Source organism: Eumetopias jubatus, unplaced genomic scaffold (assembly GCF_037043125.1).
Source record: "Eumetopias jubatus isolate StellerSeaLion01/CBP00866 unplaced genomic scaffold, mEumJub1_p1.0 scaffold_4, whole genome shotgun sequence".
Taxonomy (NCBI): domain Eukaryota; kingdom Metazoa; phylum Chordata; class Mammalia; order Carnivora; family Otariidae; genus Eumetopias; species Eumetopias jubatus.
Window position 1 is genome coordinate 37,869,585 of NW_028274810.1, and position 72,089 is coordinate 37,941,673.

The 72,089-nt window shown below is 36.7% G+C and overlaps 1 pseudogene; it reads left to right on the forward strand.

The window, feature by feature from the left end:
• The first annotated feature begins 30,046 nt into the window (after positions 1–30,046).
• On the forward strand, positions 30,047–30,571 carry LOC114208377 (large ribosomal subunit protein eL20 pseudogene; annotated as a pseudogene).
• The last annotated feature ends 41,518 nt before the right edge of the window (positions 30,572–72,089 follow it).

The following is a 72,089-nucleotide window of genomic DNA, read 5'->3' on the forward strand; positions in this document are numbered from 1 at the left end:
CCAGGTGTTAAATTCAATCATTCTTCTACCTTTGTTAGTAGATATAAATGACATATATGGAGAAAATAGACACATAATACTCTAAAAATACTGCAAGCATTTGAGTACGTGGTTCACATGCTTCAAACTAGTGGGTGACACTGCATTTGACTTTCCTATTCCCCTGACTAGGTTAATTCAGCTGATAATTCTCTTTGTCCTAGCTGATCTGAGATATGTCTCTGACCCATACAAAGAGCCTTGAGAAATACAATAGACATGTTTTTCCCCGTAGTTGTTCAGACACACAGAGAACATATTTTTTCCTGTTCATATATTCACGTATTCAGATAAAGTCTTTGGTTCTTCTATCTCCACTGCATAAAGTGTTGAAAGGAAATTATGGCATAAGTCTGGAATTCATTAATACAATCAAGTTATATTCCATTTACATCCCCACAATTACCAAAAAAAAAAAAAAATCATAAGTATGGAACCAGGTTTTGTCTAGTTTTTCCAAGTGGTCTTAGTAATGTTTTATGTCTAAATTTCAAAGAGTATTCTTGGAATTCTTCTGTTCATGTGCATGTTTATAAATGTTTATAGACTGAAGGGATGCATGGTTAATATCTGTTCTGAAAACTTTCATTTTTAGTAAGCTGATAGTTCCTGATCTGTTCCTCAGGTAAAGTATAGGTCCTTCATTGTTCTCAGTGATCAGAATCAGGCAGCTCTGAGAGCCTGACAAAAATGCATTTGTTTTTATTTTACATTGTATGAATTCATTGGTTGTTGCCAAAGTATAGATAATTCTTCATTCCTTCTCTCACTATTTTGCTTGAACTGTATTGGAATAAAGCATATTTTTTCCCCAAGAGAGATCATAATATTAATATGCAAACAAACCATTTCAAAATACCGTGATGATTTCCTTAAAGCATAATGGCTTTAGAGTCTGGTTCAGGAGCCAGACTCCCTAAGGTTGAATCCTACTCTGCCTTATTGGGTGACATTGGGCTAGAAATATTACTACTACTACTACTACTACTACTACTATTACTACTACCACTACTACTACTACTACTACTATTACTACCACTACTACTATTACTACTGCTAATACTACTATTCCTAATAATATTTACCATCACAAAATATTGTGAGTTTATATAAGACAATATATGTAAACGTCTTAGTGCCTGGTACACAGTAAGCTCTCAATAAATGTTAACTTTTCACGCCAAATGGGATAAAGAAAGGAATGATCACATCTACTCAACTTATGTACATTGTGGGAAATGGGCAGTTGGAAAGGCTTCAGGGAATCAGAGACCCTTGATTTATTTCTTTTTTTCATTCAAGAACTACAAACTGAGAGAATAATCTATGCCACATGTTCTTCTAAGCACCAGGGATAAAGCAGCAGATAGATTAATAAAGTTGTTATGCTCTGAGCATATATTATAGTCCAAGAGATGGACAATAAAAAGTAAAAAAAAAAACTAAAAAAATATAATTTCACTAAGTAGAAAGTGTTATGAAGAGAATAAACAGGCTAAAGGACTAGGCGGTGATGAGGTTGTCAACTATTTTAGACAGAATCATAAGGGAGATCTCTCTGGGGAGATGATATTGAGCAGGAACTTAAATGATATGATTAAAGTTTGTCAAGTTCTAGTGAGAGATTTTTCCAGACAAAAGAATAGAACTTGGCAGGTTTGAGAAATAGCACAGAGCAGATTTGGAGGGATAGTGAGGGGCCAGATGACAGTGTACTGGGTGCTGGGAAAGACTGGATTTCATTTTGTGTTAGGAGAAGTTCCCGAGGTGGGGGGGTGTTTAAATAGTTGTGTGATAGCATGAAAAGATCCATTTGGCTCCTATGTGGAAAAGATGTCAAGAGAGAAAGAGCAAAAGCAGAGAAAGCGTTTAGGTGGGGTATTCCAGTAGTCTAGAACAGAGGAGATGATGGTTTGCATTTAAATACAAAGATAGGGAGAATTTGCTCATAACATGGATGCTCAAGGTGAGGAATGGAAAAGTCTTCCAGAATGGAAACAGCAAGTACAAATGCATGGCTACTAGAAATAACACGATTATTTTGGAAAATTATAAGTTAAAATCTCACACACTTTAACTAATTCTCTTCTATGTATCTTACAATATAGTCTCTACAGGAAAATGTGATTTGTTGCTGTCTTTAATGTATGAAAATATTGCAAGAATTTTTCTTACAGCTCTCTAGGTCTAGACTTAACACCATATTCAGTTTCTTAATGGAAACATTAATCAGCTGTGAGACTGGCGAGGATTTTTACAATAATGCTTAATTAGAAGGAACAAAATTGGAAGGAATCTTCACATGCTTTGGGGAGGATAGTTTAGCCCCAGGAAGGTTCTCCTTCTTTGCGTTGCAAAATATTTATGTAAATAAGTCATCCTTCCAAAAAGCTGGCCCAATAATTTATTTTAGGAATGGGAATATAGAAAATAAAAGTAGCCAGGAATAAGGTCTTGTTATCAAAAGAAATGCCTGATTATAGCACAAAAGCGCATTTATTTGTAGGACTCTTTGTTGTACTTAAAAGATCAGTGTTTTAATTTTTTTTTATTTTTCCAGGATTTTGAAGTTTTACTTTAAAATAAAGCAAACAATTTTTCAATGTAGGAAAAATCAGCAATAAAGACATATGCATTTCACACCATTCTTCAAGGAAATAAATTTAACACCTCCGACTGGTATGAAATGTAGAAATATTTTCCCAATGTGAAGAAAATATTAAATATGTTTTAAAATATGTTTTAAAATATGTCACAATATGTGACCTTCTGGTTATCAGCAGGATTCAATTTGGCAAGGTCTCTCTATGTTCACAAACATGTTACCTGCACTCATTAAATAATTTATATTCTTACGTTACATTTCCAAAAACAAAAACTCCCAAAAGTAAGAGTAACTCACCGAATATATATTACTATTTTTCCCATTTGAAATACTTCAGTAAAACATTTTTTAAGAAAACTGTTTTTGTGATGTCTTTTTTGAAGATAACATTTAGAAACTATGTTTTTTAAAAGTAAAAACACCTGGTCTTTCATAAGCAACTTTTATTTGTTTAAAAAGAAACAGCTTTTAATATTTTGTTTTAAAAATTACATTTCTCGTGTTGATTAGAAACTACATTTATACAGATTAATCTTGAGCACAAAGTAAACCACTTGCACGTATTCTGAGGGCTGATTTTCATTACTAGACCCAGATGGAATAATTTAAATATTGACATAATAAAACAGGGTTTAAAAATAACTCCGCATGATTCACAAAAGGTGAAGTTTTTCAACTTACTAAGTCAATTACAAAAAAGCCAGAACTTCATTACTTTTATTGTCCTTTGCTTTTATGATAGAGGAAAATTGATTAATACAAAACAAGTATAGAAAGGTATTTAATAATTTAAAAAATACCTTTTGGGTTATATCCAAGGGTCATTCAGTACAATCTACTCTATCTTCTAAATTTATACCTATATTTCTCATAATTAAAATTGATTATCAAAGTGATGACCATAAGCATCACAATATTCTGAATTATCAGAAAAGGTTATACAACGTCCTCTATCATTGTGTTTACTGCGGCAGGAAAGAATACTAAGACTTTTGCAAATATATTCTACAACCATGTCTGAAATTTTACAAAGCCTCTAGTTACCCATAATATTTATTTTATTAGAATGGTATATTACCTAAGGATCCTAATTAAGCCGAATTTTATTAAACCCATTCTGCAGAGTACTTGAAAGATGAAATGCACAATCAAAATGATAAAATATCCCTTACCTTTTGTTTTTGACCTTGGAAGAAAAGTAATGCTCATGAAAATCACAGCTAACATGATAGTTTATTATCCTTCCCTCCTTAATCTAAGAGGTTAGCATGAGATTCCACAATTTTCTTCAAATAATGATGACTACAACATTTTGAAAAAAAATCTGTGCCTTCTCACACTTCCCCAAAATACCACGGCCTTCATTTTAAACATTTAAGTGACTTAGCAGGCACACCTGTGCATTGAAGTGTTATCAGCATTGTTCTACAATTTTAATTTATTCAGTCAATATCCATTAAAAAACTTCCACTTGCTTGACACTTTAGTAAACATTCGCAAAGCAAGCTTAAGTAGAAACATATATGAGCTCTTGTCTCATGGAGGAAAACAGATGCCCATCGATGAACAATGCAAAAACAATTACACAACTACAATTCTGACAATGGTGACATTGTCAGAGTTTCAGTGGTAAAAACTCTGTTACAGGAAGATTTGGCCTAGCCTGGAAGTCCAGTAAGACCTCCCTAAAAAATAGTATGTAAGATTTAGCTGAGAGATGAGTAGAGGCAAACTTGACTAAGAGGGAAAGTAAAAGTATTCTTGGTAGAGATAATTGGATATGCAAAATCCTCATGGTAGAAGGGAACATGGGTAATCAAGGAATTGAAAGAAATCCTAGGTGGTGGTTCCAGGGAAGAATCTAAGGAAGATAGGGTGAGAGAAGACCTGGAGAGGTTGATAGATTTCATATTATTTACAATCATAAGTCATTTTATCCCTCTATCCTGAGGTTCTCTAATGAAAGGTCATCCATTTAAGAGAAATGGAAAGCTGTTGAAGGCTTTTAAACAGCAAGTGCAGATTATATGAGCAAATCAACATTTCAAAAATATCTTCCTGCTATAGGGTGGAGAATGAACGACAAGCCTCATGCCAATTCCCTCATTGCCTTCCTAAATTTACAGTTCTCTGGAGGCCTCTCAGCTGTATGAAGCACCGAGAATTTCAGTAACATCTTTCGTTAAATCTGAGAGATCTACTTCTACTGAAAGGTTGGGGTATTACCGGAAATGCAATGACATCAAGACACTTTCCTCACTGCCTGTAGTTCATGCCCTAGAAGGCTCACTTCTGTCATCTTCTCCATAGTCTGACTTAAGACATCATTTCAAAGCTCAACCTATTTCTACCACAAATTTCTTCTTGTATCCTTGCCGTCTACTGTAATTCAAATGTCCATATCCTCCTACTTTCTTCATGAATATCCTTTATTCTCTCCTATTTATAAGAATTTAGGTCCATATAATCGTGTGGCTTTCATTCCTAATTGTGCCTTTTACCATACCTAGGATGCTGGTACATTTAACAGAATTTATTTTATTTGCTTTATGCTTATGTCTATGCTACACTGTTGGTCTGAGACCATAAGCTCCTAGAGGGAAGGGAACATGAAACATGGAGAATTTTTGTGGTATAAAATTAAAAGCTTGGAAAATGATTTTTTAAGATGATAAGCTATTTAAATATGGGTAATGTCATGTATGTTATTGCCTATATATTTTTAGAAGGATAAAATTGTCACCATTTATTATATATCTCAACTTTACAGTTTTCTTCTTGATAATATCTGTGTGTTTTTACTATTTTTTTTTCTATAGCAGAAATTTATTGTTTCAGATTTTCATGGCTTTTTCTACAACAACAATGGAATCCTCAATGGTGTAATCCTTCTAGACTTTCGTAAGGTTCTCTCTATTGGAGTTCTCTTCTATAGCACTGATAATCCTTTCCACAGAATACCATGTGTATTGAGCCTGAAAGGTCCTTATGATCCTCTTATCTAGAGACTGAATTACAGACATTGTGTTTGGGGGCAAATAGACCACTTCAACATCATTAGTGTTAAACTAATGGGGTTCTGGGTGGCCAGGGGCATTGTCTAATATAAAACAAAAATTTTTTTAAATGAAAAAGATTTTAAAAATTTAAAAGGCAGTGCCTAGGGTGCCTGGGTGGTTCAATGGCTTGAGCGTCCAACTCTTGGTTCTGGCTCAGATCATGATCTCAAGGTCATGGGATTGAGCTCCCTGTTGGGCTCCATGCTCAGTGGGGCGTCTGCTTGAGATTCTCTCTCTCTCCCTCTGCCCCTCCCCCTGCTCATGCTCTCTCTTGTTCAAATTAATTAATTAATTAATTAAAAAAAAGGTAGTCCCCTACTGGCAAGGTGCTTCTGCATTTCAGGAACAAAGCATCAATGGAACCAATCCAGAGAAAGGGTTCTCAATGTTCAGGCCACTATTTTCTTCTTAATTGATCATGTTTGTCCAGGTCCAGATAAAAGATGAACTTCTTCTATCTCATTTGTGATCGACAACTTTACAGCCTATAGTTTAATTATGCTGCAGTAACAAACAACCTCCAAATTTTGGTTCTTGTTCATATTTAATGTAGCTGGGTCAGAGGTCTTTGGTCCAAATAACCAGGCTAATGAATGTTCTAACAATTTTTGACAGTCCCATATCATCTCCAGTCTTAAAGGTTTGCTATGGCAAAAATTTCACTGATTAACATTAATAGTGTCTATCATTTAGTTTGTTCTGATGACATCATTTATCTAGTAGCTAGGATACAATAATTACCTTTTTACTCTATTTAAAAAATTATTTGGCAACAGGAAGTATGTTCTATTTTTTAAAGATAGCAATTCCTTCTCTATATAACCTCTATATTCTATAATTCTATAATTTTTGTCCTTTTGTTAATTAAAATTGTTAGTGCTTTCACTTCAATCCTTATAGGGAAAGCTTTTAAATTAGTTACCTTTTGTAAGTAATAATATTAATATTCTTACATTACAGTTGAGAACACATATGTTTTGAAAGACGAATCAATTCTACCAAGAGCTTACAGCTTAGGCTTGAACCCAAGCCTATTAAATGTTTAATTAGTAAATAATATAGGTTCTTTAGTTTAAATTTTAATCTATCTTCTAAAGTTCAGATCAAGTTTCCTCTCTTTTATAAGGTTTCTAAAATCTTTAATCCCAATGATCAATCTTTTCCTTCAGTTTTTCAAATGTTTGTCTATGTATGCATTTTATGTATGCCAGCATATTTGCACTAAGTTTTATTAAACTGAACTCAACCCAATAGTAGGGCGAATATGTTAATTAAATTAATTATAAATTAAGTTCGTGTCTCTATTTCAAGCCTACATCTCTTTGCTGCCTTATTGTACAAAGGCTGTCATTCTTGTTTTCAGTAAGGATTCAATTCTCTCTAGGATTACTTGCTCCAAGACCACCAGCCAAAGACTTCTATATGCGACCCCCCTGTGTGCAAAGGCACAATCATTAGGATATAGACATTAACCGCAATATACTCTGTACCCTAACACCATCTGAGTTCCAAGTGAGGTCTCAACATGAACACTGGGAAAATGGAACTGCAACACTGACTTGAGCTGCTAGTGCTTCTCTTCCAAGGATACTCACCCCAACTCCATTTTGGCCCACAGCCACCCATGCACCTGTTGTCACCAGGATTTCTCCACAGCTGGATTCATAAATTTAAATATCTCACTCTCTGAGCACAACCTCCTACCCATCCAGATCTCTCGCAGTTACTCTCCCTGACCATGCTTGTCCATCTAAGTGACTGAAATGTCCAGATCCCAACCTCTCTCCTTTCCCCTATCAGTACTTTCCTATTTTCACTTTCTTCCCATCTGCCTTGGGAAGAAACCATCTCCCATGGTCCACTGTTTCCACCTGTATTAATTATATGTATATGTCATAGGAAATGTTAACTCAACAGGTTCACAACTGAAATCATCTTTACTACCAAGACTCACTCCTCTTCCTACATTCTGGCATCACTATTCATTCTGTTGTCCTGGCCAGAAACTAAGTGCCATCCCTAAATATTCCCTCTCCCTCACTTCACACAGGGGAGTTTTACCCAGTTGATTCAATCTCCTAAATATCTTTCAAATCCATCTCTTCCTTCCTCCTGCTACTACCCCAGCTGAGCCCTGGATCATAACCTATGTGGATTGTGGCAACAGATTTTTAAGTGGTTTCCCTATTTTCAGTCTTGTCTCGCTTCAGGCAATTCTCCAGACTGCAGCAAGATTGACCTTTCAAAAATACAAATCTGATGATGTTAATTCCTATGCAAAACCCTACATGACTTCCCATTGCCCTTCCAATAAATTTGAAATTCTTTAACCTGGCTTGTGAGCCCTTTCAAGAGTTTGCAAAGCTTACTTCACAGGCTTGTGTTCTAATCCGTATCACCCACTTAATTTCCAGGCTTTAGTCTTACTGGACTTTCAGATTCTGCAAATTGCCACAATTTAAAAAAAAAAAAAATCCAGGGCCATACCATCTTCAGTTGTTTCTTGAGATGAAAACATTTCCTTTTTCCTGTCCTTTCCACCTTCAGGTCCCTAATTATTTCTCCTTCTTTAGATCCTAGCATAGTTTTGTTTCCTCTTTTGTAGGCCCTTAAGTCTGATTTAGAGGTCCCTCTCAGATGTTTTAGTGAACACTTAATCTCCCCAAGGACTTCACATGGAATTATATTTGCTGGTTTTCCTCATCACCCCCTACACAACTCACCCTGGAAATGGTCCCAGCTGACTTGCCATGCATCTATTCCAATAAATTTTCCATTAAACCATCTTCATCTATTTTTGTATTTCTAGATGAAATTCCTTGTGCTACCTCCAAACCCATTTTCTGAAATAATGTTTAAAAAGTGCTTTAAATATTTTAGATCCCATAGGAAATATATAAATTTGGAAAGTATATATAAAGCTCATCTTTGAAGTATACTTCCTCTGCAAAAATACTTGAATGACAGGATCATAAAATAAGGTAGAGGTCTCTCTTTCTCCAATTAAAGGTATCCAATTATGTTGTAAAATTGCAAGTGCTGTTAAGATACAAAATACTCATTTTGATAAGAAGGGGTTAATAGGATATTTTTAGACTAAGTTATAAAGTCACTTAGAAGGACGATATTTTAAGTTTCTGTTTTATTGTCAGTGACATCCATTTCAATTTTGCTTAGCTTACAAATTGAAACAAAAAGAAAAGTTTTTTTTTTTTTTTTTCCTAATTGCTCACATTGCAGTTTGGAATACGAAAAATAAAGCTGTGTTCTCTCTGGTTCAGTATCACCTCAAGTAATAAAGTTTCTGCAATTAGCACTTTACTGACAGTTTGGTTGATGATGCATGAGGCAGAATGGAAGCCAACTCACTCTTCCATAGCTGTAATATCGTAGCATAGCTAAGTGTAAATTTTGAAAGAAAAGCCAGCAGATATGTCTTGAAGACACCCAGGGAGCTAATATGCTGAATAAGAAGGTGACATTTTTTATGTAGTTAACTTTTCTAAGTACATCCAAACCACAACTGCAACTCATGGTTATCAGCGTTTTATTCTTAGCAAATGGAGCTTGAATCTTTTGGGTTCTTATAACTTGGTAAATCTTTACAATATACACTTTATGACTTGTAATTTGTATATGATCTATGATTGTTTCCAATTAACCTGGATCAATTTAACTAAAATTAAAATATTTCCCAAAGTCTGTACCACCTCTATGAAACTGGGCCATTGCTAAACAAATTTGTGTCCTTTTCCACCCTTTCACGGAGACAAAAATAAATAAATAATAATAATCTATCTTTACAAAACCATTGCAGCAGAACATATGCTTAAATGTAAACTAGAAAGCTTTGTGAAAAGTAATTGAAAATTGACTATTTTTACTTGTCCTCCTGACCTAATCTTAAATCTACATACATTATCTTAAGAACTATATGTAGAATTCACTCCAAAACATATGGCATAGTCCCTTAACCTTTCTCCAATGTATTCTTACTCTAGATTAAAATTGTCCTTTGTTTATCTGTCCTAGCACTTTATAATAACAATTACCTTACTGATAGTAAAGGTGGTTCTAGAAGTACTTTTGACTTCCAACCTGTCCTCCCTTTCTTAACTAGGTAACATTTGCAAAACTAGCTTTCACACTATAAAGCAGACTTCCATGCAAAGTGGAGCCATGATGAATTTGAAATATCACATGGAGGCACTGCCTGCCAGTTAATGGCTCAGTTGGCTCCTTTAAAGATTCATTTATGTTGAAATAAGAAGCTTCACTGTTGCATAGTAATCCAGAGAGTATATTCTTCCCCTAAAAAGTAGAATTATATTCCTACCCATAAAAAAATTCTCCAAAATTAAGAAGATTTTTGTGGTACAAGGTGGACATATTATGCTAAAGAACTTGGTGCAGTGCACAGCATACCAGTCACAAGAAAGCCACTTTAAGTTGGTTTGGCAAGCTTTAGCACTTTGCTGTTCTAAGGTTCTTCAAACACAAGGGCCAATATGTTTTCTCCTTTTTAGCCAGAGAAATAAGTCAGGCTTAAAAAGCTGTGCAAAGTATTTGAAAATTGACTATTTTTACTCATTCTTTGCTGATTAATTTTAATTTACATTCATTATCATAAGAAGTCTGTTTTATAATTCACTTCAAGATATTTACTCCAATAATTTAGCTCACTTCTCTGTCTTTGTCTAGTTATCATCACTACCTATTCAAGAAGGCCTGTTAAATCACTTACCAATGCTATGTCCTACTGGCCAACACATATATCATTTAAAACGCTTACATTTGAAACTTCAATTTCTGTAAAATAAGACTGTGCACTGCTTTATCAATTTTTGAAAGTTCAAATTACAAATAAAATTGTTTGACTTAGAAGAAGCTTTTCTTTTTTTTCCCCCTGATCTCTACTAAATTTTTCATAAGGATATCTCAGAAGGAATTATAAATAGAAGTTTAATTTTGATAACATTTTCCAAGACTTAGGTTTGGAGATTTTTTTTTTTTTACATTATATATTTATACAGGTATAGCATGCTTTAATATAAGACAATTTTTTGAAAAAACAATAACTGAAAGTGAGGGAATTTCTCTATATCCATACACAACACTGAATAATACTGAAGCAAAGATTTGGTGAATAACAAGTTTTCTACCGATTATATTTAAGCTATGAAAGTATTCTTACAATACTCTTATTTTCTTTTTTTTTTTTTAAAGATTTTATTTATTTATTTGAGAGAGAGAGAATGAGAGATAGAAAGCACGAGAGGGAAGAGGGTCAGAGGGAGAAGCAGACTCCCTGCTGAGCAGGAAGCCCGATGTGGGACTCAATCCCGGGACTCCAGGATCATGACCTGAGCCGAAAGCAGTCGCTTAACCAACTGAGCCACCCAGGCGCCCACAATACTCTTATTTTCTAAGTCAATTAAAAATAGCTCTATAGTAGTGTTGCTTATCATCTGGGTCACTCAACTTACAGGTATTTTTTGCATTACTCAATTACATTATGGAGGCTGGGTTCTGTACAGATCATTCTAATGGTTATATATAAAGCACTTGAAGTCTATTATTTTATAATAGGCAATACCTCGATGAATAATGAATTGGACTCATCTTTCTTATGTGACTTTAAAGGTCATACCACACCACCTGCATATTTTTATCCTCTATGAATATTTCCATTTAAGAGTTTATTTAAAAGAATTTTTAAATCTTCTCATTATATCATAACAGCATGGTATCATACTCTACTTTTTGACTTCTCCATTTGATATGGAATAAAATTGCATCATAGGGCCAAAGCACATTCACTTGAAGTCTTCAATTTAGAAACTTTCCAGAGTCAAACTGAGTCAATCTATGCTTTAAAAGTCCCTCACAAAAAGAATCTTACATAAATTACTGTGTGTTTAAAGGTTTCTGGTTTTAATCTAATAACCAAAATATCAAAACTACACTTTAATTCAGGCATTGCGTATCACTAACAGGTGTTCTCATCAGATTTAGGAACCCTGCAGCAAGATTTATCGGTGTCAAAATGCTAAAATCCTAAATTTAGTGCAAGAGTCCCTTTCAAATGGCATTTATATTTTGATATCTTAACCTACTTTGAATCCCCTGAGCATCTTGTCTATTTTTATTAGTAGATTTGGCTGATTTTTTTTAACTTTTCAAAGGCTCTTTAAATTATCTTAAAGTCATATATTTACCAGGAGAAACCAGGTGTCTTTTTAGAGTGTAGATGCTTAAGTCACTCATAAAATTAACTTCCTCAGTTTGGAAGAAGTTTTTTAAACTCTAATTTGAAAACCCTAATCTGGCATTCTGAAAACACTGTATCAGCATTCAGATATAATAAAAATGGAAACATAACAGCATAATAAATTTAATTTGCTCTAGTATAGCACAAGTATAGGGCATTTTGCATAACAAACTACAGAGTTTTTAGAGTCAAACACAGAGCAACAGTGTCTCTGTTTAGGGGTACCTATTGCCACATATGCCTTGATGATGCTATCTTGCTCATCAATTCGGTTTCATTTCCTGCTAACACCTGTATATTCTGGCCTATGCTCTAGACAGACAGAGGTACTTAACATTCAATGGATGAACTCAATAAATGTTTTTATTTATTTATTTTAAATAAACAGCTTATAAAATAAACAAATAAATTTAAAATTGAGATTGTCCCAGGAACTGGAATGTATTTTTTTTCCCGTACCCATAGCATTGGAGGTTTTCTTACTTTTATGTAATTAGAATGCAATATCATATATTGAACAATAAAATTATATGGTACATAATTTAATCTTTGGTGATTCAAAAGGCACTCTAAGCTATTACAGTTTCTCCGAGTCAACATTGGGTACTTTATAATTTTTTATTGCACTGGTAAAATATGGAGATATTGATTAATGGAGATTTCCAGGAGATACAATGTTTTATAAACTGCTTTTGCTATATCTTTTCTTAACATAGAAATAGTCAGAACACAGATAAACTCCAGGCATCTCATTTTAATATTTCCAAAAATAAACTGAGCACTTTGCCCTTAAATCTCCTCCTTCTCCTTCATTTTGACCCCAGTTTGTATCTCCAAGTACCTAGTCTCCAAACCTCAAAATATCAGGGTCATCCTTATCTGCTTTTCTTTTCTCATTCTCTGAACCCAAATGGTTACCAAAACCTCTACCTGCTACCACTTAAAAGTTACTTGCTCTATCTTTTTGATTGGATTGCCCACTGTCTCTCATCTAAGTTTACTTCAACTAGAAATAATAAAAGTTGAAAGTATTGCATGTGTAATACTTGTAGACTTTAGGCTAAATCCTGAACATTCATTATTTGTTTAAATCTTTAAAGTAACTACAATTTTTATTCTCACTTCAGACATAAGTCTATCAAGGGTTAGATAAGTGTGGTAATTTGCCCAATTTCAGAGAGCTGGATATTGATAGTCAGAATGGGAAGCTGCTCTTAACTTTTATACTCTACTGCAATAACCATCAAACTGTGACCTTCTCATTCAGAATAAAATCCTGATTTTCAGCAGGGTACCTAAACTCTTGCATGAAAATTCTCCTTTCCCATCTCAACTCCCATTCTCCACTCCATGTATCTGATACACCTGTAGTAGAAACTTTTATCCAAATCCAGAAAATATCGCCAACTTACAGTGCTGTATTATTGCACAGGCTCTTCTTTCCACTTCCTTTTGCCCAAATTCTACTCATTTCTCAACACTCAGTTGAAATGTGAACTCCAGCACTGTAACCTCCAGACTTTAGAAGGCATAATTTAAGTGCTCACCAGAGAGGAGCATACAGCATAGCGACTTGCAAGCCAGACTTTCTGCGTTTGAAACCTCACTGTAGTACCAACCAGTATTTTGAACTTGGGGAAAAAAAAAAAAATATGTATATATGCACACACACACTAATATGTATATATTAGTTTCCTCACATGTAAAATAAGGCCTAGTATAACACCAACTTCACAGGGTTGTCATTAACATTCAATCAATTAATATATCTAAAAAACATAGAATAGTACCTGACGCACTGTAAGCAATGTCTAAAGATTTGCTGCTACTATTTATTCATTTCCACACTTCATTCCCAAAGTAGTTGGAAGGATATACAAAATTTACATGTGGTATAATAAGAAAAAAGACCATGAATTATGAGTTCAATAAAAAATAAAAATTATAAACACACGGGAAAAGAAAGTGTAAAATAATATTTATATGTTCTTTAAGTCTTCTCAAGTACTTATAAAATTAAGAAACTATGAAAGAAAAGATTAATGGAATCAACCATATATAAATTTTAACTTTTTTTATACTAAAAATTAAAATGCAAATGACAAACCAGAAGTGTATATTTGCAACATATAATTCTAACACAAATAAAATAATAAGCAAAAATAATCAAACACAAATAATACGAAATATCCAGTAAACATTTAAAATACATATTTAGGGTGCCTGGGTGGCTCAGTCATTAAGCATTTGCCTTCGGCTCATGTCATGATCCCGGAGTCCCGGGATCAAGTCCCACATCGGGCTCCCTGCTCAGCGGGGAGTCTGCTTCTCCCTCTGCCCCACACCTCACTTGTGCTCTCTCTCTCTCTCTCTCAAATAAATAAATAAAATCTTTAAAAATAAAAAAATAAAATACATATTTAAGTGATAATATTGCCCCTTAAATGAGGTACATTTATAAAGATCATTATTAATTTTATTTTAGCAAGAGTTATAAAACTGGTCAATCTTACTGTGTAAATCAGAGTATTATTGAAGGATATATAGAGTCTACTAAACTTGGAAACGGGTATATATTTTGTGTGTCTTACACACACACACACACACACTCACCCACCCCCTTCACGCATTTGAATCAGGACGCTGACTGCTGCTGCAATCTTGGGTAACTTCCCATTATTCTCCCCCCATCTCTTATTGTACATCTGTCATGCTGTCTTTCTTGTCATCATTTAAACACACACAATGCTATCTTTTCTCAGGGTCTTTATATTTGCTATTACTTTGTCAGAATTCTGTTCCTCTGGTTATTTGCAAAGCTCACTTCATTTCATTCAGGTACTTTATTCAACTCTCACTTTTTCAAAGATGTCATCCCTAAATACCCTATATAAAATAATACTCCTGTTATTCTTTATCTCCCTCTTCTGGTTCATTTTTGTCTGTGGCTGTTATTAGTAACTGGATATTAATGTTATCCAGTTGTTTATTTGTTCTCTGTTGCCTTTATTTGAATGTAAGTTTCATAAAGTAAAGACTGTGTTTTGGTCAGAGTTGAATCCTTACCACCTCTAGCAATGTATGATACATAGTAGGTGTTCAATGAATATTTGTTAATCAAGTGAGCAAATCCCCAGGCTTTCTTGCTTCCACTGACTGGAAGCAAGAAAGAGCACCAAATACCCATACTCCCTACTAACCCATGCTTATAGACCTGTCACCATCTTGTGCCTTGAATCCACCAGAATTAATTTCTTTTGTCTTTCATCTTTACATAGTTTCCAAGGCATCTCTCACTTCCTAAATCCAAATCCCATAATGCTCTGTACACCCCACAGTCATACCCCTTTTTATACCTTTCCACCTTCAGACAGTCTTCCATTGTGTTCTCTGGAATTCAGTTGATCCTTAGAAAAATTCCTTACACCTACAATCACTTTTCTATTGTTTAATTTGCTCTCTTTATCTAATGAAAACTTGGCTCTCTCCCAAAGGTTCTGGTTTCCCTGCAAATCTGTCAGATGATGGCTCTTTTTACTCCCACAAACTTTCCCTTACTGGAGCTGGTTTCGGGGTAGGTGCCTTCTACTGTTCCTCACTGCCCCTTTCAAAGCAGTCTCTTTGTCCTCTTCCCCCAAATATCCTATTTTTGAATTTCATGTCATCCAGTCCTGTCATCCAGTATCCCTCACTGTTACTTTGCCTTACATTCCTAGACCTATCTACCCTATTTCGTTCTTGAATTTCACCTCCTGGCTCTTTTTCTCTTTTACATACACAAGCCCCGTTTTCAATTGCAATTTCAATATTTCAGGTAGGTCACTGGCACCCTAAATTCTCTGATCCTTGGATTCCATCTTCCAGTGATCTTGTACTCTGTCACGTTCATTATCATAAAGTACAACCCCTCCATAATTTCAGTTACATATGTCCCTCTCTGATCACCGTCTTTTTTTTTTTTAAGTAATCAGCACACCCACCATGGGACTCGAACTCACAACCCCAAGATCGAGTCGCATGCTCCACCAACTGAGACAGGCAGGCACCCCTCTGATCACGATCTTTCTAATTTACTTTCTCTAGTTTCAAACACCAAATGCTCTGATCCCACTGGAAAATCTAATCAATTGATTCAACTAACTTTTTGCTGCCATCTCCCCCTTCTACATTATCCAACTTAAATTCCATGGGTAATTCTTATAATCACTTCCTGATATACACCCTTAACTGTCTCTGCCTGAGTTTTATTATTTTTACTTGTTTGGCAAGACAACAATTTGGTTAAATCCAGATCACTGTTCTCTATGCCTACAACCCTGCAGCTAAACTTATAAGGAAAAATACACAACCATCCTTACTCATCTCAATTTAAAATCATAACCACAAATCTAATGGTATCTCTTAATGCTAGTCAGGCAGCCATGCAATTTCCAATTAATTAATTCCTCCACTCTCCTGTTTCAATTTCACATTTTCTCTTCCTTCTATATATTTACAATACCTCCTCCCCTGTCTTTACCCCCAGCTGATAACTATACATCCGATTTCATGAAGAAAACTGAAATGATAAAGAGAACATCAGGAGCGCCTAGGTGGTTCAGTCAGTTGAGCGTCTGACTCTTGATTAAGGCTCAGGTCATGATCTCTGGGTTGTGGGATCCAGCCCCAAGTCAGGATCCATGCTCAGCCTGGAGTCAGCTTGGGATTCTCTCTCCCTCTCCCTCTGTCCCTCCCCCAACTTGTGCTAAATAAATAAATAAATAAAATCTTTAAAAAAAGAGAGATCATAGATTCCCACATCTATCCACTTACCATATATGAACCCACATTCTCTGCTTCTCATCTTGTTGCCAGGGGAGAATTCTCTGTACCACAATCTAAAGCCAATTCCTCCACATATATTCTAGATTCCAGCAGCTCCTATTTACCCAAAAACCTTTCCCAGCAATGCCCCTTCTCTTTTGCAACATCATTTCCCCCATCTCTACTGGATCACTGTCATCAGCATACAAACAATCTATTCGCTGTCCTCCAATCTGGCTACATTTTTCCTCTTCCATTCCCATTACTCTGGTCTATGCTATGCTCCATTATCTTTTTCCTAAATTACTGTAATGGCCTCCTCTCTGGTCTCCCGGCATCCACCTGTTCCTTGTCCCCAGTATGATCTATTCTCAACATACAAGTCAGAGAAAACCTTTTAAACAGAAGTCAGGTCATGTGCCTCCTCTTTTAACACCCTTCTTGGATCCCCATGTCACTTGAAGTAAACTCTCAAGTCCTCATCTGTCCTACAAGATCTTACATAATATACATCTTTTTCTGCCCAACAAACTCTCTGACCATCTTGCTACTGCTCTCCTCATCCACTGCTCTGCTCCAGCCACAAGTTTATTGCTCTTCCTTCCACATATCCGTTTCTTTCCCTTATTAGGGCTTTCCCACTTTTTATTCCCATGCTAGAAGTGATCTACCAATGGTTAACTTCCCCAGCCCATTCAAGTCTTAGTCCAAGTGTCACTTTTTCAATGAGTTCTGCCGTAATCATTTTATTTAGAATGGTAATCCACTCCTACTCCTTACACTTCTAAGCTACTTATCCTGCTCTGCTTTTGCTTTTTTCCATAAGCTGGTCACTTTGTAACACACTGTAGAATTTACTTTTTACTATTTATATTTTTAAATTGTGGGTATCCACCATTAAATTTTAAGCTGCAGAAGGGCAAGATCTTTGACTTTCTTGCTCACTAATGAATCACACACACACACACACACACACACACACACACAGAAATGAAAATGAAACAAAAACCCTAAAATAATTATTAGCCAGATAGTGACCATCAATTAATACTTTTTAATTGAGGGGTGCCTGGGTGGCTCAGCCAGTTAAGCATCTGCCTTCCCCTCAGTCATGATCCTGGGGTTCTGGGATCAAGCCCTGCATCAGGCTCCCTGCTCAGTGGGAGTCTGCTTCTCCCTCTGCCTCTTCTTGTGCTCTCTCTCTCTTTCTGTCAAATAAATAAAATCTTTAAAAAAATACTTATTAATTGAGGAGTACCTGGGTGGCTCAGTCGGTTAAGGGTCTGCCTTTGGCTCAGGTCATGATCCGAGGGTTCTGGGACTGAGCTCTGCATCAGGCTTCTCGTTCAGTGGGGAGTCTCCTTCTCCCCTCCCCTTTTGCTCCTCCCCACCCCAGCTCATGCTCTCTCTCTTTCTCTGTCGCTCTCTCTCTCTCGGCTCTCTCTCATGAGTGCTCTCTCAAATAAATAAATAAAATCTTTAAAAAATACTTTTTAATTGAAAAAATGTATTTTTTGCTAATATATGATATGGACATTTGGTGCATCTTTGTTTGAATAGGAAAAAACTGGAAAATATCAACAGTGGATTGGTTAAAGGAGGGTTTATTTATTATATGAATATAATGTCATTAAAAAAGATGACATGGAAAAAAATTCCCAGACATACACATTTTAAAAATAAAATAAAAGGATAAAATCCCAGTAACACATTAAAATTATACATTTATATATTTCTATCTATAAATAGATCTAGAAAGACACACCAAAGTGGTTTGTAACCATGAATACAATTAGGCAGAATAGAAATTTGATAAGGTAAAGAGAGAAGCGTGACGTGGAATTTTTTATTAATTTTAATTTTTTTGAATTTTTAGACTGATACTTATCTTAAATTTCAATGTTTATAAAATTTATAGTTTTCAGGGGTGCCTGGGTAGCCCAGGCGGTTAAGTTTCCAACTCTTGGTTTCAGCTCAGGTCGTGATCTTGGGGTGATGGGATCAAACCCTGTGTAGGGTTCTATGCTCAGTGCAGAGTCTGCTTGGGACTGTCTCTTCCTCTCCCTCACCCCCCCAAATAAAGAAATCTTTTAAAAAAATTTATAGTGTTCATAAATTTAAAAAATCAGAAAATTAGGGGAAAGAAAAAATAATATAGGAAAAGCAAGATGAAATCAAGAGTGAAATTAGTACCCAAATATGCAGATGAAATTCTCTCTATAAATACAAGTCATAAATTTTACTCTGATCTTTTCTGCCAACAATGACCAGCTAAGTCATGGTGTCAACATGATTAAAAACTATTTAGGAGATATACGCAATTCCTGGAAAGAGTACCTGAAGAAAAGATTCTCTTCTGAATTTTTACTAAGTGATGTGTGAGCAGCAACATTAACAATATCTTTATAGAAACTTCAGTGCATTTCCTAGAGCTTTTTCTTCTTAAATGGAGACTCCCAAAGTATAGCTCAGTAATACCAGTCTTGTAGGTCTTGAGGGCTTGTAGGAGGAGGCTGGCCATGAGCCACCAAATAATGTGATCAAGAAACATGGCTCTGATTTCATCTTGTTTATCCCAAGAGCTATATTTAAGCACGATGGAGAGGGAAATTGGGAAATGTTGGTCAAAGGGTACAAAGTTTCAGCTACATAAGATGAATAATTCAGGAGATCTAATGTACAGCATGGCGACTACAGTTAATGACACTATATTATATACTTAAATTTGCTATGAGGGTAGATCTTAAGTGTTCCCATCACATAAACATACACTAACAAAAAGAGCCACATTTAGAGGGCCTTAGCCTATGGTTCATTATTTTTTATTCCTTGGTCAACTATTTGAAAAAAATCTGTATCAAACCAAGTTAATATGTTTCTTTACATTAGGGATTTCCTAGAGCCTTTAATATGCAAATATGCATTGTAAATCTTTCAGAGTGGGGTAGAAAATATTGTGTTTGTCAAGCAAAATTAAGTTTGGGACTCTATTTTTGAAAGAGCATCTCCCAGGGCTTTGGCTCCATGCAGCACACGTTAGCAAAGCAATATGAACAGATGGCCCCTCATGGTAAGCGAGTCTCTACAAATAGGATTTTGTTGTCATTGTTCTTTGTTTTCTTTCAATGAAGATATTGAGTGATAGCCCTTTTCTTGATCCTATATTTGATTATTAGCTCCATTATTATATTTTCTATTTTTGCTGAGTTAGATTTTTCTTTGCTAGTTTCTCTACCACTTGGGAAGTTTATCAAGAACAGTTTTTGTGGAACACCTGGGTGGCTCAGTTGGTTAAGCTTCTGCCTTCGGCTCAGGTCACGATCCCAAGGTCCTGGGATCTAGTCCCACATAGGACTCCTTGCTCAAGGGAGCCTGCTTCTCCCTCTGCCTGCCGCTCCCCCTGCTTGTGCTCTCTCTCTCTCTCTGACAAAGAAAATAAAATCTTAAAAAAAAGAATAGAATAGTTTTTGTTATTCAGTACCTAACATTGCCAGTGCCTAACACAGTGTTTACTGAATATTTATTGAAAGAAAACCTAAAAAGATATGTTTGCAAGAAGAGCAAAAATCCGTGGAACATTATTTATAGGTCTAAGGTATTTTCCGTACTCCAAGGCTTTCTATGTATAGAGAGTCCAATGACACTTTTTTTTTCTGAAATTATACCAGCCCAATACATCAATGATCCTGCTGGTCAGAAACTCTGATTGGCAGCTGTAAATTTATTTAATAAGAGTTGGGAAAAGTTAATAAATATAGTTTAAAACAAAATCTTTTAAAATATGAGATCTGACAAAATAAAATGTTTCATGGTGGAAAAAAAGTTGAAAAACTAGCCCAACTCTCTTACTTAACGGAAGAGGAAATTAAGACCAACGGGGTGCAAGAGATTTGTCCACTATCCCAGGAATGCCTTAGAGCAGAATAGGTATTAAAATTCACACTTCCCAACTTCCATGCTGTGGGGTCTTTTCTTTTTTTTTTTTTCTTTTTCTTTTCTAGATCTGTCTGTTTTAGGTTTCATCGCAACATTTCTCTTTCTCCTTCTCACACCATTTTTCTTTCATTTGCATAACATGTGACATTCCCTTGCACATATCAAGGACTCTCGCCATCTCAGAGCCGGGAGGCCCCATGAGTTGGCAGTTGGGGAAGCTGCATTTCTGCTCATTTATTGATGGGAAGCAGTGCTTCTGACAGAGCTGATTCACAGTGACGGGGCAGACTGGCTGAAAACCAGTAGGAGGACTTGGCAACAGCTCTGGGGCCAAACCGAGGCCACAGGCCATATGTCTGGCTCCTCTGTCATAAACAGACAACCAAGTGTACACATTCCCAGGTGTAATGTCACTGGGACCTTATTTGCAAACATATAAACGAATGACATTCAATTATGTTCAGAGGCAATGTTGTCAAAACCACCAAGGAAACAATTTACTGCTCTTACACAGTATGTCATTCAGAGTGCATTAGCGAGTTTTCACTGCTTAGCTGTGCAAGATGCATTTGGAGAGGTCCTTTTGCAGCCTGTTGTATAAGCATGATACATACACTTAGATAACAGACATAGATATGATGCTGTTGAGGGTTATTACAGAATTGGCTCAGGTGAAAAAGAGTGTGTGTGTGTGTGTGTGTGTGTGTGTGTGTGTGTGTATGGCAGCTCATTTCATTGTAGTCAGTAGCCAATTAATTAAAGGAAGACAGGCAAGGTTTCTACAATTAGGGAAGTTATCTGCTAATACCAATCGGTGAAAATTTGATGAAAGACTTCAAATTTTGGCTCCATGTAATTCCATTCTTGCTAAAAGACACCACATTTTCTATGGCAGAAAAAGGAGATCCCTACTTTATATAAAATGAAGTTATAGAACAAGCAATGTTTTTAACTTTATAAGAGGCCTCATAATATCTTTATAATATTCTTGGAACAAATGCCATAAAGCTTAAAGGGCTCATTCCTGGGTTTCCTTATTGACACTATTACTAGTGCTGATAGGAAACACCCAGAAAATTCAATCAGGGAGGTGAACTAGAGCTTCACACAACAAATAATGATGATGATGATGATGATGATGATGGTGGTGGTGGTGGTGGTGATGATGTTCCTTCATATTAGCATTATGTTTTCAGGTATACATAAACATGAATTATGTCCTTTAATTTGTGTGTATTAAATGAAATACAGACTGGGCACAGTGGGGAGGCAGCTCTGAGGGAGCGTATCATCATTGGAAGCCTTTTTATCATTTTCATTTCACAGATTACAAAACTGAGATTCAGAGATGTTAAATGAGTTATCCAAGATCATATCCCAACAGTAGTAGAATCAAAAGCAGATACGGGGTGAATCTTCAAAATCCTAGGGCAGTGTTTTCTCACATGATACTCTCTCCCCCATCAAGATCAAAAGGTCTGTTTTGTAGCTGCCACTGTTGTTAAGGGTCAGAAAAAGAAATAGAACAGGAGAGGCAGGAGGTAGCTGAATCACAGAAGTCTAAATCTCTGAAAGATACGCAGTGCTCAGATGACAGAAGAAAAATGAAGGGAATTCTCACCTAAGCAACAGCTGGGATAAGAGTTGGAGAATGAACACAGACTGACTGATTTAATTAATATTAAGCACTAATAGACACCAACTGGTGTTCTGGGTACAGTGATTCAGCTTTGAGCAAAAAAGACAAGATCCTCGACCTCATGGTGCCTACACTGTATTTGAAGTAAGACAGACCATAAATAAATAAGCATATTTTTAAAATCAACTGTTAATGTCTATAAAGTGAATGCATAGAGAGTGGAAGAGGCAAGGAGTGTTTTCTTCGAGTGATCAGGGCGGGCCTTTCCTGGAGATGACCTTTGAGCAGATATCAGAATAAGTAATATTCAGCCCTTCAAGTGTCCATGAAGCATTTTACAATAGATGAGACCAGTCATACAGCTGAGGGTCCATTGGGAAGAGCCTTATAAGTGACAGGGTTCAGGGCAGGCTGCCCCAAATATGCCACCTTGGCGTATTGATTATTTTGAATTAAAGTTACTTAAGAAATAGTCGGTGTAAGAACACTGTGACTCTCCTCTGTCTCTCTGAAAGCAGGAAAGAAATTTCCACCTGGAGGGTAGAATGCATCCTTATCACCAGACATAGGGAGTTCAGGGCCAAGAAGGCTGTATAAACAAACCCTGTTACTTCTTCATTAACTTGCTAACCTAAGTCCAACTTCTTTGTCCTGTCAATTCTTCAAAAAGTTATTGTTTCTTTATCTAAAAGGTATACTTTGGTCACTTCTTTAAGTCTCATATTTTTATGGGCTTCCATATGTATGAAATTAAGTTTGTTTTTCTCCTGTTAGCCTGTCTTATGTCAATTTAATTATTAGACCAGCTAAAGAACCTAAAAGGGAAGAAAGGAAAAGTTTTCCTCCCCTGCATAGGCTACAGTTAAAAATATTTTTTTTCTCAATATAGTAAGATGCCATTAAGAGGTTCTGATTTACTTTTTAAAAAGAAAATTTAGCTTTCCTCACAAAAGTCCAGAGGGTGGCATGAACGGAAGCAGGGAGAGCAGAAGGAAGTTGTCAGCATCGTCCAAGAGAGGCACCTGCATTACGACGGCAGTGATAAGCATGGGGCTAAACAATCAGTTTGGGTGTGTATGATGAAGGAAAGACTGACAAAATTCATTTTTGGTGGTTTGGTAGTTGGCTGAAGTGACAGATCAGGACTACTTCCTAAATTTTTGGCTTGAGTATTTGAACAGACGAAATGAAGAAGACTACAAACCTGTTATATGTAGTCAGGTACATAAGACAGAATGGTTGTGCAGCTACACATCGATACTAACAGGATACATATGTTGACGAAGTTAGGAAACACCAGCTAGTTCCATTTGGGGCTGTGGGTTTAATGCCATTGGACTATCCTAGACTGCCACTGAACTCTCCCAGAGTGGGCCATGATGAGGCACGGACAGAACTGAAAGAAAGGAGATCTGCAAGCTAGCCAGAGTCTCCCAACAACCCCATCTCTTTGGAACTCATTGTTATTGTCTGTAAATGAGAGGTTTAGCCAGATTAATAACGTTAAATTTATTTCAGCTTCTGGACTGCTTTTAGGAGCCTAATGACTACTAATGACTCTCCAGGAAAAAAACTGCACGTCCATTCAAAATTTCTACACAGAGACCTAAGGACTTGGCCACTAAATATTATCAAAGACGCCTCCAGTTTGGGATGCATGGTTCCATACGATATCAACATAAGCCCCAAATCATACAAAACAACACGTGCCCACTGCACTGTGGTAGAGAGCTTCCAGCCCAATTGGCTCAGGCATGTGAACTGGTAAAGGCCCACATCTCTGTAGCTGTAATGTCAGGGACATTCAGTTTCTTGTTCACTGGATATTGGGAGAGAGAATCAAGACCACAGGTGAGTTTTTCACTGCCTCTGACTGGAGATGACACATGTCCCTTCTAATACATTATTCAGCCAGATTTAATCATCAGGCACCTGGCCCCTGACTGCATATGGGATAGAAGACAGAGGCAAGCAGGTTTGGTGGGCATTATATTCTTTCATATACGCTTTCTCCTTACACAGATGTTTTCCTAGCTCATGTAGAAACTTTTGGTTAAATAGATGTAGACTGAATCTAAATAATGGAATACTATGAAACTGCCAGAATATCTGTAAAGATCTCTAAGGCATAAAATTATGTGAAAAAGCAAAAGGCAAGACAGTGTGGATAGTATGCTGCCACTCATGTAAGAAAGAGAAAATGAGAATTTGTGTTTGTATTTGTTTGCATGTGCACAGAAAATCTCTAAAGGATAAACTGAAGAAGCTAGCAGAAATGATTACCTGGTTATGGTGATAAGGATCATGGATGGGAAAGGCAGGTGAGAGAGTGAAACCTTTTACTCACTATCTTTTTGTAATATTTTGATTTTTGACCTATATGAGTATATTGCCAAGCCAAAGTATTAAAAGTTGATAAAGTGGGGAATAAAAAAACCATGTTCTCACCCTACATCTGATCCTCTTTATTTTCAGTGGTGGAGGGTATCAAGACACGAATGGCTAATTCCAGAGTACTTTTAAAGAATGACAGCGTCCGATGGAGCGGGATGTTAATGCATCACCAAACAGCTCAAGCATGGCTTCATTACAGTGTAATGTGCATCATGTCGTGTGTTATTGCTTACTTAACAAATCTCACTCCATCGCATGGATTAACCAAGATAAAGTAGCTAAACATTGCCTGAGATTTCCTGTCTATAGATAAGGCTTCCATTTGTCAGGATAAGAAGTAAAATGAAGCAATGAGAGTGGTAGATTTCCTGCTCATTTTATCACAACGCTAATATATAAATCTATAAGAATTTTTGAGCCATAGTTTGATATGGCTTTAATCTTACAAAATTATGGACCTGCAGGAATGTTTCCCAAGAGAAAATAATTTCTCTTGATAATTTAATTTTGTATACTATTTCAATTTGATATGCATGAAACTCATTATTGTGGCACATTTTTATTATTAGTGGCTTACAGTTTTCAAAATAAAAACAACATAAAATTGTAGTAAAGAGTATAAGATGTTGAATTAGATATGGATTAAATCCCTACCTCCACTAGTTGTGTTGCTAGGAGCTTTTCGTTTACTCTTTCAGAGTTTTCATCTCTCCATCTGTAAACTGGGAATAACATTAACTTCTCTATGTGGCTGTTGTGAGAATTAGGTTAGGTATTTAAAATACTTAGCACAACACCTGACATAAGAAAGCATGCTCTGTAACTGGTTGCTACTTTTAATATTACACATTGGCCAACTAATCACAATTTAGTAAAATTTATTTGAAGGTAATGAGGCTGATATTATTTCTCTTTCCCAAAGTTCTGGTGAGACTTCCAGGGTAGAAAACAAGTTCCTTTACCCCTATCATAATCTGTAGGGGTTGCGATATATGCAAGGGCTTGCTAGAGCAACATAAGATATCGTCAACAGGGTGGACTGGAGACTCAAGAAAAACACTGACATCTGGAAAATGTGGATTGTTGTTCAGATTAATTGAGATATTTTTGGAAATACACTTACCACATTGTAAGGCCTTGTTAAATAAAAGTTCTCCTTAGCATTTTACGGTAAAGTGAGAGGACAGATAATTGAGACCGTTAAGTCAAACCATGATTCTAAAAGAGCCTGTCATTTAGGAAATGGTCCATATTTGGGGGCAGTTAGTAGGGAGTAAAAATTTAAATAACGTGCCATTATAGTCCAATTTTACCATATTATTAAACTTTAGCATTTTGTTTTCTAAAATCTTTTCTCAAAGTTTTGAGCTCCATATTTTTTTAAATATGTTTCTTCTTTATTTTTAAGCCCAGTGCCTCTCAAGGAAAATTTAATTTGTATGTTTCTGATTCTTTTACACTTAACTCATCCAAAAGTTATTTTGTAAGAATTCTTTGATGTCCAGAAAGCCTTATCGTTTTCTTATAATATATTCAAGATTTTTCCTTTAGAAAATGGAAATCATGTCTTGCTTAAAGTAAATAAACTAAAACACCCAATTTGGGGAGGGGTAAAAAAATCCCCCCCCCCCTTATTTCCTTTCTCTTTATAAGCTTTCTCTGTTAGTATCTTGGCTTCCAGCAAGGATCATTCTAATTCAGGAAGGAATTGGAGAGTTTAACCTTCCTTAAGTCAGTAAACTCAATAAATATTTTTTGTTACCTCTGATGTATGGAGAAATATGCAAGTTTCTATGGGTGATAGCAAAGAAAATGATACAGAAAAATAAAATATGGTGCATAGTCTCATGGAGTTTATATTCTAGTGATAGAAATAGGTATATATTAAAGAAATTATAATATTTGGCTGAATAAAACTCTGTAAAAATAAAACTCTGTAAGAGGTAAAAGCAAAGTTTTGTATAAATAGTACAAGAATTGTGATTGAATCTGAGGAACTGAGGAAAGATTTTCACATAATAGATGAAATTTAAGCCAGTCTTATTAGAATTTCAGAGATTATTAGAATTTCAGTAAGTGAAGAAGTTGGGAAAGGTGGTCCTCTCTCAAAACCACTTGGGCATGACAAAGGAGGTAAAGCCAAAATATGCAGCACTTAAAAACACAAACAGGAAGGGGCGCCTGGGTGGCTCATTTGGTTAAGCCTCTGTTTCAGCTCAGGTCATGATCTCAGGGTCCTGGGATCCAGTGCTGCATCAGGCTCCCTGCTTCTCCCTCTCCCTCTGCTGCTCCCCCTGCTTGTGTTACTCTCACTCTCTCTCTCTGGAATAAATAAATAAAATCTTAAAAATAAAAGGTTTATTTAAAAAAAACACAAACAGGGAAAGGACCTGAATGTCTTTGAGGAGAACAAGTAATACAAATGCAGCCTGGGCTTTAGAAAGACAAAGCTAGTCAAAGTATGCAGGGTAAGGAAGAGAGGAGGGAGTCGGGAGATTCAGAGACCAAGTCTACTTGTGACTGCTTCAGTCATTGGAGCAAGGGTCAAGGAGGACATGAACTATTGTAGGAGGAAAGAAAAGATGAGGCACAAAGAAGGAAGAACCAATTATGATTCCTGGATTTTTAGTTAAGGTGTACACTAGTTAGAATATAGGCCAAACTGACTCCAAAAAAAGCAACCTTAAAAAATAAAGAAAGAAAAGAAACCTAAAACCAGGACAGTTCAAACGAGAGAGAATTTTATTTTCTTTTTAAGCAATAGTACAGGAGTAGGGGTATGATCCAGGACCGAGGGGTGGCCACTCTACAAGGTCACGCACACGGTTGTTGGAATAGTGAAAGCTGGCTCTCAACCGCCCCCTCAATCCAGTCTTTGGAAAGAGAAAGTTGAAAGCAAGCAGCTTCCTGTCAGAGAAGTGTCCCTGAAACCATACGTATTGCGTCCATTCATATTCCATTAATCATATGACTCCAAGAGAATTTTCTGTTCAGAATCTAGAACTTGGCAGAGTTCAGAGTTCAAGAGATTGTTTCCCTACATCTTATACTTAAGTCCCTAGGAGTGTTTGAAATTATTTTTGGTGACATAAAGAAGTAGGCTATAGATGCCATGGACGGCAAGGTGAAGGGGGGGCACAAACGATGGGAGGAAAATGAAATAAAAACGCAGATAAGGCAGTTTATTTTTCTTGGTTTGAGGCCAATGGCTTGGTCCTGTATGAAGGCTCTGAAGTTAAACAATCAGCCAGCCACAGGTTTCCAATGCTAGACAGGACCAGTAGAGGCAAGGATCGAGAAGGATCCTATATAAACGTCAGACTCATTCATCTCACCAACACTGATTTTAAGAATTGTGTAACTATTGCCTTAATGCCTGTTACCTGCATAATATCATAAGCTCCAGGGGTCAGGGACTTTTATTTTTTTGTTCAATACTGAATTATCCCAGTATCTAAGGAAGTACCTGATATATTTTAGGAGCTACATATACATACAGATGTTTTAATTTATATCTTTAAAACTGTCAAACCTACAGAAAAACTGAGAGTAGTACAATAAATGTAAATGTTGACAATTGTTAACATTTGCCATATTTGCATATTTTTTCTCTCTTTTCATCCTGAATCCACTGAAAGTAAATTGCAAATGTTATAACACTATAACCAAATAATTCAGGAAGGAAGGAAAGAAAGAAAAGATAGAACAAAAACATACCTGCTAGCTATCCTCTTAATTCCTTTACTTTTAAATTTAACAAATCTTTGTATTTTACCTTTACTCCCAGGATAACTTAGCTAAAATCATTTCTTGTTTGTTTCATAGATACATTTTACAAGATAAACTGAAGTCATTTACATGAATGATATTTCTGAAAATTCTACAAAAATATATCAGTTTCAGGATCACTTAAGAAGCTATTATAAACAAATAAATTTTAAAATTAAATTTTGTGTTTAAATGGATACAGTTTACCCAAAGAATAACTTTCTTAAACAAGAAGAGAAAACAGGAAAAAAGGGCCAAAATTGTGATGATCCAGCTTTTCTTCACTTTGAGCTTAGAAACAGTCTTTATTGGGTGCTTTTGCTTTGCTTTGAGAAGGGTGATTTAAAAATTGAGGTATTAATAAAACAGAGCTAAGGAAAAAATCATCTTCAGAAGGTTCAGCAGATCCTGAAGAACTTCTCTCTGCTAGAGGAATAGGCTGATAACATTTTGATGGCGTTCACAGATGATCCAAGAGAAGTGATAAAACATCAGTAAATTCAGGACAATGCTATAATTAGACTTTCAGAAGTTGGTAGTAGGAAAAAAAATCAAAGGACTTATAAAAGCACAAAACTGATGTTAGGAAAATAAATCTATAGTTGGTTTCTTCAAAGGTATAAAGAACATAGTCATTCATGAAGGACCTACTAACTTCCCAGGGACCCAGATTTAGTAAATGGTAAGAGAGATAAAAGCTTAAATTCATCTGACTACATTTTTCTTTACCCTAACATATAGCCTCCCGTACACCAAGGAAAATACTTAAAGAACAAAGGGGAAGGGGCACCTGGGTGGCTCAGTCATTAAGCATATGCCTTTGGCTCGAGTCATGATCCCAGGGTCCTAGGATAGAGCCCCCATCAGGCTCCCTGCTCAGCAGGGAGCTGCTTCTCCCTCTCCCGCTCCCCCTGCTTGTGTTCCCTCTCTTGCTGTGTCTCTCTCTGTCAAATAAATAAATAAATCTTTAAAAAAAAAAAAAGAACAGAAAGGGAAGTCCTGTGTTGGGAAGGCTTAAATATTCTCCCCTCAGATTAAATGGAACTATTATACTGTATATGAATATTCAATATCAGAATGTTGGCCAATAAATTTGTTGATGAACTGCTACAGTGCAAAACAAATACTTGCCTTATTTACACTCAGGGCTCAAAAGTTTCATATACATCCATATCTATATCTATATCTGTAGATACATGAATTGCATATACATGTTTTAGCTTTTCAGTTACTCGATTTTACCCTCATAGTAATCCTACAAAGGAAGTAAAGAAACTACTAGCATTATCATTTCAAGACAAAGTAACTGAGGAACATCAAGATTAAATGACTCATCCAATGTCACACAGTTTGTTAGGACTGCTGAGAAGACCCTCCACATCCACTGGCCACCCCCTTTTATTAAGTACTTTGTTCTCTAGGGATTCAGAATTTTCAAGATCTTTCTTACTAGCATTAATGGAGAGACTAAGTAAGCTCAGTTAAAATGAAAACTACCTTTCTTAGGTGGCAGCAAGAGCAGAGAGGGTGCCATGAAGGCCCTGGGGACACTGCGAGAGTACAAAGTGGTGGGGTGCTGCCTGCCCCTCACCCCAAGTGCCACACTCCACCCCGGGTCACGTGCAAATCTTCGCACCTAATCATGTCACCAAGTCCTGTTTCTGGTACCTTGTGTCTCACCTGAAAAAGATGAGGAAGTCTTCAGGGGAAATTGTTTACTTTGGATAGGTGTTCAAAAAATCCCCCTTGCGGTGAAGAACTTCGGCATCTGGCTGCTCTATGACCCCAAAGCAGCACCCACAACACGTACTGGGAGTAACGGAACTAGACCACTGGGGGCGCTGTCACCCAGCGCTCCCGAGACATGGGTGCCCAGCACCACACACCCGGGCCCACTAGATCCAAATCATGAAGGTGGAGGAGACTGCAGCCAGAAAGTGCTGCCCAGGCAGTTAGGCAGTTCCAACTCCAAGATCAAGTTCCCACTGCCCCACTGGGTCCTGTGTCACCAGCACAAGCCACACTTCACTACCAAGAGACCCAACACCTTCCTTTAGATGTAGAGCCTCCCTGTCCCCAGGTCTGACCAAATAAACTCCTTGGGAAAACCAAAAAATATAAAATTAAATTAGATTAAAATAAAATAAAAATGAAACAAGCATCAGGAGAAAATGGAGGTGTGCCTACCACCACTCAGGGTTATTATAAAGATCTTAATTGTTATCTTGGATGAATTTCTTACTTTCTTAGTATTTTTAGAGTCCCTTTAAAAATCTGATGGAATACACGGTCCCTATTCTCAGAAAATAAAATAAATACATAAATACATAAATAAAACAAAGCACAACTGAAAAAAAGACCAGGAAATAAAAAGTTGGGGCAGATATATTGGGCCAGTGCATTCACTACAGGTTAAGAAACCCTGGCCTGGGAATATGGGATTGAATCAATGCACTAGCTTTGGAACATAGTAAGAACTGAAAGACTAATAGATGACAGAGTGTTACAGATGAATTCACAATGAGTCACGAAGGAAAAGGAGACCAATGGCAACGATATAGAAGAACCTAGGCCAGAAATATGATATTCCTTCAGTAGCATGACTTAGATAACAATCTGTATCACTCCCTTGGCTCCCCATTTCTTATGGAGACTGTATGTGGGCTATTTCACTTACCTGAATGTCTAAAATAAATATTCAAGGGAAAAGCAATAAAAATAAATAACACAACATAGAAATAAATGAAGAAATCTTAAAAGTACTTTATATCTCCCCCAAATGGAAAAAGAAAAAAATATATAGATCTCTAGACTATAAAGAGAAGATATTTTTATCAGTTAATGCAGTTATAACCAGAAATAAATAGAACAAGTCATATATGTGCATGCATTTTTGTAAAAATTAGTGTATGTGCTCACACACAATTATGTATGTGTATGTGTGTGCATGAATGTATAGTATACCATTTATCTATCTTTCTAGCTCTTAATATAATTTCTTTGACAATCTCATTGCTAATAGATTCAGGTACAGTCTCTCAAAGGAAGTGGTGGAAAATATAGCTCTTTTTGTAGAATGATAAAATAGACCAGATATTTCGTGAGCAGATTGGTGTATACAATTTCCAAGAAAACTCCAAGGCAGTAAAATATGGAGATTAAAAAAATAAAAAACAACTTGCTAAAAAGGTGATGGAATTCTAGAAGCATATCTAACTCATAGAATATATTTCCATATATTCAATTACTATAAATATGCCTAAAATATTAGCTATTAATTAAATTGGAGCTATAAAATAAAAGGCCAGTCATTTTAGAATTTTGCCAGAGTATCTCGGTAAACATGAATATAGTTCTAACCCATCGTGAGATGAAGAACAGGCTGCCTAGCAACCGTTTTAACTAGTTCCCCAGAGGTTCTCAAGAGAAAAATGGGTGTTTGGAGGGGGAGCATTTGTTTTTGTTTTTGTTTTTATATCAAAGTTTCAGGATCATTTCTAACTAGCTTCTCTAGTCATTTTTCTTCTTTTCTTCATCATCTGAAAGAAATAATGAAAACGAGAAAGGAAAGAAGGAAGGGAGGAAAGGAGGGAGAGAGGGAGGAATGGAAGAAAGAAGATACAGATCAACATGGGCCATTTGAAGCGTTCACTCAGGAATTCAAATATAATAATGAAAATCGAAGTCAGGTTCTTCTGTTTATCATATGGGCATATGTACCTTCTTGTGGAATGCTCACAAATCAAATTTAAAGTAATGACATTGGCTTGGGAAACTACAAGTTCATTGAAATGTGCGACAGGAAAGAATATATGTTGGTGGCATTTCTTGACCCAGGATTCAAGGGCAACTTTGAAACTCTATGCCTACTTCATGAAGCCATAGATCACAAGGAAGATGTTCCCATAAAGAAAATGTGGCAGGTTAGGTCATTCTCCTCCTTCCAGACTTCCTGGTTAAGTAAAAGCACACTCATAAAACATTCACAGCATATTTTCATAGGATGTCCTATCATGTAGGTCCCTGACAGGGGAGGAGAGAGAAAGTGTTTGATGCTAATTCCAGAAACAGCAGCTTTAAGTGTTTCTTTTGAGAAACAGAAAGAGAGAGGCAGAGACAAAGAGAATGGCCCAGGTTTACTATAGCCTTTATGAGTTTGGGAGGGAAGAACAAAGATGGATTTCAAGTTAGATTCCAGAGTTAATGACGTGTTAATGAAAATGCAGGGAGCAAAAATGGTGAGTTAAAAAGATTATAATCTCAAGCAAAGCAGAAGTGGTGGATCTGGAGTATGATGGGTAAGTTATATAAATGAGATGCTTAGGAACATAAATTACCTATCTTCTTACTTTATGCAATTGTTTGTATAGCTTTTGACTCCATTTTAAGACTCTATTGCCAATTGGGTTTAGTAAATACCATTTTGCAGACTTACAATGCAAAAGTGTTTCAACAGTAAAAATTGGGTTTTATAATCATTGTGAGTAATATAAACAATGTTCCTTCTAGAATTCATTCTGAGCCCTGGGTTCATTTGCAGTTCTATCATTGACCCATATGAAACATAGACTTCATTTGCTGTTTAGTACTTTCCTGAAAAACAAAAGAGAAAGTGGTTCCATTGCTTTGAATTACCTCAGAAAATGGCCATAATTTGCCACCTCACAATGCAAGGCTACATTTTGTAAGTTAGATTCTGACCTCAATGCTGAGTTTAAGTGCCAAGACTATATTTAACTATGCTGAGGCATAAGACTTACATGAAACTCCATTTGTTTAGATTATAATGAAGACTTATTTTGAAACATTATTCTCTGCATTTCAGCATCTTATCATCTACTAGGACATTATCAAAACAAAACCTTTTTTGAGGTAGGGAGTCTTTTTCCATTTTCATATTTTTGATAATCTAGTTCTTCATGTTTCCTAAAGGTAAATAATGCATGAGAAAACCTGCAGTACCTTGACTAGCATTTTTCTTTAAATATTAAATATTGCTTTTGAAAATGTTTGAACTATGAATAGTTGTGCACAATAATTTTCCGGTTGGAAATAAAGCCCGATATTTATCCATTTTCCCTTTGATGTCCTAGCATACTAATGCTATGTAGAATGGTTGACTACTGAATTCCTCCCAGAAGTTATGAAACTTACAATTTCATGAAAAAACAAGGATACAGATACTCTTTGAAGGAGTGGTTTACATGTTTAGTAGAAGGTTATTTTTTTGGCAGTGGCTTTGGTTTCTTACTGATGTCGTTTTCACAACTAAGGATAGGTTCGATTTTATTTTTTTTCAATGAATGTCATGACAACCCTAAATTAAGTCCACTAATGTATAAAGAAAGTGATTTCATGGATAATACCAGAGAGCACTTCATTTAAATTGCTATAAACCTTCCAAAGGACAGTTTAAATTGCTCCTACCTAAGGTAAGTATCTTATTTGAAAAAGTCTACAGCTTTATTCATCCAGATTTCCTACAAAGATGGAGAAAAATCCTCAATTTATACAGTTGAGGACTTTATAATGAGGAAAAAAAATTACCGTTGTTTACAGGTAAGCTAAAATAGGTGCAATCACAGATGTCGTTGAGGTAAGACATGAGTTGTGTTCTAAAAATGTTCCAAATCATTCAGAATATTCAGTACAACTTCTTTCCTCCTTTATTTAAGGTAAGGTCTTCTCTTAAGGTCTCACAACTGGGGACATCTTTACATTATTTCATAGACATCTCATATATAGCACAGGAAGAGTGGTTACAGAGTAATAGTAATATGTATGCATGCTGGAGCCAAACTACCAAACTTAACCATCTGACCTGGAAAAAGTTGTTCAATCTTTCTGTGCCTTAGTCTTCCTCATCTTTAAATGAGGATAAGAGTAGTGCCCACCTCCAGGACTGCTGAGCAGTAAATGAATTAATATACACCAAGAATCAACAGTGTCTGTCCGAAGCATATTATATTATGATATGACAGCATGGCAAACATTATATTATGTTGACAAAATACTTCATCAGTCTTACAATTTATTGCTTTGGGGTGCACCAAATATAGATTTTAATAGGTGAAGGTGGGGGAAAAGCCATCATTCAATACTATTCATTCCTTTAGCAAATATTTATTGATGATGCACATTTGAGTTCTAAGGTAGTTAGGAGGATCAACTCCTTGAAACTACTGATGTTATTAAAGAATCCAGAGATATAGAGAAAGGAATCTAACACTGTTGCCCGTGTCCCAGACCAATCATTTAGGATCTGTATCTGCTAGACAGAATTAAATTTCTTTTGCAAGGAACTATCTTTTTTGGGAAAGTGGACACATCTTTAAAGATATTATATAATCAGTCAAATCATAGCCAGCCCCCCTCCTTTAGCAATTCAGCCAATTAGAAAATCTCAGCCTCTATGAAGGTATAATCTGAAATAATATTTTAATTGCCTAGTATAAGGAACACACTTATTAGTAAATTTGCTGGATATTCAATCTTAAGCGCTTTTGAAAAGTAGCTTCCTCGACAGCCCAACAAAGTCCATTCTGTGCTGACTTCTGTACTAAGGGCTAGTTATCCAGAGATGAGCAAGGCTAGTTCCTCCTGACAAGACACTCACAGTCTCACAGGTGGAATACAAAATTAATACAAAATTCACTGCTATACTTTTATAAGGTGGTGTTTTGGACTGCACAAAAAGGAGTGAAAATCGAGCTGGCTTAAGCACAGAGTTAGGTCATAAAAACTCGAAGTTTACCATGTGCTGGTCAGATGAGCACTCCAACAGAATATTCAAAAATCCTTCTTAGCCATCCTAGAGTGTTTAGGGCCCAGTAAGATATACTCAGTCATATCCCCTAATTTGCCACGACCAGGGATCTCCAAAGGGCCGACGCTGAATCTGGCAAATTAAGTTTCCCACATGTACAAATTCAACTGCTAATTAAGACGTCACCAAGGGGCCGAACTCGATGGAAAGAGAGAGGGCTCCTGGCAGAAATCACAAAGGGCGGCCCAAAGGCTGGGACTGAACAGTCCAGCTTACCCATCAGAGGCGGCCATTCGGTGAAACTGCAAGGCTACTTCCACCTTCCTGATGCACGACAGACTCCTCCACGCCTGGGCTGCGCGCGGAGAAGGAGAAACCGAGGACGGCAGGAGAAACGGAGTCACGAGGCCCTCAAAGGTGCTGCCGCAGGAGCCTGCCAGGAAGAGCTGCCCTTGGGATGGAGAAGGTGAACTCCCGTTGACCTCCGAGGGCGGGAAAAGAAACCACCAGAAAGGAACAAGGGAGGGCAGCAGGGTGGGGACCCTGAGGGCGCAGGGCACGCAAGGCTGCGGCACAGGGGAGGAGCTCGAGAGCGCAGGCGCAGCACGGGTCTCCTCCGAGCACCCGCCCCTCGCCCTCCGACGCCTGCCCCTACTTCACAGGGGTGCTGGGGTCCACCGACCAGAGACCACAAGGGACGCACCGGACACCAGATAGAAGAACAGGTAGGGCCCTTAACTTGCAGCAGCAAGAGAAAACACAGGGGAGGGAAATTCCTTGAGAGGAGTGGAGCAGCGAGGGGTTTTAAGAGGGTTTAGGATTTTGCTGGATGGTTTAACGAGGGATTTGGGAAATGCAACCAGCTCTGGAGGTTCTGTCAAGAGGATGGGCTGGTCAGTAATTGGGCACCCGGGTCATCTGTTCCGGAGGTGGGACGAGCCGAACTAGCCTGGGCTGTTATCAGTGAGAGAGCCCCAGTCACTCAAGCAATTTCCTTGTGATCTTGGGCGTGTCCCGTTGGAAACATAGTTTGTTTTCTGTTCTTGCCAGTGCTGTTTCTTCTACATTCACAGGAGGGTTCCATTACTAATTGTGCTGGTTTTCATTTTCTCGAGTGCGAGATCCTTGGAAAGGACAGGGCTCCGAGATACTAAAATTAAAATGAGAAAAGGGACAACGGATGATGGTCGTACTAGTCTGGCTGGTGAGACAAGGAGACATGTAGATTTTATGTCACCAGTGTGAGCAGAGTTGTAGTGGAAAGCACAGTCTGGGGAAATTTAGAGAACGGAAAATATATATATATTTTTTTATCTTTCAAAAGAATGTCCACCAACTATATGACATTCTGCAAAAGGCAAAACTATGGAGACAGCAAAAACATCAGTGGTTGTCAAGAGTTAAAGGGGAGGGAGGGATGAATAGGTGGAGCACAGAGGATTTTTAGGGCAGTAAAGCTACTCTTATGTTATAGTAGGGGAGGCAGAACTTTACCTTTATATACATCTTATATAAAGAGAGGCAATTATGGAATAGTAACTCAACTACATGGGAAAGCTAAGGGAGATAAGGCTTGTTTTAACAAGGTTTGTTTTTACAGAATTCTTTTGGCTTTGATTACCCTGTCGAAGATGGTTTCTTTTCTCCTAGTACAGGGAGGCCATCTTTCACATGGGAATTTGAATCTCTTATTTTCAAGAAGAAAAGGAGATTAGAATATCTTTCCTTTACATCTGCTGTTTTTCAAGTGTCTTTAACTTAAAATAATCCTCATGTCAACGTGGCATAGTTTGGGATGGCATATTCTGCCACTCTTCCAAACTGTAACGGCGGATACATGTCATTATACATTTGCCCAAACCCATGGAATGTATAACACGAAGAGGGAACCCTAATGATAACTATGGATTCTGAGTGATTATGATTATGTGGGTCCTCAGTTGTAAGAAATGTATTACTCTGGTGGGGGATGGTGATAGTGGGGGGTGGCATGTATGTGTGTAGGTAGAACATTTATGGGAAATCTCTATAGTTTCCATTCAATTTTACTGTGAACTTAAAACCACTCTAAAAAATAAAGTCTATTAATTAAATATATATGTATATATGTATAATAACTTCTTAACCTCTCACCCAGACTGTTGCAGTAATCTCCACCTTGTGTTTTACCCATTGTTTTTCCCCATCCTCTTTATTCTCCTCACTGCTTCCTAGATTTTCTTTTCTAAAATAGAATTGTCAAGTCACTTGTTTGAAATCCTTAAAGGTTGGCTTGCCATTACTTTTAAGATAAGCTTCAAATTCTTCACTGTGTTACTTATCCATAGCTGCCTAACTGTGTTGCCACAAACTTACTGCCTTAAAACAACACACATTTATTATGTAACTGTTTCTGAGACGCATTAGCTGTGTCCTTGATTCAACGTTGTCTCATAGGCTGCAGTCAAGGGGTGGGCTGAGGCTGCTCTCTCAAGGTTTGAACCTTGAATGGGGAAAGCTCTATTTCCAGGCTCACCTGGCTGTTGGTATCATTCAGTTCCTGTTGGCTGTTGGCCAGATGTCATTCTCAGTTCCTGGTTGATTACTGGCTAGGGGCTGCCTCAGTTCTCAACATGACCACTTGTGTCCTCAAAGCCAGCAAGGGAATTTTCTGAAAAGATGGACATTACAATCTTATGTAACATAATCATATGCATCCCATCACCGTTGTCAAATCCTATTGGTTAGATGCAAGTCCTAGGCCCTGTTTACACTCAAGGGGAAGGGATTTCACAAGGGCATGGATACCAGAAGGCAGTCTTAGAGTCTGTTTGCCACAGACTCATTAAGTCGTCCAATGTCCTTAAAATCTGTGCTTAAACCTCTTCCTTCTTTCTACCCCAGCCAGTACACATTTTAGTCACACTGGGCTGTTTATTTGCCTAGGAATTATATTGGAGCACACAAAAATCTATTCTTTTATTGCCTCCATGTTTTTTCTCCTGTTGTTTTCTGTGCCCAAATTACACTTCTGTACCTAATTTGGCAAAATCCTGCCAAAGGATTTGTGCAAATTTCAACTTTAAGTAGAGCTTTTCCCGACCTGAGGCTGAATTAACAGCTCCTTCCTCTGTATTCCTAAACCTCTCTCTCTCCCCCTCCCTCTCTCTGTCTCTTTGTTTCTGTCTCCAGCTACTTCCATCCTGATTTCATTATGTCATAGTTTTTAGTGCCACTGCATTTTAAGTATACTGAAAGTAGATAGTGTTCTATCAATCCTGAATCCTCAGCACCTAGCACAGGATCTGCTAATCCTAAGGACTTAAACATTTGCTAATGAAGTAAACAAATACTGTGTTAATTTTAAATGTTTGTGAAAATAAATTGTTGAATACTCTGCTGGCCAAACTATTGGCAGGGCAATGTGATAATTTAGTGCTCTGCCTTTAAAAAATAACACCTTTGCATTTCAAATGCAACCTTATCTCCTTCCCAAAGTTTTATAAATTAACTGAATTGTTCATACAAAAATAAATAAATAAAATAAAAACAAAATTAGTTAAGTACCATAATCAAGCATAAGCTATTTTTCTGACATATTTTTTTACATTTCCTATTTACTGAGGCATAGTAAAAACATGACTACTTAAATAAGTTGTGTGATAACCTGTTCATCCCTATGCTCTAAGAAATTATGAAAAATCATTTACTATTATTTCATTATTATTTTTAATATTTCAAATCCATGTTATCAACGTTTCACATTAATTTCTTCTCATGGCATATGTATACTTCAAAGCTTGAAAAATTTAAATAGCAGATCAAGGTCTTTTTAATTCAGTCTCTTCAGTTGAAACTTCTGTGTATTTGAGCTACAACTGTTCTAGCTTTACATTAGGCAATAAGCTAGTTAATAAAGATAGCAATATATTTTCTGTTTGGGGGGAATGAAGAAAGACACATAAGGACAAGTTCCCAGGTAATTGAAATTAATATTCTTTATTGCTAAACTGCTTTTATTTTTATCACTGGGAAGAAAGCATTTCTTAATTGGACTATCCATAATCTGGCCTCCTGGACCAGAGTTTAACGTAATTTGAATTTCTAAAATAAATATCAATCATAGCCCAGTAGTGTGATATAACTATGCCTTTAAAACCTATTACAGGGAATCTAAGCTACAGCCCTTAACGACTATGATTTTCTTGTTTATACCTGCTTTATAAGTTTCTTTTTAAAATTTGCCTCCTGCCTATCAATCCAGCTGCCCCTAGCATTGCCCTCTCCCTTACCTCTTCTTAGGAATTTGGATACATATATCCATTGAGAGTAAATATGACTATGACACTGAAATAAATTGAACACTGATTTTAATATTGTTAGTAATAATAGGGAACATTGAGTTATTCCTGTATGCCAAATACTGGTCTGAATCTAAATACTATTTTAAATATGTATAAACTAAATCATCCTCACAAAGACTGTGGTGTAAGGTAAAAGAGTAGAGAAGTAATATTCCACTAAGCAGATGACCTACCTTGTGTAAAATAACCTCTGAAGTAAGAGGGAACATAGACACAGAAACAAGTCCAGAAGAGCTGGAGTGGAAAGTGTCTGGGGAGAAATAGCTAAAAGTAGGAATTAAAAAGTAGGCAGGTCAGATCTTTTAAATACTCCAGTCAAATCTCACATTCTAGAAACATTCTGTGATACTAATGACACAAATAAAGCATCCTTTCACTTTTGTTCCTTAAAAACATTGTTCCCACTTGTATATGTTTGGTTATTTATGTAATTCTCATTCATTAGTTTGGCATTTCCTCAAGGATGGAACAATATCTATCTACCTTTCTTTCTTTCTTCCTTCCTTCCTTCCTTTCTTTCTTTTCTCTCTCTCTCTCTCTCTCTCTCTCTTTCTCTCTCTCTTTCTTTCTTTCTTTCTTTCTTTCTTTCTTTCTTTCTTTCTGATACACTCCAACATCAGTTTCAGTCTTTTATGTTATAAATGTGCAGTCAGTTTTGCTGAATTTATGTCTGCATTGATAAGTTGCAATTTGCTGAAAGTATGGTCTTTAGTATAAAAGGACTTCCTTGTTTCTTTTCATGTTTCATTTGAGTGTGATTATCTTACCTCTTTCCTGCATACATATTTACTTCTTCCTCCACTTCATGCACCAACTCCCCCCAACTTCCCACATGCATATTTAATCATATTTTTCATCAGAAAATCTTGCAAACTCCTTCAATTTAATAATATAATCTAGTTATGAAAATTACTCAGTCCAAGAATACATTGACATTGGATTCTCCTCCAAAGTGAATCTTGTCGGTTTTCTTCTTTAGGCACCAATGTGTATTTTCACTTTAAACCTGAGAGCACGCTGCAGTTTCCTTTGATTTGGTTGCATATTTGCAAAATTAAATGTAAAGCAATTGTAGCTTTGTAAAAATCACCTCTCCCATAAAACAAGATAATGTGAAAAAGGAAGAAACAACATAACAATTAGAAGCAAACTGTCTTAGCAAGGTGATGAATTCTTTGTACAGTAGAAATGTATAATCATCAAAGAGTTTTATCTCCGTCTGAATGCTACATCACATAGGCATGTGTAAATGCCAACACACCTGCCTGAACATTGAGAAAAACACAAAGGCTCCATCATTCATTCTTATACTGGGCTCAGTTTTTACCCTGAGGTGCTGTAGGCACTCATGTAGCACCGCATATTTTAAGACATTCAACACCTTGTGTGAGTGTTCTTGCGCCAGAGCAGATTATTCCAAATAATAGCCTGGAGCAGTGCCTGTACACTTCAGAGGACTGCCTAACCCATTGTTTGTTTCAAAAGAGAGGCAGGAAAAAAAAAAAAAAAAAAGAGAGGCAGGTCCCTGAGAATAGATATTGCCAATCACATTTCCCAATGTTGTACCAAATCCTCTAAGGAGACCAGAAGGTTGAGAGAAAGGTAAGCATTTTCCTGCTAGAACTGCATTAAGCATTCTAACTTAGAGAAGGGAAAACCAGCAATAGATAAATAATCCATAGACTAGAAAAAGAGCATATTGATAATCCAAGAAATTGGAGGTAAGAAAAATATTTCTGCAAACCTAATTTTTGATTGAAAGAAGAAAGCAATGACGGAAAGAAAAGAAGAGAAAATGTTTTCCTCCAAGACATTATAACAGAAAATCTCAAAAAGAAATTTCCTGCTTTAGATTGTTTTAGTTTTGCTTCAACTAAAAGCTGTTGTTTAATATTCATAGTTTTTCTTGTGATCAAATTTGAAGAGTGGATGATGTCTTGAGGGGATATGGGACTGTTAATAATGGTACAATGGAACCAAAGCATCTTAGAGGTTTGGCCTTCCACATCCGAAAATGTATATCAACTTCACTAGACTAAAACTGTATGACTAGTATGATTGTAAATCAGCTTTCCTCCTGGGAATTATACACAAACAACAGTGAAACTATGTAACATTCATTTTCAGAGAACCTAGGAAATACACAATCTACTGACTTCTAAAAGCACATAAGTTTCCTAAAAGCATCTAACAAACTAAATGCATGTGGGAATATTAGAAATAAAGAAGATTAGAAAATAGCAAAAGGGAACAGTGGTGGAAGATTTCAGAATGTACTAGTAAAACTCTGCTTCTCAAGGTTAAGGACTCATCTGAACTTCTAGCCATGTTCCTTGCTTGAAATAAAAAGAAAAGAAACTAGTGTGAGCAGAGTTTGTAACAAAAATCCTCCTAGAATTGGTTTGGATTGAAGAAAGAGAGACATCAGGAATCATACAGTAGAGCCATATTTGTTAGTAGCTGTCTATCTCTGGACAGCAGAGAAGAGAACCTCTGGGTTACAAACCCTGGAAGGCTACCCTGCCTCCTTTTCTTCCACAAGAATGAACTCCAAATAACCAGTCTAGGAAAATTCAAATCATTCAGTAAGAATTAGTAAAAGACAAATGGTAACTGGCAAAAATTGATACAAAGATACTGTAAGAAAAATGGCAGGAAATGGCAACACATACTAACAAAGGACAGACATCAGAAATAGTACAACGCTACAGTTTTTAGTATGAAAGACATCAGGTAATACTGTTTTTGTAACCTGTTCTTGAGAAAATTACTGGAGTTCACATTTCAACCAACCAAGAAATTCTATAACTGGAAGTACTATATAGCAAATGAATAGTGAAATTGAATATATTTAAATGAAGAACTAGTATTAAAAACAAATTTGGAGAATACTAGCAGAATTAATGTAAATAGTACCTAACTGATAATAATTTAGCAATAATAACACCTTATATACAAATTGGGAGGACAGTGAAGAAAGAAGGTAGAAATAGAGGAAATTTCCTAATTGTCTCTTGTGTAATAACTGGAATATTTTTTCCATTGTTTGTTAGGATATAATTTGCATAGAGAAAAAGTATCATTTTTTCACTCAATTCTGCATTTTTGGCAAATGCATGCAGTTGTGTAAAGAGCACTATATCAAAATATGGAACAGTTCCAACACACACACACACACACACACACACACACACACACACACACGAACACACATACACACATACACATACAATCCACCTTTTGTAGTAACCATTCCTTCCAACTCCAGTCCTTGGAAGCCACTGATGTTTTCTGTCCCTATAAGCTGTGCTTTTTCCAGAATGTCATTAAATGGAATCATATAGTGTGTAGCGTTTTGAATCTGGCTATTTTCATTTAGCATAAACCATTTGAGATCCATCCATGTTATTTTGTATGTCAATGACAAATTCTTTTTTATTGCTGAATAGCACTCCTTTATATGATTCTATCCCAGTTTAGAATAATTTATTCATTTTCCTAACTTAGGGAACTTTGATTTGTTTCCAGTTATTGGCAATAACAATAAAACTGCTATAAAACACTCATGTACAAGTTTGTGTTTGAACCCATTTTTTTATTTCATTTAAATAAATAACTACAAGTGAAATTTCTGGGTCATATGATATATTTTTATAAGAAATGCTACACTTTTTTCCCAAAGTGTCTGAACCCTTTTGCATTGTCACCAGAAATGAATGAGAGTTTCAGTAGCTCTACACCCTCATCAACACTTGGTGCTGTCAGATTTATTTGTTTGCTTTTGTTTTATTTTAAGTCACTCTAGTATGTGTGCAGTAATATTCCGTTTTTGTTATAGTTTGCATTTCCCCAATTCCTAATGATACTGATCATCTTTTCATGTTCATTTGCCATCTGTATACCTCTTTTAAGTGTTTGTTCAAGTCATTTGTCCACTTTTTAAATTGGGTTATTTCTTTACTGAGATTTTAGAGTACTTAATAGAGTATGAATACAAGTCTCTTATCAAAAAAAAAAAATAATTTGCCAATATTTTTTCCCAATCTGTGGTTTGTCTTTTTTAAGAATAGAAGTTACTACTTTTAAGGAGGTCATTTTATCAATTTTTTTCTTTATAAAGAATTGTGGGTTTTTGTGTGGTCAAACAAAAATCTTTGTTTAACTCAAGGTTGCATAGGCATTATCCTATTTATCTCCTAGAAGTTTCATAATTGTAGGTTTTAGAGTTAGGTGCACAATCCAATCTGAGTTATTTATTATATTATATAAAGAGTGCATTATTGATTGAAGTTTATTTTATGCATATGGATAGCCAATATTTTCATGTCTTTGTTGAACTATATCTGCACATCTGTTGAAAATCAATTGACTTTATATGTTTGAGTATATTTCTGTATTCCCTATTCTCTTCTATTTATCTATAGGTATATCCTTTTCAGGGCCACACTGTCTTGCTTACTGTAGCTTTATAATAAATTCTTAAATTAGGTAATATGAATCCTTCCACTTTGTTCTTCTAGTTTGAAACCATATTGGTTCTTTTGTCTTTCACATAAATTTTAATATTGGTTTCCAGTTTCTGAGGAATACCTGCTGGAATTTTTATTATAATTCTATTGAATTTGTAGATTGGTTGTGGGAAATTTGACATCTTAATATGTGCATAATTTTAATTTTTTAAGATTTGTTAAGAGTTGTTTTGTGGCCTGTGATATGCTCTGTCTTGGTGAATGTTCCTTTTGTACGAGAAAGTAATGTATAGGGCACCTGGGTGGCTCAGTTGGTTAAGCGACTGCCTTTGGCTCAGGTCATGATCCTGGAGTCCCGGGATCGAGTCTTGCATCGGGCTTCCTGCTCAACAGGGAGTCTGCTTCTCCCTCTGACCCTCCCCCCTCATGTGCCCCTCTCTCTCTCTCTCATTCTCGCTCTCTCAAATAAATAAATAAATAAAATCTTTAAAAAAAAAAAAAGAAAGTAATGTATAGCCTGTGGTATGTTTTGTAAATGTCAGTTAGGTCAATTGGTTGATAATGTTTCGCTGGTCTTTTATATTTTTACTAATTTTCTGTCTTCTTAATCTATCAATTCCTGAGAGAGGAGTGTTGAAGTCTCCAGCTGTAAGTGTAGATCTGTTTATGTCTGCTTTGAGTTCCATCAGTTTTTGCTTCATATATTTTGAAGAATTGCTATAGATGGATATATGTTTAGGATTATTATCTCTTCTTGATGAATTAATCTGCTTATCATTATGTAATAATGATATTATCTAATAGTAATATAGCCACTCTAGCTTGACTAGTGTTTGCATGATATAATTATTTCCCATCCTTTTATATTTAACCTATTTGTCTTACTTTCAAAGTCAATTTTGTATAGACAGCTCATAGTTGAGTCTTGCTTTTTTTATTTAATCTGATAATCTTTATCTTTTAATGGGTTTGTGTAGATCATTTATAGCTCCTTTATATTTCATATAATTATCCATGTGGTTGAATTAATAGCTATCATTTTGCTAACTGTTGTCTATTACTTTTCATTTATTACTTGTTTTTCTCCTTTCCTGCCTTCTTTTATATTTAGTTGACTATTTGGGGGTTTTATTTAATGTACAACATTGATATGTTATGTATACCTCTTTTTAAAAAATTAGGGTTTTGCAATATATGTTTAATTAATTAATCTGCCTGCTTTTAAAGAATATTATTCTGCTTTATGTGTGGTTGAGGATCTTACAGATACATACTTCCCATCCATTCCTTTCATCTTTTTGGCTAATATCATGCAATGTAGTTTCATGTTTGCTATAAAAATCAATTCCTTGCTACTCTTTTGCTTTAGATAGCCAGTTATCTTTTAGAGTAATTAGAAATGGGGGGGATGACATTCATATGTTTACCTTTATTATGCCATTTCTGTTACCTTTTTTTTTATTATTATTAGTTCAGGTGCCAGGGTCCTGCTCCCATGGATTTTTTTTTTCTAAGTTAGTTACATTGAGCTATAACTGACCTATACTGTTATATTGTTACTTTCAATTTCTTAATTTGTTCACTTAGATCCAAGTTTATAACTAGTGTCATATTTTTTTCTGCCTGAAATGCTCCTTAAATATTTCTTGTTTGCTGGTCTGCTGACAACAAAATCATTTATTTTTGTGTTTCTGAAAATTTCTTAATTTTCTCTTTTTTAAGAAAGATGACTTCTGTAGCTACTGAGTTCTGGGTTGACAGTTATATTCTTTCAGACTTTAATGATATAATTCCATCTTTCTTTTGCTTTGCATGTTAAAGGTCTGTTGTAATAGTTTTTCTTGTTCCTTTGTATGGGATGTATTTTTTGTTTTTTAATCTAGCTACCTTCAAGAAATATCTCTATGTTTTTGGTTTTCGGCAGCTTCAGTGCGATATGCTTATGTGTTTCTGTTTTTGTTATTATTTTTTTTGTTCTGCTATTTATTTCACTTGAGGTTCTCTGAATGTCTTTGATCAGTGGTTTTGTGTATTTCATTAAATTAAAAAAATTTGAACACTATCACTTAAACATATTTTCATCATTCTTTCTTCTTCTATGGAAATGCCACTTATGCTTATTTTAAATCATTTCATATTATCCCACAGTTCTTGAATAGTCTGTTCTTTTTTTTTTTTTTTACCTTTTTTCCCCTGTGTTTCTTTTTCTCACTTTTTAACCTTTTTTCATGTTCATGGATACTTTTCTCAGCTGTTCCAAATCTATTTATGAGCCTTTTGAAAGCATTCTTCTTCTATAGTGTTTGTCGTGTCTAACAATTTCCATTAAGTTATCTCTTAAAGTTTCAACTCTCTGTTGAAGTTACTTATCTAATAATGCATTTTGTTCACCTTTCCACTCAAGACTTAAACATATTGATTATAGTTGTTTTAAATTCTGTTGGCTAGAACTCCTACTTTTTGCAGATGACATGATACTCTATGTGGAAAACCCAAGAAACTCCACCCCAAAATTGCTAGAACTCATACAGGAATTCAGCAAAGTGGCAGCAATCAGTTGCATTTCTATACATTAACAATGAGACAGAAGAAAGGGGAATTAAGGAGTCAATCACATTTACAGTTGCACCCAAAACCATAAGATACCTAGGAATAAACCTAACCAAAGAGGCAAAGGATCTGTACTCAGAAAACTGTAGAACATTCATGAAAGAAATTGAGGAAGACACAAAGAAATGGAAAAACGTTCCATGCTCATGGATTGGAAGAACAAATATTGTGAAAATGTCTATGCTACCTAGAGCAATCTACACATTCAACACAATCCCTATCAAAACACCAACAACTTTTTTCACAGAGCTGGAACAAACAAACCCAAAATTTGTATGGAACCAGAAAAGACCCCATATAGCCAATGGAATATTGAAAAAGAAAACCAAAATTGGTGGCATCACAATTCTGGAATTCAAGCTCTATTACAAAGCTATAATCATCAAGACAATATGATAACTGGCACAAAAACAGACACATAGATCAATGGAACAGAATAGAGAACCCAGAAATGGACTCTCAGCTTTATGGTCAACTAACCTTTGTTAAATCAGGAAATGGAATCCAATGGAAAGAAGACAGTCTCTTCAACAAATGGTGTTGGGAAAATTGGACGGCCACATGCAGAAGAATGAAACTGGACCATTTCCTTACACCATACGCAAAAATAGAATCAAAATAGATGAAAACCAAGATGTGAGACAGGAATCCATCAAAATTCTAGAGGAGAACACAGGCAGCAACCTCTCTGACCTCAGCTGCAACAACTTCTTGCTAGACATGTGTCCAGAGGCAAGGGAAACAAAAGCAAAAATGAACTATTGGGACTTCATCAAGATAAAAAGTTTTTGCACAGCAAAGGAAACAGTTGACAAAACCAAAAGACAACCCACAGAATGGTAGAAGATACTTGCAAATGACATATCAGATAAAAGGCTAGTATCCAAAATCTATAAAGAACTTATAAAACTGAACACCCAAAAAGCAAATAATCCAATCAAGAAATGGGCAGAAGACATGAACAGACATTTCTCTAAAGTAGACGTTCAGATGGCCAACAGACACATGAAGAAGTGCTCAACAACACTCGGCATCAGGGAAATACAAATCAAAACCACAATGAGATACCACCTCACATCAGTCAGAATGGCTAAAATTAACAAGTCAGGAAACAACAAATGTTGACAATGGATGTGGAGAAAGGGGAACCCTCCTACACTGTTGGTAGGATTGCAAGCTGGTACAGCCACTCTGGAAAACAGTATGGAGGCTCCTCAAAAAAATAGAACTATCCTGTGACCCAGCAATTGCACTACTGGGTATTTACCCCAAAGATAGAAATGTAGTGATCCAAAAGGGCACCTGTGCCCCAATGTTTATAGCAGCAATGTCCAAAATAGCCAAACTATGGAAAGAGCCCAGATGTCTATTGACAGATGAATGAATAAAGAAGATGTGGTATATATACGCAATGGAATACTGCTCAGCCATCAAAAAAATGCAATCTTGCCATTTGCAACAACTTGGATGGAACTAGAGGATATTATGCTAAGTGAAATAAGTCAGTCAGAGAAAGAAAACTATCATATGATTTCACTCATATGTGGAATTTAAGAAACAAAACAGGATCATATGGGAAGAAAGGAAAAAATAAAGTTAGATGAAATCAGAGAGGGAGACAAACCATAAGAGACTCTTAAGTCATAGGAAACAAACTGAGGGTTGCTGGAAGGGAGAGGGTGGGGGGATGGGGTAACTGGGTGATGGAAATTAAGGAGGGCATGTGATGTAATGAGCACAAGGTATTATATAAGACTGATGAATCACTGAACTCCACCTCTGAAAACAATAATACATTATATGTTAATTAATTGAATTTAAATTTTAAAAATCAAAAAGAAGACACAAAAAAATAAAAAAATAAAAAAATAAATTCTGTTTGATAGTTTCAATATCATTGTCATATCCAAGTCTGGCTTTATGATTTTTTTTGTCTCTTGAGAGCATGTTGGTTTTTTCGCCCTTTTTCTGTTTCTCAACTTCTTATTGAGAGCTAGGCATACTGTATAGGGCAGTAGAGACTATGACAGATAGCATTATGCCTGAAGAGTGGAACCACCCCATCTTTTATTGTGACATAAGGGAGTTATTCTCTGTTGTCCTGGTTTAGCCTCAGCATCAAGCATGTACTATGTCAGTGATACCAATGACTGGGTCTTCTAAATGATATTGCCTTTTCCCTACAGGAGACCTAATGGTCTAGGCTTACAATGTATTTCTGTCTCTCCCCATAAGTAGAGCTTTTGTCTGTTCCCTACCTGCAGATGCAGTGGATCATTCTCTGTGTGTGATATGCTCTCCATCGGATTAATGCTTTGTTCTGTAAATGTGATAGGGGAGTGGGATCTTGGCAGGGCTAATGCCTTTTCTACTATTGTAGCTGCTCTTGTTTTCCTTCCACCCTGAAACCCAATGTAGGCGTCCTCCCATATCTTACCCTGCCCCAAATATGCCTCATGGATCTCCTACCCAACACTGGGGTTCATGAAGAAAAACTTTCTAGTGGTTGAAAATTCTCGTATGTGCATCTCCCAGCAATTTGGTACTTAGAGTAGCCCACTTTTATATTAGCCTTGAGGAATTCATTAAAAATTTTTATCTGAATTCTTACAGATTTGTATGGCATGCAGTGTCTAACTCAGGGAAACAAGCTCTTTCATGCTATCTCTCCTTGAAGGTCTTTACCTCAAATTTGTTCCAGTCTTATTTGTGGTACAGTCTATGATCAACAAATTTCCACCTGTAGATATAACACTGACAACATTTTTTTTTGCCACAATACAGAGCAAAAGAACAAACTTAGAAATTATTAACAAAATATGAAAAAAAGTTGTTCAGCCTGTAAATTTAAAAGTCTGTAACAATTCTTGAGTTAAAAAGAAATATAAAATAAAAGAATTAAGGGCACCTGGGTGGTGCAGTTGTTAAGCATCCAACTCTTGATTTTGGCTCAGGTCCTGATCTCAGGGTGGTAAGATGGAGCCCTGCATCAGGCTCTGTGGTCAGCACGGAGTCTGCTTGTCTTTCTGCCTCTGCTCCTCCCCTGGCTCGCATGTGCACTTTCCCTCTTTCTAAAATAAATAAGTAAATCTTTAAAAAACATATAAAATAAAATAATTACATTTAGAAAGAGTGTATTGCATATTCAGATGGATGTGATATTACTAAAAGTGCTTCCAGAGGAAAACTCACAGCCATAAAAACTAACATCGATGAAAACATTAATGGAAACAAGTGAATGTAGCATTCAACTAAAATTTTTGAAAATAACAATAAAACAAAACAAAAAATATTAGAGAAGTAATAAATATCACGGCAGGAAGAATTCCAAAATGACCTCCCAAGATTTTCCACCCCAACCCTGAGACTATGAAAATGAGAGCTCTTGCTCTGATTATATTACATGTAAAAAGATTTTGTTTTGCTATGTTTTGTAGATGTATTTAGGAGACTAATCAATTAACTTTTGGTTAATCAAAAGAGAGATTATCTGGGTGTACCTATCCTAATTGCAGGAAATCGTTAAAAGCAGACAGTTCCCTTTATCTGGTAGCAGAAGGGGAATTCAGAGAGTCAAGACATAGAAAGAATTTGATGTGCTGTCACTGCCTTTGAAGAAGGAGGGAACTACCCAGGATGGACCTCCTCTCGGAGCTGAGAATGACCTCTGGCCAATAAAATGCGAGCAAACAAGGATCTCACTCCTATAACACCAAGGAACTGTATTCTGCTAGCAACCTGAAGGGGTTAAGAGGGTGATTCTGTCCCAGAGCCTCCAGAAAACATCCCAGTCCAGATCAGCGGACCCCTTGACTTCAGCCTGTAAAACTCTAAGCAGAGAACGTATCTGAGTCTGTCTGGATTTCTGACCTACAGAGGTATGAAATAAATGATTTTTGCTGTGAGCTGCTAAGTTTGTTGTAATTTGTTACATGGTAACAAAATTAATGGAAAGGTAGAACAATTTAATGAGTTAGACAACAGAAAAGTGGAATGAATAAATAAGCTAGTTCTTAAAAAATTTGCAATATAGGGATGCCTCGGTGGCTCAGTTGGTTGGGCATCTGCCTTTGGCTTAGGTCATGATCCCAAGGTTCTGGGGTGGAGTCCTGCATCGGGCTCCTTCCTCCGCGGGAGAGCCTGCTTCTCCCTCTGCCTGCCACTTCCCCCTGCTTGTGCTCTCTCTCTCTCTGACAAATAAATAAAATCTTAAAAAAAAAAGTTTGCAATATAGATAAATCATACATAAACTAAACAAAAAAAAAGGAGAAAGACCAATTTCACATTATTTTGCTTGGGGGGAAATAATAATAGATATGAAGGAAATCAAAAGAAATAGAAACTATTACTTTGTAGAACAGAGAAAAGATAATATATATTCATATTTTATTGTATATGCTTAAGTAAACTCTGGAGGAATACAGAAGAAATTATTAACTAACAAATTATTAACTATTAATTAAGACAGAGTGGGAGTGGAGCTGAAAACTGAGTCATGACAGACCATTGTGGGACGGAATATACATTCTTATATGTCTGTATATTTTGTTCTTAAACTATGAGGAATTATTTCCTTTCCAAAAAAGTAGTAATTATAAAAGAAATAAATGGAGAAATAAATCTTACAACATAACTAGATTACTTTTTGACTTACCCCACTGTTGGTGTGATTTAATTACATATATTTCAATTGATCTTATTTAAAACCAATATAATTCTTTTTATATAGTTTTCATTACATTAAAGTAAATATGTGACAGGTAATTGTCAAAACCTACATACCTTCAAACACCTAGGGAGTGAATTTTGACAATACTTCTTTTAATTAAACAAGGTGTCCTTTGGAACAGCTAAGATAGAAACATTTAGAATTCTCTTTTCACTCCTCTGTGGAAAGTGTGCGAAATGAATAATGGACATAGGTAATTAAAATGAGAGTTTTTGAATTACCTAAGATGACATTCAGCAATACCAAGAGGACATCCTTGGGAACATGCAGAAAAATCAAAAGTCTTCTTAATAGGTGTGGGAAACAGGACAAGAACAAGAACGACTCTTTTATTTAGACATGATGAGAATGGTATTCCTTCCAGATTTGGTTCCTTGGTAAGAAAGAAGAGCTTCTTGTTATGTAGAAAAGGAAATTATTCTAATAAGATTAATATAGCAGGTTGAAAAAAATAAGAAAGGAATGACTGTCATTGCTTTTGTAACTTTTTATCCTAAAATATATCATGAAGAGAAGATAGAGGAGGATGTAAATGCCTTTGTAATGAATATATGCGGAGACCATATGGTAAAATTGTAGCTCCCCAATGGCATCAATTTCTGAATGGCGCTTATAATTTGGAATATTACTGATAAGCTGATTTCGGATCTGTTTCAAATCCATCATTGTGTTTATCTCCAAAAGAATCAAGGGAATGCATTTTGAGAAAAAAAAAGAAAGAAAGAATATCAAACTTCACTCTGGTGGTTATTGAATGCATTTAAGAAAAATAAGCAATGATAAAAGTTACATGATGTGTAATGATACATGGCATGAGGAAAAAATGATACATGGAATAGGAAGAAATGATGGATGAGAGAACACACTGATACATGTTATTTTTTTAAACCTTGTTTTTCTTAAAATGAGGACTTTCTTAGAAAATGATTAGATCAAGGGATAATTGGACATAGTAAGCTCTTGCAGAGTACATGTGCATACCATGAACACACACACTGTAAGTTTTTTTCTTCTTTTTATAGCCAAAGATGGACGCAGGTAATAAAAAGCCAACTCATCTCTACTTACAATAAAGCCCTAAAATAAAGAACAAACCTTATTATAAGGACGTGAAATTTCCAGTGAAAGTATAATTGGCTTGCTGCATTTTAAGACTGCATTGCTGAGCTACAACATTATTGTTGTAACTTTATTACATACATTTAAAATTGAGCTTATTCTAAAGCAGTTTGGATTCTCTGTCTCTTTCTAACTGCTTCATCATTCAGCCTGCCTCATCGCCCCAATCCCTGAAAATAGCTCTCTACTGATTTCTCAAACTCTGGGTCAGTGTTTACTCTCAATTTCCAAACAGTGCCACATGGTTTCTCTAAAATTATCAGTCATAATCACTGCAATATATCATATACGGATCCTCACATTTCTGAAAATTTTCTAATTGTGTTTAAGTATCAATTCTCAGCCTATAATGTAGTAAGATATCTCCCTGTCATGACTGTTTAGAAACTTGAACATGTTCAAGAATATGACTGTTCAAAGTCTTCTGGCTTTGTTTTGAAATGGCTAGAATCAGTCAGGAAAAACAAGTTTTACCAAACTTTTATATATATATATATATATATATCACACATACATATATGCTCATTTACATATATACATTTTTTTTCTGTAAAAATTTGTCATGATCATAGAAGAGCTTAATCATTTTTAATTTAGTTCCATGCTGATGAAAGATAACCAAAGCAAAACAAGAATGTTCTGCTTGAGGAAGGAATGTTTTTCATTCTAAGTATAAAAACTATCCTGAAACAAAATTCAAATTGGATACAAACACAAAACTGAGGGATTAACAATTTATGATTCTACCATGCAAGTTTAGTGGGATCCATATTTTTGATTCAGACTGTCTGGTCTCAAATTTTGATCCACTATGTGACTGTCAACAATTTCTGAACTGTAAAATGAAAAACAAAAACAAAAAAACAACACACACACACACACACACACACACACACACACACACACACACACAAAGCAAAAAACAGAAAAACACATCATAAGATTGTTATGAAGATTGAAGGATATAATACTTGAAAAGCCTTTTGCACAGTGCCTGGCAAATTAATTAGCACACACCTAATGATAGTATTATTATTTCATAAACATAAGAGTCATCTAGGGAAGACCTGAACCACCATGTCACCCTTTCGAACAATTTATCTTCTGTTTTTATGTGAAATGGAAAAGGCAGGGAGTGAAGGTGAGGAGAAAAAATAAGACAAAGAAAATAGCACGTACAAAAGCTTTTCATAGTTAATGGCTTTGACTATACCGTTCTGTATAATCTCAATACATCCTCATCCCATGAAAACTTCTCAGATTAAGCTTACACAATTAAAACAAACAAGAAAAAAATCATAACCTTCCTCTCTTGCCGTTGCCCTGTGTTTCCCTTAACTCTTTGCAGTCACACGTCTTTAAATAAATGAACCTGGATGCCACATTGTTTTCTTCAGCGCCTTAGGGCTCAACCAATAATAATATGGCTTTAACCAAAATGTCCCCCCTGTATGCCATTAAATTTCTTAGACATATTCAGTCCTTCTCCTCCTCCAACCTACTTGTTACCAATCTAACCTCAGTTTACTAAAGATCTACCTCTTGTAACAGTGTTTGATACCATAGACTATTCCTTCTTACTTGATTTCCATGGCCTTACCTATTTTTTCTCCTACCTCTCTGGGCTCTCTCTCCTTCCTGATCTACCTTTGCAGGCTTCTTTTAGCTATGTCTAAGCCCTCTCTTTCTGCCTGATATAGAAGGGAGGTCTTCACTTCCACATTCTCCAAGATCTGCATTTTCCACCTAGACTTATCTCCTGAGCTCCTGACAAGTCTACCCCAAAGCCTTTTGAAAAACTGCTTAAATGTTTCAAAGTATCTCAGAGTCAATGACTCCCAACTGAAGGATTATTTCACCATTCCTTAACCTTTAAAATTGCTCCTCTTTTAAATTTCTCCAGTTCATTAAATGGGTCCCCACTGTCTGGCTACTCAGGCAAGAGGCTGAGGAAGTGTCTGTGACTCCTTCCTGTATCTTAGAACCGACATCCGCACATCAGTCATTACGCCCTATCTCTTATATCCCATTTGCCTATATCCACTCAGCTCCATTCCTAAGACTATCATCATAGTCTAGCTATAAACATTCTACCTGGATAACTGCAAAGCCACTTGCTTCCCCTACCTCCATTCAGGCTTTTCCCATTCATTTCCCACCCTTATTAAAACAGCTACTCTTTAAAAACGAAAATCTCTGAAGGTTTGCCTTTAGTACAAGCTCTTTTATGCCTCCCTGTAGTTCCTAAGATGAAGACCAAAGTCATCTTGCAATTTGACCCTTGCTTACATTTTTCCAGGATCATCCGTTGCCAGTTTCCTATGTCAATCTTAACATTTGTTTTTCTGTTTGTGTAATTCCCCTTTCTGTTGTGGTTGTTGTCATAGGTTGTTTTCCCTGTCTGCAACATTCACACTCCTCCAGTCTCTAATCATCAGGCACCGTTGTTGTCTCTCTTAGGTTTAATGTCACTTCTTTGGAGTAGGTTGGGGATTTTCCTCTTACGAAGGTATGTCACACCCCTCTATTTCTACCACCTACGGGATGTTCCCACTTTGGAGCAGAGACTATTTTATTCTACCAATATTCATTATTAATGGGTATATTTTAATTAGTAGGACTCTCATGTTTTAGCTATACAAACATAGCAGTCCAGCCTAAGACTTCATTTCCAGCCTTCCATTCAACACAGGAGGCCATGTAATTAAGTTTTATCTATGAGTTGTGAACAGAACTGGCATATGCTACTTTCCAGTTGTGCCCCTAAAATGGAATGTAGATCCATACCTCCGCCTTTTTCCCTCCTTTCTTTTGATGGGAAGATAACAAAATCTAAAGCAACCAGCAAGGACTCAGAGATGGGTCACATAGTGTTCCACGAACCCCCAAACTATTTATCTCTCCACATTTGTATGTGGTTTGTATCACTGAATTTTCAAGTCTTGTCATAGCAGCTTAGCCTGCACTTAATTCATACTATATTTCCTTTATTATAACCTATATTACTCTGTATTTTGATTTATTTTTAAATATCTATTTAATATCATACTCCATGTCTGAATAACCACAATGTTCTTAACTCCTAACACAGAGTCTAGATAAAGAGGAATGAATGAATGAATCAAAGGAATTCTATAAGGTAAAGTTGGGGCATGGTGGAATTGGACCTTAGCAGTCCACTGTTCTTTACATTTTTCATAACATTATTCCCCACAAATAAGTGCCCCAGCTGTAGCTTGAACTCATAACATCACTAACCCCACCACCTATACTGATATCTAAGCACCTTGTGCTGCATGAAAGTTCCAAATATTTCCTTACAGAGATTGGATGATCTGAGTAGCAGGGCCCCTTAAATCAAGGTTCAGCATGGGCCATTTCTTGCTGACATGCTATATTTCCTTTTTGCTTTGAGTGAGATTATACAGCACACTGAAATGATACCTTCAGTACTGAATTATTTGGCATTCAAGAGAATTAAAAAAGGCTTTCCTTTATGGTTAAAAGTAAATTACAAAAAAAGGGATACTGGCAGGCAATTACTCTATAAGCTATAGAAATGAAAGGGATTTCACAATGTGGTTAGTTTAGATTCATATAATGTGAAGAGCTGTTGGCAAGTGGGAAATCACTCAGCAATCTAAAGGAGAGTGCTGAGGCTATGAATGCAATCTCTCTCTCTCTCTCTCTCTCTCTCTCCCCCCCCATACCCCTTCTCCCTCTCCCTGTCCCTCTCTCTTTCTCCCCCATACCCCTTCTCTCGCTCTCTCTCGCTCTCTCTCTCTCTCGTGCACACTCACACACACTCACGCCCCACATGCACTGAATGCAGATGTTCCCAGGTAAGGATGAAAAGTTTTAGCTCAAAATGCATTATATTTAAAAACAGCTGAGAGGGGCGCCTGGGTGGCTCAGTTGGTTAAGCGACTGCCTTCAGCTCAGGTCATGATCATGGAGTCCCAGGATCGAGTCCTGCATTGGGCTCCCTGCTCAGCAGGGAGTCTGCTTCTCCTTCTGGCCCTCCCCCCCCTCTCATGTGCTCTCTCTCTCACAATCTCTCTCTCAAATAAATAAATAAAATCGTTAAAAATAAAAAAAATAAAAACAGCTGAGAATATACATAATCTGCCTCTTTGGTATCTAAGAAGATAAATATTGTAGAACTAGAGCTAAAATAAGATCATCTTCATTCTGATGATTCAGAATGATGATATTATGCAATAGAATTTAACATCTAGAATTAATAAATAGATGGCTTTGGAAATACCTTGTTATGGATTGAACTGTGTTCCCTCAAAATTCATAAACTGAAGTCCTAACCCCCACTACATCAGAATGTGACCTTATTTGCAAATAGGGCCTTTGCAGATGATCAAGTTAAGATGAGGTCGTTAGGGTGGGCCCTAATCCAGTATGACTGATGTCCTTTAAGAAGGGGAATTTGAGATACGGAGATGCTCAAGTGGAAAACACCATATGAAGATGAAGGCAGAGATCAGGATGATGCATCTACAAGCCAGGGAATGCCAAAGATTGCCAGCAAACAACCAGAAGCTAAGAGGCCTGGAACAGATGCCCCCTGGCAACCCTAGGAAAGAATCCACCCTGCTGAGACCCCATGCTCAGATTTCCAGCCTCCAGAACTGTGAGACAACAGATTTCTATTGTTTAAGCCACTCAGTTTGTGGTCCTTTTTACAAGAGCCTTGGCAAGCTAATACAAACCCCGATGACTTTATGATTGTTCAAATGCCATCTTTATTTAATTTTTTGAAGTCTGAAATATTCATGGTCAGCTCAGCAGAGCCTCCAAATGCTATACTCAGCATTGCTACCAAAGAGAGCATCAAGAAGAGCTAAATTTTTAAATTCTGCACGGAAGGAAGCAGGGTCCTACTGTATCATGGTCAAGGAGCCTCAGAATTATTTTCCAGAGTTGTGACATCTTATTGTGCAGGCTGAGCTCTGCACGACTCTAGAGGCTGCGTCCCAGGCTGGCAAGGATAAGCTGGTGGCAGGGCTGGGGGCAGGGGGGCAGTGAGATTGGGTGTGTACTCACCCCAGCCTCACCGCAGTCCTAGACACCAAGGCTGAGTACCAGGTCATGAGGCATAAGTTGTACCCTTGTATATCTTATAGTAAAACAAGCAAACAAACATATTTCTCTGGCCACATGTGTTAACTAAAGTGGGAAAATAAAATAGACTGACATTTCAAAGAAAGTGAAAGATCAGCATGTGCCCCATCCCTTCATTCTTGTTTGTGTCTCACTGGATCCTCAGGCCTTTTAGTTTGAGACCCCAGTTTAAGGTATTATTCTGCTAAGGTACAAACACTCCTGAGAGGAACCACTAGGCTTATCAGTCATTAGCACCTCAATGGGAATGTGCTTATCAGATACACTGCAGCCCTCAGGCAGGTGGTGAGAGCAGGTTTGATTCCAAAAAGGAGAGAAGGAAGGAAAAAGTATCCAGAATGGTATCTGGAGAAGTCCATCCTGGGGTTGACTCCAGATCACGAAGCCTGTTCATACTGACATTCTTGTAATAACTTTATCTTAAAATGGAAATAATCTCCTTTTCAGTATATCGAAAAAAATCATTTCATATTTTTACTGGTCTCCTTAAGCCTCCTGGTTTCAAGTTTCCACACTTACCTGGCACATACTCTTAAATAAACATTAGAATTGATTCAGCAATATCATAATCTTTATAGCTGAGATTTCATTTTTGTTTGATATTAGTGTCTATAAATTAATTCTTATTCAATAAGTACTCATGTATTTGTTCCAATGCACATGAACAAACATCTTTAAGGAAAGTATAAAGATACTTATTATGAAAACTGTAAGCATGATGAGTGGTGAGTATATCGATCCAAATATGAAACAACAGGAACACTAGACCCCAGAATCGAATGACCTAATATGCAACGTACTACTTGTATAAGTTTGGCCAAGTTACTTAACTTCTCTTAGCCTCAGTTTATCCCTTTTTAAATCCCTGCCTATATCCCAGTCTTAATCATCAAGAATAGTGGATAAGAAATATTTTGTAAATGATGAAGTCTGGTTCTGTAAATACAAAGCATCATTATCAAATCAGATTTACCCCAATTAGAAAACTTCCATGCAGATAGACTTCATGTGTGTGAGTGTGTTTGTGTGTGTGTGTGTGCGCGCACACACGCACATGTGAGCCAGTTCAACATTCTGAGGTAGATTTTAATCTCTTATGTTTATGGATGTGAAAATTGAAGCTGAGAGCAAAGAAATTTGCACAAAATTATGTGGTTAATAAGGGAAGTCTCAGGCTTCAAATCCAATTCTTAAACAAATTGTCAACACACCAAAACAAAAGTTCCAAATGATCCTCAGTTTCCACAGTAGTATTTATAAAAGCTAAATAATGAAGAATATCAGAATATATCTGCCACCCCACAATATTCTACTTTGGCATTTGGATTATTTTGAGCTGAAGGCAATTGAGAAGTAACAGATGCAGAAAGAAGCCTTCTCAGAGCTTTTCTTATCTGACTAAAAGCAGAAACTTTTAAGAGAAGAGGACTGACTTAATTCTTCTCTCCAGGGGAGCTTTACTGTTGCAAAGAAAATAGAAAGCTGGCATCCAAGATGAGTCTACACAGACAAATCTTACCAAAATAAACTTTCTCTTCCATTAGTTTTCCCAAACATTTATCTTCTCATAATTTACCACCCTCGGAAGCCCCAACCCCCTTTCTTTTGTCTGGTCACTTCTCTATAAATTATTGTCAATTGTTAAAATGGCATATAAGCTTCCAAGTCCAATTGCTCTTTGGGTTGTCTATTCTTTTCTGTGTAGAAATCATCAATTAAATTTGCACACCTTCTTCTCTTATTATTCTGATTTTTCTTGTTATTCTCTTGTTTGCTAGTTTAATTCATGGTCCCTGGAAATAGAATTTAAGATGGTAGAGGAAACAATTTTCCTCCATTACAATGGCATTGTATATCATTTGATATAATTATGTTTTTAGAAATATCATTATTGTTCCTTGTTTATGAACAACATTTTCATTGTCTTGATTCTGACTCGAATTTGATCTTCACATATACTTTTAAGAACACTGTGTCAAAAATGGACAAGATACAACAAACATGTCGAAGTATACTTAACCTCAATATAAGTCAAGAAAATGTAATTAAACCATGATAAAATATTTTTCAGCCATCAGACTGACAAAAATACAGGAACATTCAAATTTCTCAAGGATCTAGGAAAACAGGACTAGATATATGTTTATTGAGTATGTTAATTACAACAAAAAACTCTTGTAATCTTTGTCTAAGCAATTCCACTCTGGAGAATCAGCCTTACAGAAATAATAATAGAATCAAACTTGTCTTGATACCTATATAAGGAAATGTGTATGAGGATATAAACTGTTAGTGTTTTTTTTTTTAAGGTGGAGCAAACAAAACTGAAATACCTGAGCACCTACCAACTAGGAAAATAGTGAAAATCATATAATCTATAGATATGTGTGATACCATACAGCTATTTAAAATGTATTGACTTGTAGAATGTCTACAAACTTAAGTGAAAAAGCAAAATAAAAAATAATCTGTTTTTCATAGTCCTCATAATCCTATTTTATAACAAACTAAAAAATAAGAAAACACTTTTTCCACACTGTGTCAGCTTACATACATATGTGTATATATATATAAATAGGCAAGAGTAAAAAATTAATCATGAAGTACTTACAAGCTGAGATAAGGCATCAAAGAGAAGATACAGATTTCTTTTCATAAAAGTCTTTATTTTTAACATAATAAAGCAAACACACTTTATTTTGTGATTTATAATGAAACAATAAAATTTTGAAAATAAAATGATTAGCTCAGAGTTTTCAGTCTTCTTTTGTCTCTTTTGAGACAGCCAAGCTAACGGACCCTTTCGGGAAATGATATAAAAGCAGAAATTAGAGGTGTCTTCTTGGATGTGTACTTATGTAAGGAAGGCAATACAGTTATAACAAAACCACAACTTAAAAATAGTATTCTTCTCACTACCATGATGGTTAGTTTTATATGTCAACTTGGCTAGGTCATAGTACCCAGTTACTTCTAATCTAAATGTTGTTGTGAAGATATTTTGTAGATATGGTTAATATCTACAATCAGTTAACTTTAAGTAAAGGAAATTACTCATTAATGTGAGTGGGCTTCTTCCAATCAGCTGAAGAGCAAAAACTGAGGTTTCCTGTAAAAGAAATTCTGCAGCATTAACTCCTGCCTGAGTTTCAGTCCTGCCAACCTCCTCACAAATTTTGGACTCGCCAGTCTTCATAATCATGTGAACTAATTCCTTAATATGTGTGTGTGTGTCTGTGTGTGTGTGTGTGTGTGTGAGAGAGAGAGAGAGACTATCGTTTTTGTTTCTTTGGAGAACGCTGACTGATATATTACCTAACTTTAAAATGCAGCCTGCCTTTTGTAAAATTATTAGTCTGAACAAATTTCAAGCATTTATTTAAATTATGTTTTAGTAGTGAACATCTAAGTCAGTATTCATGGACCAAAGTGCTGATTACTTCCTGTAGTTTTCATGTAAAGTCTTCTATGGAAGCTAATGCTGTCTATAGCCATGACATCGTCAGTAGCCCCTCAAACCACTGGTTGCACCGTCAAAGAAGAGACACACATCTGTTAACAGAAACTTTATGGGTCTCACCAGAAATATAAAATTATGTTTTAATAAGGGCAGTAATTTCTTATGAGGTATTTTTAAAAGTGCCCCTAAGTAAACAGTGACCTAAAAGTGAAGAAAAGCAAACAAATGAACAAACAAAAACTTCACAATAAGTCCATTTTAAAATGATTAAGATGACATTCATAAAAAGTGTCATAAAGTAATAGCTAAATATGGGACCAATACTCTGATACTTTTTATGTAATTAGTTTTATCTTTCAACAAATTAGTAAACAAAACAACATAATTGTGGGCCAACTTTTCATCAAGTACAGGAATTCCTCTTAGCAAAGATTGAACTAGACAGATAAGATTTTTAAATTCTTGCAATGTCAGTGAAGATTGTAATTTTTTTGTGTGTACTCAAAAAGGCCTTAAGCACATAGACCATCATAAAGAGTGAATCAGAAAGATTGTTTGACATAGGGTTATCTCCTTTTCACTTATCTCCCTAGACCCATCTCCTCAAGCTACTGCCCTCTGGCCTTATTTCCATTGGTAATAATCTGTAATTTCTTCTATTTTCTCTTTTCAATACCTCTAAGAGTCAGATTTTCCTTAGGACATATTACCTATTTATAGCCATTTAGAACATTTTACACCAATTGGCACTTTGGAGCTGTATCTGGCGGTGTAACTAGCATTTCCAGGGTTTCTGTAGACTTTTATTACATGGTGTGACATTAGATTGATGGACTGTCTCAATCTTACTCTCTGTCAATTGTACACTGATCCGTGACAGCATAATGGATATGTGACAGTGTTTGGAAGGGTGAGAATGACTACAATAACATTTTGGGGAGGATGGGTATCAGAGTTCCTTTTAATACTCTTCTTAATTTTCCTCTCATACTAAAATTTTAAAAAGCTGCCAACATAGGATATGCCAATTTTCTTTATTAGAAAAAAAATGGTACCTGTTTTAGACAAACAGTATTAGGTATGATGGCAAAATAGCTGTCGATCACGCTGAACAGGGCTATTAGGCATTCCCTGTAGCAAGGAGACTTCCAAGGACCTTCTCATAAGGGATATGCTGCCGTTTGGGTCAAAGGTTATTACATCTAGGAAGATACTCTCTGTTGAGGGAGGAGAAAAAGAAGGGCTTACTGCTCTCACAGCAGGGAATTACCCAGGATTTGCCTGAGGAGATAGTTGAACCTTCCCCTAAGCAGGCATTTGGAGGCTGTGCCAAGGAATATGCTTCTATGACTAGAAGTCCTCTCTTGAGGGGCAGTAAAAAGAGAGCAAAAACATTTTCAGCTCTTTTCTCCCTTCTGAAATGTCGTACATAATACCCTTAAGCCTGTGCCTCTTGGTTTTGTTGGTGAGACAGGTGCCAAGAAGCTTCAGGGTAGTGGCAGAGAGAGGACAAGTTAGTTGAGCTGTGAGTAGTAAGTGAAAGGCACTGAAGGGGAAGAGCTGTGACTTACCCTTGGCCTTGTTTCATCAGAAACAGGAGTCATGGTTAACAGAGCTCAAACAGGTGGGAGGGCAGCCTGGAGAATGTGACATGGTGATGGATACAAGACAGAGCCTGGGAAAGGTGCTCAGCTCAGTAACAAATAACCAGTCAGGAGTGCATGTGGTCTATTTGTCCAGAGAAGCTCAACTGAAGGTTTGGAAGCTGTATGAATCAGTCTTACTCACTTACACTTTATTAGGAGCCATGTGATGCTTTTATTTTTGGAGCGGATTGGTATTCTGAAATTTTTATGCATGACAAATGTATAATAAAAAAATCTCTCTTTTGGGGTGCCTGGTGGCTCAGTCGTTAAGCGTCTGCCTTTGGCTCAGGTCATGATCCCAGGGTCCTGGGATCGAGTCCCGCATCAGGCTCCCTGCTCGGCGGGAAGCCTGCTTCTCCCTCTCCCACTCCCCCTGCTTGTGTTCCCTCTCTCGCTGTGTCTCTCTCTGTCAAATAAACAAAATCTTTAAAAAAAAAAAATCTCTTTTATTGCAGTGGGTCAATGCTGAAGACTCACGCATATGCACAAGCGTACGTACACCTGCCCAAGGTTCTCTCAGTCTTAAAAGACCTGAGAAGAGTCATAGCGCAAAGATAACAAAGGCCCTGAATGTGTCAGTGGATTGGGTCAGAGAACAGGAAAGGTTAGGACTCAAAATCCTTGTCAACACAGGCAGGAGAAGGCTTAACCCAAGCTGTAGAAGGGTCAAAAGACTATTGCAGTCATGATCATGGCATTCTACTGCTCACCGGGAATTGTTTCCACTCAAAAACATGTTATGACCCTCATTCACATAGGTACAACTCCCTGTGACTTCAAACCCAGTGGAAATGATCAGCATGACTTTGATTCAGGCAGATAATAGAATGCCCAACACAAAATAGCTTATGCAATTAAGAATTGATTTATATGGTCAAAAAAAGTTCAGAGGAAATGCTGGCTTCAGAGAGGCTGCTCTGTAGCAGTGTGACCAGATCCTTTCCCGCTCTACTTCCCCAGAATTCTTTTCAAGATGGCTGCCAGCGGCTGGTTGAACTGGGGCTTTCTCTTTTACATCCGGTGAAGTTTGGGATAGAATGGGCAACATGTAGAGGTCATGGGAAAGGATGGATTTCTTTTTTAATGTTTCTATCAAAAAGAAGAGAAACAGATACTGAGGGAAATAAGTAACAAATATCAACTGCTGATCCTGTCATTATGCTTCCTCCCTACCATTTTACCTTTTAAGAGTCATCCTCCTTCATATCAGGGATTAACTGGCCAGTCATTCATTTAGCCAATTAATCAGGCTGCAAACAATTATTGAGCACCTACCTTATGGCTTGTGCAATATACTAGGAGTCCAATAATGCATTTCCACTCTTGAGGAATTCTCAATATAGTGAGAAAAAGAAAGGCAAAGTTTAAATTAAAATGTTGTGCATAAGTGCTGATTATGGGGATATATACGAAATACTGTGGCAATGTGTCTGTGCAGGAAGATGTCAAAGAAGGTTTCACAGAAACTGGATTTAGACTTTGAGCCCAATAGGAGCTCTGCAAGCCAGGGAGCAATTATCGGCAGAAGGAACAGTGTGTGCACAGGAAGGAGCTGGTATGATAAAACACCCTGTGTTTCTGAGGAATTGTGAGTGGTACCCAGTAGCCGGAGGAGAGATTGTAAAGATAAGAGTCATAGAATTTAAACCCACAGAAATGGGCAGAATCCTGCAACTTTCAGTCACACCAGTTGACAGCTCTGAGTCTCCACTGACTCCAGTCATCGTAGGCGTGGGCGGTCACAGGGAACTGTTTGATAGTGATCCAGAGTGGGGCCAACGTGATCTGGAATTGTTCAACAAATGTTGGCCAAGTATCTGCTGTGTGCAAAGCCCTGGACTGCCGCAACGTGGCCTCAAACGGAGCCTTCCCACCAGCAGCAAGTACTCTGAATCATCTCTCTAAAACATGTCTTCTGTCTTTAAGTCCCTGTTCACTTCCTTTTTCATTTTCTTTTAAGATGATCTTCCTTTTTTGATGGCTAAAGATATTCACCCCACATAGGAATTTTTGTATTCACCCAATTTTAGTCTTCAATATGTGTCTGCCTTACCTTCTTTTTCAAACCCTAGCATCCAATTTATAATGGTATTTTTCTCCTCCTCTTCCCTGCTTCCCAGCTGTCAAGCCCCCCACAGGAATGCTCAGCACTTCCTGATGAAAGATTCTCAATCAACCTAGTCACTGGTTATTTCAGTGTTAAATATGCTTATGATTCTGCCTGAAGGAGTCCAATATGGCGAGACCCTTCCATCTTCTTTTTCCTCCCTGGTGCTTTGCTTCATCATTTATTACTTCCCACTCTTCCTATCTTCCTCTCCACTGACTCCTGCCCAATTGACATTCAAAGATGCTCAGATAATTCATCCTCCCCAAACAAAGAAACATGAAAAAGTATATATTGATTCTAGTTTCTTTTCAAAATCCTTCTTTACATGAGACTAATTTAGCCTTGCCCTTTTCATATCTTAACTATGTACTCATTCCTTAAACTATTGAAATGAATTTTCTAAACAGGTTTGGTCACATGGTTTGTGGGGGCCAGTAGAAGAGAAGTTATAGGGCCCTTTGTTCACAAAGCAGGAGAAAGATTTCGTCTTCTCTAATTCAAAGTATCTTTCTCAACCTGTCATAAAGCTTTCTATTTGTCTTCTAATGTCACACTTTCTTGGGTACAGGGATATTCAGAGAATGAGTACAGACCCTCCCAGGTGCCCAGGGTTCCACCTTGAGACTCAGTACACAGGGCATGTGCCCAACTTCAACCTTCCCCACTCATGTCTGTACCCAGGAAACCTCTAGGGTGAAGGGCAACAGGGACAACACTGTATCCAGGCAAAAACCCCAGTTAAAGGTGTCATCAGCTTTCCTTCGTTATTGCGATAGCTTTCTGTTCATCACTCTGCACTGCCTCCCCAGAATACTTCCAGCAAAATTATCAGTCATCTTTTTGAACGTGTTCAGTCATGCCATTTCTGTGCATCAAACCCTCCAGTGACTAATTTCCCTCTCACTTCAGGTAAAAGCCAAATTCCTTAGAAAGTCTGCTATGACTGCTATGACTGGCCCCATACTATCTCCCTTTCCTCATGTTCCTACTTCATGGAGTTTGCACTAGCTGTTTATGCAAAAAAGGAATTTTATTGTCTCACATATGTTAAAGGTTCAGGGTTCAACAATCAGGCAGGGCTTGATCTTGGTATCCGGAAACAGGCTGAGGAACGTGGCGCTCGGTGCTACAATCCTCTCTCCTCAGTCATCACTCCATTCTTGCCTCTCACCGGAGCCATAGGCTTATCAATTTAGGAACACCAACAGAGAGTGTCTCTTCCCAGTAGGTCCAGAACATTTGAGAGTTCACACTGAAACTTTTGCAGTTACAGGCCCATCTCAAAAAAAGAAAAAAAAAAAAAAAGTGACTAAGGTATTTGATACTTGGACCAGAACCGAATTATGTGCTCGCACCTGGAGTCCATGGGAAAGGAAAGAGTAAGAGACAAGTGCTTCCTGAAAGGAAAATATCTTATTTCTTAACATAAAATATATGTCAAATGCAGCTATTTAATGGACTATTGTGTTACCATTAAGACCAGTCTTTTGAAGAATATTATATTGAATGATATAAAAGTCTCATGATACAATGTTAAATTTAAAAGTAGGATATTAAATGAGTAAGAGTGAGTGAGTGAGAGGAGAAAGAATGCAAATTCTGGAAAAGAATAAATGAGGTATTAGGAGAATAATCCTGGAATGTAGGCAATATGCAAGGAATTCACTTTATTTATTTTCTTATGTTGTTAATATTTTCTACTGTGATCATGTTTTGCACAAAAACATAAATATTCTTAGATGCTTAGATAAACAGTTGAGGATAAGTATAAAATGCAGTGGGACCAAGAGTTCCCGAGGATAGCTTTTGTAGTCTTGGCTTTGTGGGTGCTAACCCTGGATTCACCAGTGACTATGCATGTAACTTTGTACAAGGGACACAAGGGACTTGAATTCTCATACCTTAATTTCTTTACCTGTAAGGTACAAATGATAGTGCCTTCTTCATAGGATTGTGACAAGGAATAAATGATCTCTATAAAGTGCAGCATTCAGTCCCAGGGTAAGGACTTGAAAATGTTATCATCACTAAGGGTTAGACCTGAGTAGAGGTGGGCAAAAAAGAGAGACATACTCCAAGATTTTATGTGAGATTATCCATTCTTATATGATGGATGATCATCTTATAATTTTTTAAAGTAATGTTTGGGTTTGCTTTTATAACCAGTGGCTCTCTGAGGTTGATTGAACCAGGGCAATAAGAACCCCTCAGCCATGTGAGGAAAAAGAAAACCCAGTAGCTTAATTTTACTTTCCTGCCAAGAATTAATCTAGGATCCTTATTCAAACACTAGGAATATCAGATTGCTATCATCATATCAGTCATCAGGGGATCAAAAAAGAGATAATGTAGGTGATTTAAGCCATGGCTATGGGCATCCTTCAGTTAGTTCTGTAGAACTCGTTCCAGCAAGAAGCACCCCTACACACACCCCGCAGCCACAACACATACACACACTTTTTTTTTAATTTGCTTCACAGTGAAATCTTTGTGGCCCTTGTGTCAACTGCCCCAACCACTAAGCAGGTGCCTAATTTTTCAAAGAAAATAATTTTTAACTTGTGTCTATCAGATGAGAAAACAAGAGAGAAAAATGTCACTGGCTGCTGCCTGTCAAATAATTGGAGTCCTTGTGAAGAGGCCCTAGATGACACAGCAGCGTTAAATAAAAGATAAAATGGAAACAAGACTCTTTGAATAATACTGCCTGAAAGCAATTTCCTTCTTGAACTAGGGCACTGTAGATCTGAAAGCCACAAATTTTAGAGAATCATGCAGGGCCTGCGACTTTGATTGTATAGTTAATAAAGGATAAAAAAAAAATCTTCATCTCATGCAGTTGATGACATGCAAAACAAATTCAAGATGTTCAGCGACAGAGTTGCAAGAATTCCAAATAAAAAATGAAACAGGAGCTAAGGCTGTTTTTTAACTGTTCACAAACTTAGACCTATAGACTCGGGTGAATTTTTTTTTTTAACCGCTGTATTGAAGTCTGGGGACAGAGACTTATTTTAGCTATTAATTCTCAAGATGTCTGTGTCATCTTTATACTGCCACAGATTTGACAACAAAAATTAAATGCCTAAGGACTTTTTAATGTATCAAAAAAAGAAAATGTTCTCTAACTGGGAGTGTGTTTTAGGAAGACCTCTCGTCCCTTTCTTCCGCTCATTCTCTGGAGTCATTGCCTCTGTGTCAAAGAAGCCAGTATATTTGACTTTTAGTTCAAGCCAGTTAGCCCAAGTCTCCCTGATAGCATGTGTTCTTTCCCAGAATTGTTAAAGTTTGAACTTGAGAGAAAATAAATATATTTTACATTTTTAAATGTAGTCATTCTGTTCTAAGCACATTCTTCTGCCAATATTGATGATATTAAAAGGTTAATGACAAAAATGTAAGGAATGAGCCAGCCAGTAAGACTCCAGGCAGAAAGAGAATTGTCTGGCCAGATGATATAATTCCCAAAAGATAAAAGGGGTTAAGACTCCATTTAGTCAGGTATAGCAACAGGATACCAAAGTTCTAAGAATTAAGTTTGATGGTTATAAGCAAGAGAGGAACATACCATCATTTTTAAGAAATGAAAGAGGAAATTTCAGAGATGGGGCACAGAGGTGAACAATGGGATGAATCTTGCCTTGGTGGCAAGATCTGTGGCCCTTCCTGCCAGATTGTGTCTGTTGTTGTCATAATCACGTTAGAAAAATTTTCTTGAAAACATTGTCTTAATATATATATTTTTGCTTCTTTTTGCTAAATTCTGGGAATATCCTTAGATGTGGTAAAGGTCGCTGAACTTTTTTATTTCTATTTAATGAAATTCTGTTTTTATGCTAAGTTCCTATCAATGTGAATATTATTTCATGCTTTTAACAGTCACAGAGTGTTTATGTTCTGCTCATTGCATCTTCTTAATGAAGAGAACTTTGCTGTACTCTTGACCTCTTTTTTCCCCCAGACTATTTTCAATCAGGGTAGGCCAATTGAACTTGAATCTGTGTCTCCTCTGTGCTTGATCAAATCCGTAATGGGGGCAGGGGTTCGGGATGGGAAGGGGAGAATAGAGGCCTGTGCTGTGAAAAATGGTAAATGTGTTTAAAGGTGCTGTCCTCACAACCCTTTTAATCTTGTCAAGTCATCGTTCTTTCTTTTCCCCCCCTTAGGAATTATTTCTGTGTAGAAATGGAGATTTTATTCTACTAACAGAATCAGGCCATTCGGGGACAAGAATGCAAGATTCTTGGCCCTTGGGTAATGATTTATTTGACTGGTAACTATCACCTGATCTGCCCCATGGAAGTAAATAAATCTAAAATCTCTTTGCTTAATTTTCCTTGTAAAAAGAAGTATGACTAAATGTCTGCCAGCTGATAAGAACTAATGCTGCCATGGGGACAGTTGATGGCTGGGATATTTGTTTTATTATAAAATTACTTAGACTTCAGGGAAATACAAATCAAAACCACAATGAGGTACCACCTCACACCAGTCAAAATGGCTAAAATTAACAAGTCAGGAAACAACAAATGTTGATGAGGATGTGGAGAAAGGGAAACCCTTTTACACTGCTGGTGGAAATGCAAGCTGGTACAGCCACTCTGGAAAATAGTATGGAGGCTCCTCAAAAAGTTAAAAAAAAAGAGCTACCCTATGACCCAGCAATTATACTACTAGGCATTTACCCTGAAGATACAAATGTAGTGATCCAAAGGAGCACCTGCACCCCAGTGTTTATAGCAACAATGTCAACAATAGCCAAACTATGGAAAGAGCCCAGATGAATGGATAAAGAAGATGTGATGTAGATAGATAGAGAATGGAATATTACTCAGCCATCAAAAAAATGAAATCTTGCCATTTGCAATGACGTGGGTGGAACTAAAGGGTATTATGCTAAGTGAAATAAGTCAATCAAAGACAATTATATGATTTCACTCATATGTGGAATTTAAGAAACAAAAAGAGCATAGAGGAAGGGAGGGAAAAATAAAACAAGATGAAATCAGAGAGGGAGACAAACCATAAGAGACTCTTAACCATAGGAAACAAACAGAGGGTTGCTGGAGATGAGGGGGGTAGGGGGTTGGGGTAACTGGGTGATGGGCATTAAGGAGGGCACGTGATGTAATGAGTACTGAGTATTATATAAGACTGATGAATCACTGAACTCTACCTCTGAAACTAATATTATACTATTTGTTAATTAATTGGATTTAAATAAAATTTAAAAAATTACTTAGGCTTAATTGTAAATAGGGCTTCAGGTGTGTGTGTGTATATATATATATATATATATATACACACATACACACAAATATACACACACATATATACACAAACATATATATTAAAATTTCATATTTTAATATATAATGAAATCAATCTTTCCATTTAATTTAGTTTTTTCAAAGTTTTGTAAGGAATTTATTTTATATAACAGAATGGAAGAATCTATCTTTTCTGTGAATTTCATAGGTGAGAAGTAGTTTTATTTTTTTATTTTTTTTAAGATTTGTTTATTTATTTGAGAGAGAGAGAATGAGAGATAGAGAGCACGAGAGGGAAGAGGGTCAGAGGGAGAAGCAGACTCCCCACCGAGCAGGGAGCCCGATGCGGGACTCGATCCCAGGACTCCAGGATCATGACCTGAGCCGAAGGCAGTCGCTTAACCAACTGAGCCACCCAGGAGCCCGAGAAGTAGTTTTAGAACCCTCTGAATTTTTATCTAATTTATAATTATGAAAGAATTTCCTCCCCTAAGAATGACTCAGTATGAAAGATCTAGTGGGGGAATCATTGAACAGAGTACCATGCAGCAGTTACCAATCTCAGAAGACTCCAAATATTTCCGTCCACTGCATCTTGGTATTGGTATTGCCAAGGAAAACACAACTCAATCAAGCACTGGATGGGACAAGGCTTTGTTCACATAGAGAAGAGAGAACACGATCAGTCTCCATAGTGGGCATTGGTGCCCCTTGGCCAGTAGGTTTCTCCCAGCAGTCTACCCAGGACAACTCACATATGCTCACGCATATGTGTTGCAGTGGAAGAACCCCATGTTCTCCACACGGAGGATAGATATAGCAGTGGTATTGGCTAGGTGCCATATGATGCACATGCTTATACAGAACAAAAGGGCACACACTGAGCATGAAACAGCAAAAGATATTCCCACACAAGTTGATAAACCTGGCACAAGCTATGTAGGCTCTTTGTCATTTGGTAAGAAAGTATTCCAGGCCCAAGATCCATTCTTATGTCGCTGAGTCAGAGCTGAAAGACACAAGACTGCCTTTCCCAACAAGGATGAACACAGATCTTGGTGCATTAGGTATTTGGTCACAAGGACAGTTGTCTTCCTGGTTGGGAAATTTTGGTTATAATTGTGAGGAAATGGAACCATTTTGAAGAGATGTGTTAATACAACCTTTTAATGGTCAGAGTCATTCCTTAACTATGTTGTATACTCTGATTGATGGGACCATTTTCTCATCAAAATATCAGGACCCTTTTCTTATCCCAGGCTAGATTTATTATCAATTTCTTTTCCATGCATGGGCACCAAGATGACTTTCTCATAGTGTCCATCCTGAAGGAAGGCTTAGTTATATATGATACAGATTGGAAGAGAGGCCCAAATCCATGACACTCGGAATTAGGGTCAGGAAAAAGATAGATGCTAATATAGGGTAAAGTTAAGTAGCAGATTATTTAAGGCTTTCTAAGGAATATTTTATCCGGTTCCCAGTTGAATTCAAGATTTAAGCCATTAAGTAGTCATGAGAAAAACAATCTGCAGGAAACTGTATAAGTAAGTAGGTGATAGCCAGTGGGGAGATGCAAAAGAGGAATAGGATTTCATAACCAGAGGTTAAAATTTAGGAATAGAACATTTACTCCTGGTTTTTGTTGGGATGTTTTGTTTTGTTTTGTTTTGTTTTGCTTTGGGTTTGTGTATGTGTGTATGTGTGTGTGTGTCTACACAATTGGGATTTGTTCTCAAGAAAACAAATCAAAAGCTGAATCACCAAGAAATTAGGGCATTTAAGACCTGAATAGAACCAGACATAAAGCTGATCATGTTTTATTAGTGGTTTAGAGTCTCTTAAATTATCCATTTTGGGGGCCAGACTTGATTGTGGAACTTGAGATAAAGAAATGCAGAGAACATATCAAAAGGC